General features: G+C 40.8%; 2 protein-coding genes across 2 annotated transcripts; both read left to right on the forward strand.

The window, feature by feature from the left end:
* Positions 1 to 18,324: 18,324 nt before the first annotated feature.
* Positions 18,325 to 19,268, forward strand: LOC133090253 (olfactory receptor 7A10-like). Its single transcript, XM_061188597.1, is given in 2 exon segments — positions 18,325 to 18,666; positions 18,669 to 19,268. Coding segments are annotated over 2 exon segments (942 nt in total).
* Positions 19,269 to 31,031: 11,763 nt separating this feature from the next.
* ZNF317 (zinc finger protein 317) lies at positions 31,032 to 55,143 on the forward strand. The gene is made up of 7 exons (XM_061190168.1): positions 31,032 to 31,196; positions 49,469 to 49,594; positions 50,169 to 50,308; positions 50,790 to 50,916; positions 51,491 to 51,586; positions 52,078 to 52,160; positions 52,636 to 55,143. The coding sequence occupies exons 2-7, from the start codon at positions 49,564 to 49,566 to the stop codon at positions 53,953 to 53,955; spliced, it is 1,797 nt and encodes a 598-aa protein (XP_061046151.1). The 5' UTR covers positions 31,032 to 31,196; positions 49,469 to 49,563; the 3' UTR covers positions 53,956 to 55,143.
* Positions 55,144 to 60,948: the final 5,805 nt, after the last annotated feature.

Here is a 60,948-nt window from a genome sequence, read left to right on the forward strand (position 1 = left end):
AGCAATCAACAGCACTGTACTGGCATAATGATAGACATATAAACTATTGGAATAAAATTGAGTCCAGAAAAAATATACCAATTTGTACATAAATTTGACTTTCTCAAAATTAAAACCTTTTATGCTGCAAATGATACTATCAAGAAAGTGAAAAGGCAACACACAGAATGAAATATATCTGCAAATCATGTATCTGACAAGGGATTTGTATCTCAAAAATAAAAAGAACATTCACAGCTCAGTAGGAAAAAAAGACAGTCCAATTTTCAAATGAACAAAGGATTTAAATAGAGGTTTCTCCAAAGAAGATACACAAATGGTCAATAAACACATGAAAAGATGCTCAACATCATTAGTCATTAGGGAAATGCAAATCTAAAGCACAATGAGATTCCATTTCACAACTATTAGGATGGCTATAATCAAAAAGACAGGAAATAAGTATTGGTAAGAATGTGGAGAATTTGGAACCTGCATACATTGCTGAAGGGAATGTAAAATGATACAGCCAGTTTGGAAAACAATTTGGCAGTTCCTCAAAATGTTAAGTATAAAGTTACCAAATGACCCAGCAATTTCACTCTTAGGCATATACCCAAGATAAAGGACAACATATGTCCACACAAGAACTTGTATGTGAATGTTTGTAGCAGCATGATTCATAACAGCAAGTGTCAAAAATCCAAATGTCCATCAACTGATGAATGGATAAACAAAATGTTGTATATCTATGCAAGAGAATATTATTCAGCAATGAATAGGATGTAAGTACTGACATATGCTACAACAAGGATGAACCTTGAAAACATTATGCTAAGTGAAAAAATAAGTCACAAAAGACCACATTTGGTATGATTCCATTAATATGAAATGCTGAATAGGGAAACCTGTAGAAAAGGAAAGTAGATTAGTTGTCGCCAGGGGCTGCAGGAAGGGAGGAATGAAACACCCTGTAGGCAGAGCAACAAAAATGTTATGGAATTAGACAGTGGTGACGGTTGCACAGCTATATGAATATACTAGAAAAAAAAACCCATTGTTTTGTACACTTCAAATGAGTAAATTATGGTATGTGAATTATGCCTCAATATGGCAATTTTTCTTAAAAGTAAAAGCCTACAAAAAAAACTCCTATAGGTGTATCACAAGTTGATTGGGTCTTACTCACCCAAGAAATCCATGCTCAAATTCAGTAAATAAATCAAGGGATTCTGTTAGTCTTACCCAGTGAAGCCAAGTTTCTATAGTTCTCTAGCATCACATCTCTGTACAGTTTTCTCTGAGATGAATTCAGCAATGCCCACTCCTCCTGGGTGAAGTCCATGGCCACATCCTCAAAGGTTATTGAGTTCTAAAATAACAACACATTCTGTCTCAACCAGCCACCAACCCCACCAATGTTCCTGGGGAGAGGATCATGCGCAATGGCACTGGAAATGAAAGACCTGTTTCACAGTAAATTCAAGATTCTGAGGGCTCTTCATTTAACCCAGGACTCAGTTCTCAGAATCTTTCCTTCTTTATTCATGCTCACTCCTTAAGGAATTTCATCCAGCCTCAAGAATTTAAGGCCTCTCTAACACATGATGAACATGTGTTCATAATCTTACTCTCTTCTATCTGCAGGGTTAATCAGAGACCTGAACACACTGCAAGAATGAGGGAAATGCTTCCTAAATGAAAAAATTATTTCCCACAGGGTGGCCATACATTTTTTGAGGCTAAGACAGTCTTATATCCTTCTTTTACTTTTTACTTCTTTTACTAACAGCACTAAGCAGGAGAGATGCCTGAAAAAAAACTGTGAGTAGTAAGGTAGTAGAAGAATTTTTTTTTGGAAGTCCCTTAACCACAATCAGAAGTTTCAAAATGCAGGTTGGGTTATGAGGCTCCAGAGTAGTGGAAGGAGATGCATTCACCCCAGGGGACAGGAATGTATTTTAGGAGAAAGAAAAAAATTTATGACTCACTTGTAACCCAGAGTGGAAGTTTTCCATCTCTGTGATCCTCTCATGGGCACAGGAAGGGTCTAGGACAGGCAGAGCTAGAGGAGAGGGTGACATGAGTTTCTAGGCACATACATAGTCTCAACTTTCCTAGCAAGGAAGTTGAAAGTCAGAAAGGTTGAGTTGTTACCTTTCCCAGCTTTATAAAACGAATGGGATAAGGAGGTGCCACCCCTAAATTTTCTTCCCTCTCCCCACCAATGCACATATGCCCTTCCTCTAAAATCCCAAAGGGCATTGAATCCGACATGAGCAAATTCTGGGGCACCAAGTGTTCGTAGAGCTCCATACCCCTCCTTTCATTTCAGCCCCTTCTTCCCAGTCCCCTGTGGCTACTCAACTCCCTTATTTTGTGCCCACTTAATCCTGGTAAAGTGAATCTACCCTAGGAACTTACCACATATAGTGGACAGATGTGGGGCTGCCATTTTGCAAGTCTGTAAGTAGTAAATATGATCAGACAGCAACCAGGAGAACACGGATGCTCCTCTTATTGCTTCTACGATCCACCCCAGGCAGGGCTCTGAAATAAAGAAATATTAACAAGAGGATTCACAAGCTTTCTGTTTCTCCTTTGCACTTAGGACAATTACATCATCATGCATCCAGTATGTGTTCCTTTCAGATTCAAGCTGTCTTTGATCCTGGGTCATTGTTTTGCATGCCATGTACAACCTCAAAGCAATATAGTGGGTATTCTTGACCTTCCCCATTCCTAATGTACATCCTCCACATTATGAAACCACATTACCCACCACTTATCAAAAATTCCATCTCCACTGAGGCACTTCACTGGCTTCTCCCCTAAATTAGCACCAACATATAGACCTGACCCATTAAAGTCACTGTCACCTGACTCCCATTCTTCATTTTAACTCCCATCCCTGCTCTGATTCAAGATGATTCCATGTTCTTGGGCATAAACTAGCAAACGTCCATGGCTTCCACATCTCAACCAAACACCTTAAATTTATCATCACCTAAGACTCTTGCTCTCTACGAAGGCAAAAAGTCAGACATCCCACTTTCTGAACACAGTAGGTATACTTCCATCTTGTTCACTTTTTTGCCTGTATTGCATCTGCTTTCCTACCTCATAGAAGCTTCCAAGCCATCCATACTTCCATCATATTGCTATTTATAATCCTCATTTCCTTGGCACTAAATATGAAATGCCATGGCCCATCACTTCAAAAATATATTTTCTAAAACCTCAAATTCTTCTCTGAGAAATCATACCACCTGCCTTAGATAATTCCAACCATCTGTCTATCCTGCCTGGGTAATTCCTATCCAATAAGTTATACGGGAAGCACTAAAAATTTGAGTCCACGTACTCTAAATGGGGCTTCAACACTAAAGGAAAAGCCCAACAGGCAATTTAACCTCCTAGTTATCCAAAGACCTTTTCACAATTCCTGCAAGATTTTGAATCTCATATGGTCTCAACATTATCTCTTCAATAACAAATGATCTTACATCTTACTTTGCAGAGAAACTCTAACAAGGAAGGATTCCTCATTTTCTTGCCACTAGTACAAAAGTAGTTCCACAGCATCATGGTTTCTTTCACTTTGCAAACAAGATATGTCTGCCTTCTTATCTAAAGTCAATATCTGCTACTTTGCTATGTCATGTTTCCCACCTTTGGCACATTTTGAGCTGGATACTTCTTTGTTATGGGAGTACCATCCTGTCACTGTAGGATGCTTAGTAGCATCCCTGGACTCTATCCACTAGATGTCAGTAGTATCCCCTCTAGTTGTGAAAGGGGTATTGCCAAATGTCCCCTAGAGGGCAAAATTTCCCCTTTAAGAACCACTGGTCTAATCCCTTCCTACCTTCTCAGAAAGCTTGCTTTATTAATTATTCCTTTGCTCTTTTCCATCACCATCAACTTCTACTCCACTGTACTCATACTTCTAACATTGAAACATAATCAAAAATGTCCCATCTTACAACAAAGTCCTACTGTATAGCACAGAGAACTGTATTCAGTATCCTATTATAAACCATAATGGAAAAGAATATTAAAAAAAAAAAAGGAATGTTAAAAAAAATGAAGAGAAAGTGCATGGGCTTGGAGACAGGTATTTTCCTTGCTAATTTTTTTTCCTTTTTCCTTTGTAATTTTTCTAAAGTTTGAGAGTTATCTTAAGATAAGTGATTGCATATTTTTACATCTTCTAAACATTGCCTTGTATTTTCTAGTACATATTGCCTTGTATCTCTTCTTTCTAAATAAACGTTCTTGTTCATCTGAAAAAAATTAAAAATCTCCCATCTTGAAACAAATTCATGCCTTGGGTCCCACTTGGCCCTACAGTTACTGCTCAGTCCCTCTTCCTTTTCTCCATCCAGCTTCTGGAAAGACTAGTCTACCCTCTCATTCTCCCCATTTCCTCACCTCCCTTAATTACACTCCAAACTGGTTTCTGTCTCACCACCACCTCACTGACACTGCTCTGCCAAGACTGCCAAGGATTTAAGAGGATTAATCCAGTGAATGCCATTCTGTCTTTGACTTAGTTCGTTCATCAGAAAAATTCTATCACTACTTTCTTCTATAAATCAGCCTCTGTTCTGGGCTTTTGTGACCATAATCTCCTGGTTGGCATCTTATTTCTCTGGCCACTCTCTTTCAGGCTCATTGGCCAGCTCCTCTCCCACTGTTGACTGTCCTCAAGGCTCAGTCCTGGCCCTTATCTCTCACCTTATTCTGTGTATTCCACATCTATGCATTCCCTTGAAATTAAATTCCATCTCGGGACTTCCCTGGTGGCGCAGCGGAAGACTCCGCGTTCCCAATGCAGAGGGCCCGGGTTAGATTCCCTGGTCAGGGAACTAGATCCCACATGCATGCCACAACTAAGAGTTCGTCTGCCACAACTAAGGAGCCCACGTGCCGCAACTAAGACCCGGTGCAACCAAATAAATATTATAAATAAATAAATAAATAAATTCCATCTCTATGCTCATAACACCCAAATCTCCAGTTTGAGAACTCAAATCTGAGCTTAAGACTCATGTATTCCTGCTGCCTTTTCAACTATGGCCATCTAAACATTTTGTAGGCACCTTTGAAGAAACTTACCAGACTGAACTTCTCTTCCCAAAAACTGTTTTCACTTCAAACATCTGCACTCTCAGTAAGGAGTACTAATGCTCTAGGTATTCAGAGCAGGCAGAAGGCATCACTGGTATCACACCCTTTACCCCACCCCACAGCTATAATTAATTAAAACTGAAGATTAATTATTTGATAAGCGCTCAATTAAAACCCACAGAATCCTTGACTCCTCTCCATCAGCCCACAACAGCCATTGAAATTTTAAAATATGGGCACACTTTCTCCCCCATCCCCCAAAGGCAGCAATCACCTGAAACCTAAAACTATTCCTTTGTAGACTTCTCCACCCTACCACACAGCAGAAACTGACAAAGACTAATCCAAGCCACACCCTCTCTCCACCCAACTCCAATCATTTCTTCAATGGTGCTCTCTCCAGAGAAAATCCCAACTACTAAATTCTTCCCCGTTCCCTGCCACACATGGATAATTTTTCCTTTGTCATTTTTCTGTCCATTTAAATGTCATTTCCTCAGAATCACCTTTATTGGGAGCCCCATATTTAATATAAAGCCAATCTTATTTTATTGTCTGAGCTCTCTCTACTCTTCCTATGTAGCCCTCAGAATTTGTAATTATATATTTAGTTCTTTGCTTACTTATATTTTCTCTTCCACTAGATTGTAATATCCAAGAGAATGGCCTTTTCTTTTTTTCCTTTTTTTTTTTAATAAGAAGCCATATGATTCAAGGCACATATACATAATTCATTAGTTTTTTTTTTTTTAATTAATTTATTTATTTATTTTTGGCTGTGTTGGGTCTTCGTTTCTGCGCGAGTGCCCTCTCCAGTTGTGGCAAGTGGGGGTTACTCTTCATCGCGGTGCGCGGGCCTCTCACTATCATGCCCTCTCTTGTTGCGGAGCACAAGCTCCAGACGCGCAGGCTCAGTAGTTGTGGCGCACGGGCCTAGCCGCTCCGCAGCATGTGGGATCTTCCCAGACCAGGGCTCGAACCCGTGTCCCCTGCATTGGCAGGCAGACTCTCAACCACTGCGCCACCAGGGAAGCCCGCCTTTTCTTATTAAAACCCTATACCCAGTCACTAGCACATCACTAGCCACATTGTAAAGCGTACAGCATTTGGGCTCAGAAATGAATGAGTATGGATTCCACCTTCAATCTATCCCCCCAAATCATCACTTTGTTCTACTTTGTAACCATCAAGAGTCTAGATTACCATCACTCATTCCTAAATCCTACTACTAACACTTAATCTTTTCTCCACCAGTCAAGCTTGTCCTCTGCACTCCATCCTCACCATGCATCCTCATGGTGCAGCGAGCTCTGCTAAACACAAATCTAATTGTTGATGCCCGTGCTCACAATGGCTTCCCACCAGCATTAAATTAAATTAAACCCTGAACTTGCTTTCCAGATTACAAGTCATGTGGCTGAGACTCCTGCAATCTAGTTCACTTTCCTCCTCTCTTGCTTCTTTTTTCAGCCATGTCCTGTCTTGCTCACATCCTGGTACAATCCAGGGATTTTAGCTGCTTCAGGGATTTTTACATGTGCAGAGTCCTCCTGCTAAAATGCTCTCCCCATTCCTGGCCCCATCACAGCCTAGCCCACTGCCTGTCTGCATCCTAGTCATTTCTAAGACTGTGGATTTTGGCTTCAATAACTTCTTTTTTTTCCCAAGAGGCTTTATGAGCCCTTAGACTGAGTCCTCCATTGACGTGCTCTCATTTAAAATAACTCAGGGACTTCCCTGGTGGTCCAATGGTTAACACTCTCTGCTCCCAATGCAGGGGGCATGGATTCCACCCCTGGTCAGGGAACTAAGATCCCACATGCCGTGGGCAGGGCCAAAAAATAATTTAAAAAATAAAATAACTCAAAACCAGCTATCATTTACAAGCAGGCTTGATGGCTGGACTGTAAACTCCAGAGGACCTAACCCTTATAAATTTTGTTTGCCATTGTACCCGTGGGCCTGAGCAAAGAGTAACAGGCTCGGTGTAGGCATGTAATAAATATTTGTGGACCACTGACAGGAGACAAAAACTCACCCGGGGAATTTTTCAGTGTGAACACACTAAATGATAAGAATAGGGGACTTCCCTGGTGGCGCAGTGGGTAAGAATCCGCATGCCAATGCAAGTAACCTGGGTTCGAGCCCTGGTCCAGGAAGATCCCACATGCGGCGGAGCAACTAAGCCCATGTGCCACAACTACTGAGCCTGTGGTCTAGAGAGCACATGAGCCACAACTACTGAAGCCTGTTCACCTAGAGCCCGGCTCTGCAACAAGAGAAGCCACCACGATGAGAAGCCCGCACACCACCACGAAGACCCAACGCAGCCAAAAAAATAATAATAATACATAATAAATTTTTAAAATAAATTAAAAAAAAATGATAAGAATCACTAAAACATATGTAATACATGATAAAAACAAGAAGCTTGTTAGTGAGTTTTAAAAATAATGTGAATTCTATTTAAGTAAAGGAAGCATCAAATTCTGTAAGAGAATACTCGTTTATAACCAAATTACTTGCATTTAAAAGTTGATGCCTAATTTGCTTTTATTATGTTTTATATGGTTTGGGGGAAAACAAATATTAACACAGCACTAGGTAAAACTCATTCCATATAGTCAATTGAACTCTCATTTCAGGTAGTACCTTAATGAAATTTGCATCACTTTTTAAAGAATGTCTTGACTTTCAAGTGTTGGGGGTTGTCAGGTTAGCTGAGCTCGCTTGAAAAGAACAAAGCCGACCTTAATAGTATAACTCATAATTAAAAGGTAGTAAATTGCCCATCCTGACACCCTGTGAACAAAGCCTTTCTGGAAGAAAACCTGCCGTCTGCCTCTACAAGGATGAAGTCACTAGCCACTGCAGTGGCTGACCTTCAATACACCCTGAAAGGAGTTCGGGGCAGAGCTGAGGAATGAGGCGCTCTGTGCTCTGGGAAAAACTGGCAGAACAGGTCTTCAGATAGTTAGATATGCTTCAGGAGAAGATTTTATGAGACCAATTTTTTGCATCTTCTTCTATCTAGAAAAGGACTACAAGCATTGACAGAGACATCTGTTCCTCATGACTAGTAGCAACCCTCTGCCAACATGTGTGCTTCATTGCACGTGTCCCCCTTCACCCAAATCACATGTATACTGACCTCCCCCCTACCTTTTTGGGATCAGTTCCTCAGAGCTATCGGAGAGGCTGTCTCCTAGGCTATAGTCCTCATTTTACCCCAAATAAAACTTAACTCACAACTCGCACTTTGTGCACTTTTTTCAGTCGACGCTTACCCAACATAAATAACTGAAAAATTTCATTTCACAAGATACCTCCATCTCAAATGCACCCAGATGCCCACAGTCAAGAGAAAAGGTTCTGCAGGGTAAAAATTATCTTACAAAGTGAAGGGCAGTGGGGAGCCCCTGCCACAAGCTCTTATTCGTTACTCACCGAAAGACACAGAAATCCACAGTCAGCGAGGTAAGAGCTTGGGCCAGGCTGATGTCCACTTACATCTCAGCTACAGCAAGCTTTCTGTCAGGAGAAATGCACAAGGTCACTGACTTTTATCTATCATACAACTGAAAGGACTAAAGGCTTAAAAGACACACCCTATTCTCCCTGACTAGATTTACACAGTCATCTAGAGCAAATAGTAACAGGCTCAGTGTTACTGATTTATATAGGATTATTGTTAAACCAAAGAATACACACCCTGTTTACACTAGTTCCTTTTAATTGTACAAGTAAAGATACCAAGTTCAGTCGTCCCTCAGTATCTGCGGAGTATTGGTTCCAGGACCACCGCCCCACGCATACCGAAAGCCAGGGACTTTCAAGTCCCTTACGTAACATGGTATAGTGTTACATTCTGCCCGCCCATTCAGCGGGTCCCGCGTCTGCGGATTCAGCCAATCGCGGATCTACCGACCCCCAGGGTCGACTGTATTCAGCGATATCAATAGAGTGGTTCGCTGCCTACGGAAGTCTAAATTGTTGCGTATTTTTACAGGGTAATTATTCATTCATTGAATTGATGTTATTGAGTGCTTACTGTATACCATGCACTATTTCTAAATACGAGGAATGTAAAATAAACAACACAACATATACACAGAAAAATCAAATAAGGAAGAAAGCAAATGGCGGGACTTCCCTGGTGGTCCAGTGGCTAAGACTCCGCGCTCCCAATGCAGGGAGCCCAGGTTGCATCCCTGGTCAGGGAACTAGATCCCACATGCCGCAACTAAAAGATCCCACATGCCGCGAGGAAGATCCCGCACGTGGCAACGAAGATCCGGCGCAGCCAGATTAAATAAATATTAAAAACAAAAAAGAAAGAAAGAAAAAAAGAAAAAGCAAATGGCAAATGCTAGAAGAAAAGTAAATGGTAATGGGGTACCTGAATGACTGGTAGTAGTTGAACACAGGCACTCTTTGGGGGGCTGATGTTCCAGCGGAGACCTTGACAAGGCTGATTAAAACGTTGCTTGACATAACCGAGGCTGGATTGACTCGAGACAATCCAGCTGACTCGAGGACAGCGAGACCGTTTATTTGTGAGAACTTCCAGCACTATAACTTGTTAGCTCTGCGTCAGTCCCAGATCCCCACCCCTCCTCCACGTGCCTGACAACAAACATTTCCTGCCTCCTCTTTTCCTGTTATTGCAATTCTTTAAAGCAGTTTGTTAAGTTTCAAGACACTTCTCCACTCCTCCACCATCCTGCACTTTACCCTCAGCCCCCGCTCACCCTCACCCCCACTATCACCCCAGCCCCGCCCACAAAGCAGTTTTTAACAAGTCCCTCCTTCCCTCTCCAGCCACTGGCCTCCGCATATTAAAGCTTTGTTCCTCCATTCCCTCCCTGAAACGATTCTGGCTAACAATAGGCGTTTCTGCCTGCTGCAATAGTCCCTCTTAATAAAGTCATTCCTTACTGGCCTTCGAAGTGGCATTTTTCTTTTTTTTTTTTTTAATTTGACAATCTGAATTACAAAGGCCAACTGTGGGAAGATCTGGGAGAAGACATTTCAAAAGAGAGAAATGCCAGAAATGCTGATACAAAAGCCTTGAGGCATGAATAAGCTTGGGGAGTTTGAAGAATAGAGAATCCCTCTCAGTGGTGAGCTGAAAGTCCACACTGCAGAGCTGATCGTACAGCTCTATCCAGCTCTGCCTTCAATGACTGGGAGCTCGAATTTGTGGGGGGAGGATTTACACCTCAGAAATCGACCAGTGCTACAAATCAGATCTTTTTCCTGACTTCCCAGCAAACCATTGCCTCCAATCATTGGTTCCTATTATGGGTATAATAATGGCACCTAACTCATGGGTTGCAACAATTTCCTGGCTCACACAGTAATATTTTATCAGCTCCTATTTGGGTCTGGCACTGTGTTAAGCCACGGTGAGCAAAAACTGTTCTCTTGTAGTTGCATTTTGCAGGGCAAAGTGGCCTTTCATCAAATAATTGCCAGAGTCTTGGATCTCAGTACAGTCATAGGTGAGTGCCATCAATGACTAGAGCCCCAAATTAAGAACCCTGGCCGAGGGGGAGAGTCAGAGGAGGCTACCTGAGCAGGTGCTCCTGATGCAAAAAAATCTAGAAGCTGTAGAGATGCACTCATTAGTGTTTCCAAAATGGGATGCAGACAGTATTTTAAAGACTGTGTATTTTAATATGTATTAGAAAATATCACCAGCACCAAAAAACAAACTTTGCTGAGTTTAAAAGAAGAGCCAATCAAGTGTCACTTTCAAGTCGATGAGGGTATTAACAACAACCATGAAGACAATCAGGAATGGCTGATGTTTGGGAGACTGCCTCCTGGGAAAGCAAGTGGTACTTGGTGAAGGGTGACTATCTGCTGTTGGGCATCTTGCTGTTGATCATCCCAGACTGTGAGCTTTGGTACCAGAGGCAGGAGAGAGGAAAGGCCACATGCTTATCCCGGCTCAGGGTATTAGCAAGCCAGTAGTTTCCTTCCTTCTGCTGCAGGATTGGGGTGAAGAGAGAACAATTTGGCTAATGAGGAGCTTTGGAGACAAGGCCCCTAGGGCCAGAGAAAAACTGTAAATATACTAAGTGTCCCCTATCAACACAATCTCACACCTACCAGCCAGAAAGCTTTGCTACCTTGTTGCTTCTTAGAGAATGTGTATTGTCCAGAAACTGCACACATGACTGTCTCCTTGAAATTCTCAAGCATCAATTTATCTTCAACATCTACATCCTGGGGAGAAACTCAGCCCCTGTGGTCTCCTGTGGGGCCATCCTGGAGATACAGAAATCCTTGTAAGTTCTAGAGGAAAGGGGGCAACATTGTTATTATTGTTAGCATTATCATTATTATTCCTATTTGGAGGTAGTCCTAGGTTAATTAAGTAGGAAGTCTAAACCAACAGTTCTCAAAATGTGAACCTAGACCAGCAGCCAGGGCTGGGTTCATGGGTGTGCAACCAGAAGAGCCACAGAGGACCTCACTCTTGGTTGAATGCTCTGCTATCACTGTCTTGACATTTTTCCAACATGGGGTCCCACATTTTCATTTTGCACTGGGACCTGAAAATTATGCAGCAGGTTCTACCAGTCATATCAGCATTACCTGGGGAGTTCTCTGAAATGCAATTTCTCAGACTTCACCTAGACATGCTGAAACTCTGGGGTGGTGCCCAACAACCTGTGTTTTAAGAAACCCTTTAGGTGACTCTGATGCATGGTCAAGAGTGAGAATCGCTGTCTAACTGCCCTCCCGATTTTTCTGGCCTATTTCCAAGTCCCTTGGCACTAGATTTGCAATTGCTTGTGGCTCTGCTGACCCCTTTCTCTCACCTTAAAATTGCACGGACCAATTCGCTACTCAAAGGAATCAATACTTCTCAAAATTTTCTGGGAATTCCAGGCTGCTCCAATGCATCCCTTTATATCCCAGGAAGGGAAGGAGGAGACCTGTGCTGTTGAATGCTCACATTGCTGGTTTTGGATCCAACCCTTTAAGGAAGACACTGAGATTCAAGGAAAGGGGTTCAGTCTCCCCAGACAACTTGCTCCTTGATGTGATCAAGGATCCTCATGGAATTTTCAAGATGGTCCTATTTCTTCAAAACTCATAGGTGTTGTCCCTGGATGTTCTCTCTCTTCTGCCTCCTCCTTTACATTCCTGTCCTTTCCGCCCTAAACCCTCCAACACATGCCACTCAAAGGGAGGAATCAGGTCACGATCTTCTCAAGTCCAGGTAATCGTAATATAAATAATATGAATAATTGCAGCAACATGGATGGACCTAGAGCTTATCATAATAAGTCAAGTAAGTCAGGCAGAGAAAGATAAATACCATATGATATTACTCATATGTGGAATCTAATTTTTAAAAAATGATATAAATGAACTTATTTACAAAACAGAAACAGACTCACAGATTTCAAAAACAAATTTATGGTTACCAAAGGGGAAACGTGGTGGGGAGGGATAAATTAGGAGCTTGGGATTAACATACACACAGTACTAGATATAAAATAGGTAACCAACAAGGACCTACTGTATAGCACAGGGAACTCTACTATGTACATAGTACATATTACTATGTAATAACCTATATGGGTAAAGAATCTGAAAAAGAATGAATATATGTATATGTATAATTGAATCATTTTGCTGTGCACCTGAAACTAACACAGCATTGTAAATCAACTATACTCCAATAAAATTTAAAAATAATAAGAATATGAATAATGAACGTGTTGGGGAGGGGAAAAATCCCCTCCCCCTTCTTGAGTTCTTCTGGGCGATCTAATAATTAAATTGACACAAGACAGATTAAAAGGAGAAAAAAAATTAAGTCATACATAGAAAAGTCTCATAGAAATAGGACCTAAGAAGTGACCAAGGCAGGCAGCTTTTATACTTTTTAGACAAAAGAACAATAAACTTGTGAGGAGTTGACCATACAAAGAAAAATAGGCTTGGATGCCTAATTAATGAAGAAGTAACAAGATCTGTTTATATAGCCTTCTTGGCCCTGGGCTCCCTATCTCTGGTGATAAGGATTTTTCCATCCTCCTGGTACAGGGAGGGTACCTTTTCACATGGGAGATTTATTTTCTGCTTTCAAGGAGACAGAGGGGAGAGTCAAAGTGTCCCTCTCGCATTGGACATTTTTGTGAAGTTTTTTTTTTTTTGGCTGCGCTGTGTGGCTTGCAGGATCTTAGTTCCCTGACCTGGGATTGAACCCAGGCCCCCTGCATTGGGAGCGTGGAGTCTTAACCACTGGACCACCAGGGAAGTCCCTAAAGTAACTGTAATTCAAAATAATCATTATGACACTTTGGCATATTTGGGGGTGACCTGCTCTGAGCCCCAGTAAGTGCATATTCTGCTATGGGCTTTATTTTTTTCCTTTTCATATGTACTCCTGGAATGTAGGGTACTCCTACATTCTCACTCCCATTATCCAGATGGGAAACAAAAGCTCAAACATGTTCAAGGATTTTCCTCCTTGGCTTTATACAGAATTTGAATCCAGATGTGGCTGATTCCACACCACGCTTTAGGAATTTCTACAGCAGTAATTCTCGAAGTGTGACCCCCTGACCAGCATCAGCATCACCTGGGGACTTGTTAGAAATGCAAATTCTTGGACTCCACCCCAGACCTAGTCAATCAGAAACTCTAGGGTGGGACCCAGAGATCTGTTTAACAAACACTTTGGGTGATTCTGATGCACATTAAAGTTTAAAAACCATAGTGCCATCATAATTACTATCTTCCTTGAGAATAACCATCTTATCAGTGTCCTTATTTTGTCCCCTGGTTTGTGGAACATGGAGGCTGGGTGTTGAAAGCTCTGTAATTCTCATTATCCTTTTAGCCTCTGATCCCTGGGGACTCATTATGGATGGCTCCTTCCCCCTCATTCCTAAGAACAATTGGTAGACACTTGGAGAACCGCCTAGTCAGTCCTTCCTTGCCTCTTTGGAAAGGTCCAAGGATCCTGAAGTAGACTGAGGGGACAGAGTTGGTAAGGATCTAAGTCTGTCTCCTGCCGTGGATTCTTCCAGGAGACAGCACTCAACCAGTTATTTCTAAGCTGGACTTGGATGTGATCCTACCAAGAACAGGAGGAGGTAAGATCTGAGTCTCCATGAATGGTGTTAAATATTCCCTGATCTGCAGGATTCTCTGGCTGAGGGAGAAGCATAAAACAGAAGCGAGGGTGGGGTTTTGTTCCCTAAGAACATCCATGAAGTTTGAGAAATGAGGGGCAACTGATTTCTCAAAGCACAGTGGGCAGGAGCACGAGTAAAGCAAACCAGAAAGAGTTCCTTCGGGATTTTTTATTAATTCATTTATTTTTTTAATCATGACAAAATATATCAAATAAAATGTACCCTTTAAGCTATTTTAAGTATGCAGTTCAGTAGCATTAAGTTCAATCCCATTGTTGGGCAACCATCACCACCATCCATCTCCAGAACAGTTTTCATGTTGCAAAACTGAAACTCTGTCCTCATGAAACACTACCCCTCCCCATTCTTCCATCCCCGCAGCCCCTGGCAACTACCCTTCTGCCTTCTACTCTCTGTATGAATTTGACTACTCTAGGTACTTCATATAAGTGGAATCTTACCGCATTTGCCCTTCTGTGACTGGTTTATTTCACTTAGCATTATGTCCTCAAGGTTCATCCATGTTGTAGCATGTGTCAGAATGCCCTTCCTTTTTAAGGCTGAATAATATTTAATATTCCACTGTATGTATATTCCACATTTTGCTTATTCATTCATCTGTCACTGGAGAGATGGGCTGCTTCCACCTTTCGGTTATTGTAAATAATGCTGCTAAGAACATGGGAGTATAAATAGCTCTTGGAGATCCTACTGTCAGATCTTTTGGTTACAGACCCAGAGGTGGAATTGCTGGATCATATGGTAATTCTATTTTTAATTTTTTGAGAAGCTCTTCAACATTTTCTTTAAGAAAAACAGAAAACAACAAGGTCCTACTGTATAGCACAGGGAACTATATTCAATATCCTATGATAAACCGTAATGGAAAAGAATATGAAAAAGAGTATATATATATTATATATATAATATATAACATATATATTACATATATTATATATAACGGTGTCTTTGCTGTTCAGCAGACATTGGCACAACATTGTAAATCAACTATACTTCAATAAAAAATTAAATTAAATTAAAAAACATAAATAATCAATAACAGAAAGGAAACCTAAATACACTGAAAAACTATGAAAAGGATTATGCCAATATATGTGTTATGGTATAAAAGTTTGTGTACCCCCAAAATATATATGCTGAAATCCTAACCCCCAAATATGATGGTATTATGAAGTGGGGCCTTTGGGAGGTACTTAAGTCATGAAGGTAGAGCCCTCATGAATGGGATTAGTGTCTTATAAAAGAGATCCCTCACCCCTTCTGCCAGGTAAGGATATAAGAAGTCTCTAGCCTCCAGGCCGACCCTCCCTCCATCACCCAACATGCTGGCACCCTGATCTCAAACTTTCATTCCAGCCTCCAGAATTATGAGAAATAAATTCCTATTGTTTATAAGCTAAAAAAAAAAAGAACGAAAAAGAAAAACAGAAAAATTACAAAATCTCTTTCTTGCATTTTTAAACTTTCCAAATGTTGAAATTTCATTCATGTTTCTGGAATTGTGACAGTTAAACAGATCAGTCTGTGTGTCAGAAAATTAAGGGGAAGAGGAACATCCTTAAGTAAGTTCAATATTTTCTCTTCCATAAAGACTAATATAACAATAATTATTCTGTTATTAATAAAAAACAATAATGGCAGTAAAGAGAGCCAATATTTCTGGAGTATTCCCTATGTCCCTAGTACTCAGAATGTTTCCTATCTAATGCATATGTCTTATTAATTTGAAGGACACAAATGTCCTTTGAACTTTGCTCAACTTCTTTTCCTTTGTGACTAGACACCTGTCCTTCCTCCCTTGCTTCATAAACCATTGCCTGGGTTCTGATCCTGTCAAGGGGCCTGGATGTTAGCATTGGCTAGTTCATGAGTTCCCTCCCACATGCCAGCCAGTGTGAAGGCAGAGCTTAAAAATGCTCACTTGTTTCCTTTGCTCTCTCAAGACTCTATGCATTCCATCCTCCCTTCACTTCTGTTACAAATATGTGTCCTTCCAAAGCTCATATTCTGAGATGAATAATTTGCTTTTGATTAGAGCAGGAAATGACACATCTTCATCAATTATGTGTCCTGCTGGTATTTGCACACCAGCTCCTAGAATTATTCACTCTTGAAGCTTTCTCAATGAAACCACGTGGAGTGTCAGTTTTACAAGGTAAATTCATTGCTGAGAGTACCTTGCCCCATGTGTAATTATTACAGGGCCCAGATGTTGGAAGAACTTGAATGCCGAAGTGAAGACTTGGGGGTTTATTGGGTAGAATGCCCTTGAAGTGTTCCAGAAGGATGTGCTGGACCTTCCCTGGCACGCTTGGGAAGAAGATTGCTCTGCAAAAATGCACAGGGTTAAATGCATTCAAGAGTACTTGGAGGGGCTTCCCTGGTGGCACAGTGGTTAAGAATCCGCCTGCCAATGCAAGTAACCTGGGTTCGAGCCCTGGTCCAGGAAGATCCCACACGCCGCGGAGCAACTAAGCCCATGCACCACAACTACTGAGCCTGCGCTCTAGAGCCCACGAGCCACAACTACTGAGCCCACGTGCCACAACTACTGAAGCCCGTGCGCCTAGAGCCCTTGCTCCGCAACAAGAGAAGCCACTGCAATGAGAAGCTCGCGCACCGCAACGAAGAGTAGCCGCCACTCGCCGCAGCTAGAGAAAGCCCGCAAGCAGAAACGAAGACCCAACGTAGTCAAAAAGTAATTAATTAATTAATTATTTTTAAAAAGAGTACTTGGAGGGTAGGGGATAATTACAAAGCCATTGCCATATAGACATGTCCAAAAAGGTAGCTACCAAGGAACAACTAGTTGAAAGAAATATGCTATAAAATGACTCTTTCTGGGTTTCTAGACTTGCGGGATCTCAGTTCCCTGACCAGGGACTGAACCTGGGGCCACGGCAGTGAAAGCCCCGAGTCCTAACTACTGGACTGCCAGGGAACTCCCTAAATCAGTTTTTCAGAAAAAGCATTAGCTATTCTTGTTTTAGGGGACAGGAATTTCCCCTACGGGTATGACACTTCCACAATAGACAAGATATAGATTCATTTAACCTTTTCTTATAAATGTCCCTCACTGTAGGCTGATGGCAAAGACAGATTGCAGCAAAACAATTCTTTCTATATAGACAGGTTCCAATAGAGTGGTTTGATCCAATTTGTAAAAAGTAGAATATTTAAAGGAATGGATTAATGATATTATTTCTCACATTGAGACAGTAGAGAATCTGAACTTATAATTTCCAGCAATACCTGAGATTTGCCATTCTGAGCAGACTCAGTATAAAGTTAACTACAGAGTTAAAATTCTCTGAGAAAGTGAAGTCATCCAACCAAGTTTGACCCTATGTGAAGAAACGATGAGAATTTAATCACAGATTTTTTAAATTTATTTATTTATTTAATAAATTTATTTTATTTATTTATTTTTGGCTGTGTTGGGTCTTCATTGCTGTGCATGGGATTTCTCTAGTTGCGGTGAGCGGGGGCTACTCTTTCTTGTGGTGCGCAGGCTTCTCATTGCGGTGGCTTCTCTTGTTGCAGAACACGGGCTCTAGGTGCACGGGCTTCAGTAGTTGTGGCTCGCAGGCCCATTAGTTGTGGCTCTCAGGCTCTAGAGCACAGGCTCAGTGGTTGTGGCACACAGGCTTAGTTGCTCCGCGGCATGTGGGATCTTCCCGGACCAGGGCTTGAACCCGTGTCCCCTGCGTTGGCAGGCGATTCCTAACCACTGCACCACCAGGGAAGCCCTAATCATAGATCTTAAAATGCCATGCAGGCATGATAGTTCCTAAAAAAATAAAATATTTTAATTTTTAATAAAAAGTTTTAATTTTTAAATTTTAGTATTAGAACAAAATGTATGGTACTCAGAAGTCATTCAGAAATTACTTGGTGAAGGAAGAAATGAGTAGAGCAACCAGAAGTGAAGAATTGTTTAAATGACTACTCTCAAACAAGTGATGTCTGTGTGTCTGTTTCATGGTAATTCATGTCTCTATTTTCCAGTAGACTCATCAACAACATGGAATCAGAAAACCAGACTGGTGTCTCAGAATTCCTCCTCCTGGGCCTCTCGGAGGATCCAGAACTGCAGCCCCTTCTCTTTGGGCTGTTCCTGTCCATGTACCTGGTCACTGTGCTCGGGAACCTTCTCATCATCCTGGCCGTCAGCTCAGACTCCCAGCTCCACACCCCCATGCATTTCTTCCTCTCCCACCTGTCCTTTGTTGACATCTGTTTCACCTCCACTATAGTCCCCAAGATGCTGGTGAACATCCAGACAGGGAACAAAGCCATCACCGATGCAGGCTGCCTCACTCAGGTGTATTTTTTCATGGTTTTCATTATGTATGGACCATTTGCTCCTGACCATCCATCATGGCTTATGACCGCTACGTGGCCATCTGCCACCCTCTGTACTATGCAGTCATCATGAGCCCCCACCTCTGTGGTCTGATGATTCTTTGCTCCTTGTTCATTAACGTTATGAACGCCTTGCTCCACGGTCTGATGGTGTTGCATCTGTCCTTCTGCACAGACTTGAAAATCCCCCACTTCTTCTGTGAACTTGCTCAGATCCTCAGACTCGCCTGTTCTGATACTCTTATCAATGACATCCTGATGTATCTAGTGACTAGCCTGTTAGGTGTCGGTCCCCTCTCAGGGATAATTTTCTCTTACACTCGCATTGTCTCGTCCAGCCTGAGAATCCCATCAATTGGTGGAAAGTATAAAACTTTTTCCACCTTTGGGTCTCACCTGTCTGTCGTTTTCTTATTCTATGGGACCTGTGTTGGAGTTTACCTTACTTCTGCAGCTACTCTCTCCCCCAGGAGGAGGGCAGTGGCCTCAGTGATGAACACTGTGGTCACTCCTATGGTGAACCCCTCCGTCTACAGCCTGAGGAACAGAGCCATAAAGGGAGACTTGAGGACACTGATCTCTGGAACATTTTCTTTTTCATGATTCTGTCATCTGCCTTGGGTGTGGGCTTCTAGAAAGAGTCAAAGGGAATGAAATACTGGGTATGCCAGAATTCCTGACTCTTCCAAAATTCAATTCTCCTAGCAAAGTGATTAATCATGGGTTTTCAAATCAGATATCTTTGTATTAAATCCTTCTATCCTGGGAATTCCCTGGAGGTCCAATGGTTAGGACTCTGAGCTTCCACTGCAGGGAACACGGGTTCGATCCCTGGTCGGGGAACTAAGATCCCGCAGGCTGCAATGCAGCAGCAGCAAAAAAAAAAATCCTTCTATCCTGTGTTTTACTACCTGTCATTTATCAGCTAACTTAACTCTCTGAGTTCAGTCGACATCTATAAAATAGGAAAAATATTACATATTTAATAGTGATATAGGGAATATATCTCATATATTGGAATATATGAATATATGAGATAGTTTAATATATGTGTACAGAAATTTGTCTATATTAAGCACTAGTAAAATCAAATGTGTAATTATCAGGTGTTAACCGAAGTCAATTAATCTCAATAAAGCTGGAGGAAAAAATTATTATCAGATGTGCAGTCCATGTGTTTGTAAACTTGTAGTGAACACCCATTTGCTTTCACATTATACTTAGATAAACCAATTCTCGTTTCATCTCTCCCTTTTGAGTCATCCTCATTTTCCTCATTTCTCCTGCAATCTATGCAGAGAAATTGATTTGAATAAAGTCAATTGAGAGTTTTTATTTAATCCATGAGTTATATAGAAGTGCATTTTTTAGTGTCCAAATATATGGAGGACCTCTTTTCCTTCTTTTGTTATTGGTTTTTAGTATCATTGCATTGTGGCTAAAGAACATACTCTGTATAATTTTAATTCTTTGAAATTTATTGAGATTTGCTCTCACGCACTTGTGGTCAAACTTAGTAGGTGACCTGTTTGCGCTGAAAGATCAATGTGGATTCTACAACGATTGAGTGCATTTTCTATATATGCCCAATAGGTCAAGTTGGTTAATCACATTGAAATCTTATTTTTACTGATTTTTTTTTTTGTCTCCTTGTATCAATCATGGAGTGATATATGCTAAAATCACCCAGTGTGATATAGAATTTGACTATCTCTGCTTGTAGTTCAATCAATAGACTATTGAGGGGCTTCCCTGGTGGTGCAGTGGTTAAGAATCCACCTGCCAATGCTGGGGACACGGGTTCGATCCCTGGTCTGGGAAGATCCCACATGCCGCGGAACAACGAAGCCCGCGAGCCACAACTACGGAAGCCTGCACACCTAGAGCCTGTGCTCCGCAACAAGAGAAGCCACTGCAATGAGAAGCCCACGTACCACAACAAAGAGTATCCCCCGCTCACTGCAACTAGAGAAAGCCCACGTGCAGCAACAAAGACCCAATGCAGCCAAAAATAAAATAAATTTTAAAAATTATATATATATATAAAATCAATAGACTATTGAATACAAATTCAGAATTATTATGTTTTCATGGTGGACCCAATCTTCTATCTTTATGAAGTTACCTTTGTTATCTCTGGGTGTAACAAAGGTTTTTTGCATTAAAATCTACTTTGTCTGATAGTAATGCACTGTAGTTACACAAGCTTTTTCTCACATCTACCGGGTGATGGGAAACCTGGCTGCAGTCCATACTGGTTTGCTTCCAGTTCCCCTCTATTCCCCAGAGACATTCCTTTGGGATGCCAGCCCAAAGAGGGGAGACCCTTACTCTCACTCTTTATCCCTGGTCTTGTAGAGACCTAAAGCTCACTTGGTCCCTTAGCTGCCTCTCGTAGACCACCTCAAGGGTAAAACCAGCCCCAGTGTCTGGCTCACCTCTCTGGAACCCTGTCCTCTCCTAGTCTCCATGCAGTGATTTCTTTTCTGTATAAGTTTAAGGTGTACAATATACTGATTTGTAAAATGCTTATATTTTGAAAAATGCTTACCACCATGGTGTTAGCTACCACCTCCACCACATAATTACCATTTCTTTTTTGTAGTAAGAACATTTGATTTATTTTCTTAGCAACTTTCAAGTATACAATACAGTATCGTTAACTAGAGTCACCATGCTGTGCATTAGATCCCCAGAACTTATTCATCTTATAACTGGAAGTTTGTACCCTTTAACCAACATCTCCCAGTTCCCACCCCCTCCTCCCAGAGCCCCTGGCAAGCACCATTCTATTCTCTATTTTAATGGGTTTGGCTTTTTGAGATTCCACTGCAGTGATTTCTTACTAGTATTTAGATCTTTGTTGCTTTTTAGATTTTTTTTTTTAATGTACACTACATGCATACTTTTCATTGTCTTCAGTTGGAGAGTTGGTCTAAATTTCCCAGCCTTCAATTACCAGCAGCAGAAGTCCTGTATACAGATTATTAAATCAATACTATCTTAGGTTTGAAGCTAAATTTCTGTACCAGCTAAATCAGACTTATGGAGGATACAGTCTTTTAAAGCAGAAGTATCTTTTTTTTTTTTTTTTTTTTTGGCCTGCGCCTGCCAGCACTTGGGATCTTAGTTCCCGGACCAGGATTGAACCCGTGACCCCTACGGTGGAAGCACGGAGTCCTAACCACTGGACCGCCAGGGAATTCCCCAGAAGTACCTATTTTCTGAGGTGAGTTCTGTGTACTTTCTGAGAGTGGGGTGGGGGGGGGATGCTGTATGAATGGAGGGCTGGTTTTTGTCCCCATGATGTAATAAAAAATATTTGGTCTTTGTTCCCAGTTTCTGGCACAGACTCCTAAAACCCTTGGAATCTCCTGAGTGATAAGAGTGTCTTTGGTATGTTAATGAGATAACTCTTGGCTAAACGGCTTCTAGAGAGCTTCAGGGCTTGTTGCCAGAAAGACTAAACTTTGATTAGAGGGTTGGAAGTTTCAGCCTCAAACCCCCACCTGTGGAGGTATTGAAGGTTGAACCAATCACCAATGACCAATGATTTAATCCACCTTGTCTATGTAATGAAGCCAACATGAAAACCTAAAATGACAGAGTTCAGAGAGCTTCCAGGTTGGTGAGCAAGAACACATCTATAGGGAATTCCCTGGCACTCCAGTGGTTAAGAGTCCTTGCTTTCACTGCCAAGGGCGCGGGTTTGATCCTTGGTTGGGGAACTAAGATCCTGCAAGCCAGCGTGACACAGCCAAAAAAAAAAAAAAAGAAAAAAAGAAAAGAAAACGTTTGCTCGCTACCCTATCCTTGCTCTTAGCTAAAATCTGAGACTCTTCCGTGAATTTTTTTTTTTTAAAGCTGAAGTGTGACTATCATTTTTTTTTTAAAGTAGACTTTAGAATGAATACTTTTTAAATTTATTTATTTATTTATTTATGGCTGTGTTGGGTCTTCGTTTCTGTGCGAGGGCTTTCTCTAGTTGTGGCAAGCTGGGGCCACTCTTCATCGCGGTGCGCGGGCCTCTCACTATCGCGGCCTCTCTTGTTGCGGAGCACAGGCTCCAGACGCGCAGGCTCAGTAGTTGTGGCTCACGGGCCCAGTTGCTCCGCGGCATGTGGGATCTTCCCAGACCAGGGCTCGAACCCGTGTCCCCTGCATTGGCAGGCAGATTCTCAACCACTGTGCCACCAGGGAAGCCGCCTCCGTGAATTTTTATAAGTCAAGTTCTACAAACTTCATATAAAAATTATACAAATTGAGCTGCAGTGTTTCAAATAAAAGGTAACAGACAGATGAATAATGATCAACAACTCCAAGGGAAATTCAAGATGCATTTGAAAATCCTTTGAGCCTGCTTGTTTTCTGCATCTCCGGAGGAATTTAGTTTTTCAGACGTTTTTGCCCAGCCTCTAAAGCCCTGGTTCCCAAAGGAAGGTATTGAGCAATTTTACCAATACTCCCCTAACTCCCCCCAACCCTCCCACCCCGCCTCCAACCTCAGCACTATTCTCCTTTGGAGCCAAATAAGTCTGTTTGGGGAGGCCATCCTGTGCATTTTGAGATGTTTAACTGCATCCCCTGCTTCCACCGCTAGATGCCAGTAGCACCCCACCCAAACCAAGCTGTGCTACCCAACACTAATCTCCAAGCACTGCCAAATCATTCCCCATCGAGAACCATCGCTAGGGGGGAAAAATAGTTTAATTGAAGACAGGTAAGTTCTCTTAGCGTAAAGTAGGCATTTATATGCATGGTTCAATTATTAATATATAAAGGCGAGCGACAATATTGCACTTTACCTGTGCTGCTGGAAAACCCAGACAGTTAATCCCCCCACCTCCCGCCATTTTGTGTTCTAGAAACCAGTACTGCAAAAAACCTCTCTTCCCCATAGGAGGTGGATAGGACTCTCTAGTGACCTCCTTGTTTCCTATGACAGGGCCAGACACACACTCTCCAATTCCCATTCTTTTGTCTCATAAATGAAGTGAACTGTTTGTCCCCCTCCCTGACAAACTAGCTAGACATAGAGATTAAGCATTTCTTGCTCAGCTAACAGAGTCTCCTGGTTACAATAACAATCCCAAATGTAAAATCCCTCCACCTATAATTTGCTTATTCCTCCCTATGAAAGTCTAAGGCAAAACCACTCTGCAGAGACACTCTGATGTTTGGATTGGGGGTGTTTTCCTTAATGCGTTAGCCTGAATAAAACCAATCTCCCTACTAGCTCACTTTTTATTGTTTGCCTTTGACAAAAATAGCAAAAAAAAAATGAGGTGGAAGAGTGAGTGAACTTGATTGGAAAAGGGCACAAACTTCCAGTTATAAGATTAATAAGGTTGGGGATCCGAGGTGGAGCACAGGTGATTATAGCTAATAATGCTGTACCCTATACTCGGATGTTGCTAAGAGTAGATCTCATATGTTCTCTCAGCAAAAAAAGAAATGGCCACTATGTGATGGGATGGAGGTGGTAGCTAATACTCTGGTGGTAACCGTTTTGCAATTTACAAATGTATCACAGCAACACATTGTACACCTGAAACTTACACAATGTTATTCGTCAATTATAGCTCAATAAAGTTGGAAAAAGGAGAGCAAAAGAAAAGAAAAGATTTGGGAACCTCAGCAGAGCACTAATGAAAAGCTCACCCTCCCGATATTGACCAGGGGACTTTCAGATAACTGCACTCTTTAAGAGGTACAAAGGTGGAAGCAAAACATGGCAAAGGAAAAAAAAAAAAAAAAGCTGGGAACCAAGAGGTTATTGTTGCCTCAGCCCACTCCCAGCATCATTCTAACTGCTGATCCTATGTAGAAAAACTATGGCATTGATAATTCATTTAAAAGAATCATTCTTATCCATTTGCAGCAACATGGATGGACCTAGAGCATATTATATTAAGTAAAGTAAACCAGACAGAGAAAGACAAATATAAGATATTGCTTATTATTGCTTATATGGAATCTTAAAAAAAAAAAAAGATACAAATGAACCTGTATACAAAACAGAAATAGACCCACAGACATAGAAAACAAACTTATGGTTACCAAAGGGGAAAGGGGGGGATAAATTAGGAGTTTGGGATTAACATATACACATTACTATGTGTAAAATAGATAACCATCAAGGACCTACTGTACAGCACTGGGAACTATACCTAATATTTTGTAATAACCTATAAAGGAAAATAATTTGGAAAAAAAACATATATATGTATGTATAACTGAATCACTTTGCTGTACACATGAAACTAACACAATATTGTAAATCAACTACACTTTAATAAAAAATAAATTTAAAAAAATATTTTTAAAAGAATCATTCTTGTCAGTAAAGTGCCAAACACACTAAAACCATAAGAAAACTTTATTTTCCTGAAGCCAGTTATTTTAGAAAGACTGACAGAAATCCAACCTGGCACACCAGAGTTTTAGATAAACAGAGCTGGCTGGGGAATGTAGTCCTAAACTTTAACTGTGTCACTAGTATCAATTTATTTAAAGTAATATTTGAAGGGGTGGGATAGGGAGGGTGGGAGGGAGATGCAAGAAGGAGGAGATATAGGGATATATGTATGTGTATAGCTGATCCACTTTGTTATAAAGCAGAAACTAACACACCATTGTAAAGCAATTATACTCCAATAAAGATGTTAAAAAAAAATAAAGTAATATTTGAAGTCAATATGTTCTCCTCAGGTCTCTCTATATAGAGCAGGCAGGATCTGAAGTTGTACATGAATGGCACTTGTGCAAGTTGCAAAAGTGTGGACCCTGGAGATTGAGCTATATTTCTAGAGAAAAAGGAGAGAATTTCTATAGTCACAGACTGGGGGGAGATGAGGAAGCTGTAGCACCACAGAGCATAGTTCAGACCCTTTCATGTACAGTTAGTAGGAATTTATAAAATAAATAAATGCTCCATTGACAATTTTTAGAGGCTTCGATTTCTTCTTCTTTTTTCTTTTATTTTTTTCTCAGTGCAGAAGGAATTCAGCAAGAGGCAAAGTGATAGGTAAGAAGTAGATTTATTGAGAGAGATACACACTCCAGAGACAGTGTGGGCCATCTCAGAAGGCAACCAAGGCTTCAATGTTTTTTTGGGTTTTTTTTGCCTTGCCACGCGGCTTGTGGGATCTCAGTTCCCTGACCAGGGATTGAACCCAGGCCACAGCAGAGAAAGTCATGAATCCTAACCACTAGGCCACCAGGGAACTCCCTTCAATTTCTAATGTAACAGTTTATAAAACATTTTTGTTGAATTCTGCTACTCTACTCAGAAGTTTCAAGCAGTTCTTCTTTCATTGGAGGTGACTTTCCATGCGTGGTCTCAACTGTATATTCACAGATTTTCATTTCTCTCTTTGCCTGTGCCTCTCTCGAGGGATATCCTTAAGAAGCAGGGAACTCTACAAACTTTATAATCATTATTGTCACAGCAGTGAGGTAGGTGTCACACCACTTAATTTCCCAATTTTTTTTTTTTTGGCTGTGCCATGAAGCTTGTGGGATCTTATTTCCCTGACCAAGGATTGAACCGGGCCTTTTTCATAGCCATTCTGTTAGTTAAGTAGTGGTAACTCATTGTGGTTTAAATTAATTAGCACTTAATTAGCCTTTCCTTAATAAAGTTGAGCACTTTTTCATATATTTATTGACCATTTGAATATCCTGTTTTGTGATATGACCAGATTTATTTTTGGCCTATTTTTAAATTGAGTTGTCTATTTCTTATTGAGTGGTAAAATTTCTTTACATATTCTGCACGTGAATTATTATTATTTTTTAAAATTTTATTGGAGTATAGTTGATTTACAATGTGTGTTAGTTTCAGGTATACAGCAAAGTAGTTCAGTTATACATATACATGTATATGTATATTTATTCCTTTTCAGATTCTTTTCTCATATAGGTTATCACAGAATATTGAGTGGATTTCCCTGTGCTATACAGTAGGTCCTTGTTGGTTATCTATCTATCTTATATATAGTAGATATATACACATATACATATAGATGTACATGTTTTTCTTCTGCTTTGTGGGTTACTTTTTCACCATCAGTGGTGTTTTTTGATGAGCAGTTCTTAATTCGGTCACGCTATGTGGCTTGCAGGATCTTAGTTCCCCAACCAGGGATTGAACCTGGGGCCACAGTGAGAGCACTGAGTGCTAACCACTGGACTGCCAGGGAATTCCCAAGCAGTTCTTAATTTTAATGTATTCCAGCTTATCAAATCTTTTTTTTCCCCTTTTGTCTCCTATTTAAGAAATTTCTGCCTACTCCAAGACATAAAATCGTGTTTTTCTCTATAATTTTTGTTTTACCTTTCACATTTAGTTCTGCCATCATTTTGGAATCATGGGGATCAATTTTCATTTTTTTCCATGTGAATATCCAATGGACCCAGCTTTATTGGAAAGACTGTCCTTGTCCCACTGTAGTCATTGCTGTCATACTAGGTGGCCCTGTGTGTGTGGTTCTGCCCTCTTGCACTGGTCTGTTTTCTACTCTTTTTTTTTTTTTAATAAATATATTTATTTATTTTTGGCTGCATTGGGTCTTTGTTGCTGGGCGCGGGCTTTCTCTAGTTGAGGCGAGCAGGGGCTACTCTTCGTTGTGGTGCTTGGGCCTCTCATTGCAGTGGTTTCTCTTGTTGTGGTGCATGGGCTCCAGGCACGCGGGCTTCAGTAGTTGTGGCTCACGGGCTTAGTTGCTCCTCGGCATGTCGGATCTTCCCGGACCAGGGCTCGAACCCGTGTCCCCTGCATTGGCAGGCAGATTCTTAAGCACTGCGCCACCACGGAAGTCCCAAGTTTTCTACTCTTGCACCAATCCCAAAGGAGAGAGGCTTGATTCTACTTATATAAAGTTCAAGAAACAGGCAAAACTCTTCTATGATGTATAAGGGAGGGAAAAAACCCAAAACTTTTCTTCTACATTTATAGGTTCTTGGCTGGGGCTCTGTAGCAGAAGTAACGAGAGAAAAGCATACAAATCTGTTTTACATGACCCTAAAACCTTCATAAGGAAATGAAGACACACAAAAAAGTGGTTAAATCTGAGCCCTTTTTTATGCTAGGTTTGATGAAGACTGGAAAGCCATAGAAAAATGTGATTGAACAAAAGGATACGAGCTAAGGGTAGTAAACTGAGGGAAATTTAGCAATCTTGTACAGTTGGATTCCTTTATGTGTCCCTCCATCTTCAGAGATAAGGACGCTCCTTTCCTCTGGTGTAGGAAGGACAGCTATCACAGGAGGGTCTTATGACCTGCTTCAGGGGAAGGTCAAAGAATCCTCCCTGAGTCATTTCTCTGATTCCCTCAGCTTAAAATATTCAATATGCTAAGGTACCATATTTTAGGGTAGTCGTGTCCTGAACCATGTCAGATGTTATTTTTTTTTTAATTTTTTGGCTGCGCCATGCGGCATGCGGGATCTTAGTTCCGCAACCAGGGATCAAACCTATGCCTCCTGCGTTGGAAGTGCAGAGTCCTAACCACTGGACCGCCAGGGAATTCCCTTTTATTTAAAAATTTTTTTTATTTTATTTTTTGGCCACAGATATTATAAGTTAAAATGATCTCAGTGGCCTTGGCTTGCAGTGGCTTGAAGCAGGATTTAGGTTCCCTGGCAAGAGATTGAAGTCAGGTTGTGGCAGTGAGAGCCCTGAATCCTAACTACTAGACCATGAGGGACAGTGACAAGGTCCTGGCCTGTCAGCTTTGTAGAAATGAATTTCCACTAAGAGATGGAAAGTAGTGAAACAAGTAAAGTGTTTACTAGGAGGAAAAAGAGTATGTGTGAATAGACTCACATGGGCGAACTCAGAGAGAGAGTCACGTCCTGCTGGTAGTTTGAATCACTTTTATAGGACATTTTTCCCAGGTTTCCTTTGGCAAGTCATCTGGCTTAGCCTGGTTCTGAGTCCATATTTGGTTTATCTCAGGGTCCTCCGCTGTGTCCGTGTGCATCTCTTAGCCAAGATGGATTCTAGCAAAGAGGCCTATGGGTAGGTTGACATCACCTACTATGGGGTGGCGCCCCCTCCCTTTTTGACCCCCAAGGAGCCTTTCTGCGCATGTGTAGTTGGGAAGGTCTCCTTGACCTCGAGAATGAGAAATATATGGTTTCTTTGTCTTTTATCTGGGCAGGACTCAGCTCCTCTCTGGCCCTGCTATTATCTTTGTCTTGGAGCATCTGGTCCACAGGGGACAAACTCCAGCTGCTCAGCCTGGAGGCCATCTATCTCCTGCCTCAATAACAGGGTTTCCTTTGGAGGATGAGGAATTGTACTGACCAGGAGGGCCATGAAGGGAGCTTCTGTGTTATTGGTAATTTTCTTTTTGAAAAACCTGGGTAGTAATTGCATAGGCATGTGCATTTTGTGGACATTTTTTATAATTTGCGCATAGGTATGTTCTCTTTAAAAATTTATTCGTAGACTTTCTGTATGTTTGTTGTAAAACAAAGAATGTTTCTCTCCATCCAAGTGTTACAAGGATTAAAAGTCATTAGCCACTGCAGTTGCTGATGGACAGTAGTGCCTCCTGAGAGGAATTCAGGATGAAAAACAATATGAGGCACTCTGTGCTTTAGGAAAACAGGCCCTTTATTTTATTTATTTAAATTTATTTATTTATTTATTTTTGGCTGCGTTGGGTCTTTGTTGCTGCGCGCAGGTTTTCTCTAGTTGCAGAGATCGGGGGCTACTCTCTGTTGCGGTGCACAGGCTTCTCATTGCGGTGGCTTCTCTTGTTGCGGAACATGGGCTCTAGGCACACAGGCTTCAGTAGTTGTGGCTCGTGGGCTCTAGAGCGCAGGCTCAGTAGTTGTGGCGCACGGGCTTAGTTGCTCCGTGGCATGTGGGATCTTCCTGGATCAGGGCTCAAACCCGTGTCCCCTGCATTGGCAGGCGGATTCTTAACCACTGCGCCACCAGGGAAGCCCGAAAACAAGCCCTTTAGACAGTATATTTCAAGAAGAAATTTAATGAACCCAGATTCTTGGATCTTCCCATACATAGAAAAACACTAAAATCATTAACTGAGATATCTGTTCCTTGTGAGTAGTAATAATCTTTTACCGAGATATGTGCTTAACTGCATGTATTCCCTAGCCAAAAATCATATATATACTGGCTTCTCCCCCTACCTCTTTGAAGCAGTCCCTTCAGAGCTACTGAAAGGCTATTGTTGCCGAACACAAGTTCTTGTGCCTGAAGCACAGTGAGGCCAAACAAACCAAAACATTGGAGTTTGGAGCAGAGGCAGGTTTATTGCAGGGCCAAGAAAGGAGAATGGGTGGTTTATGCTTGAAAATCTGAACTCTCTGGTGGTTTCCTGGGAGAAGTTTTTATAGGCAAAATTTGGGGGTGAGGGCTGCAGGGTTTGTGACTTTCTTCTGATTGGTTGGTGGTGAGGTAACAGGGCGGTGTTACAGGAATCTTGTGCTCAGCCAGAAGTTACCATCGTCCACTTGGGTGGGGCCTTACTGGGGGCCTTAGTTCTTTCAGAAGAACTCAAAGATATTGTTATGTATATCCCTTGAGGAGGACCAGGATCTTGCTTTAATCGCTGCACTATAGTTTCTTGACTATTCCTCCATTGTTTCTGCATTCCCTGTTTCCCTGATTAGCAGCTGTTTGAATCTGCCCTTTGGAACTCAGGAAAAGTCTAGGACGCTGAAGCCTTCATCCTACAAATAAGAAATGGGGGACCCAGAAAGGGTTTTTTGCCCAGGAGGGCCAGTTTCAAGTCCTGCTGTGACCTTTCATGACTCAGAAACAAGAAAAACATTTCTGGTAAAGCAATCAGATTCTGGGTTGATGGTCAAGGTAGAGCTGAGCATTCCCTGTTGGATCAATGGGACAAAGAAGGGTCCACAATGTTGCCAAGGTTTACAATGGACATGTGGAAAGATGGGGTTGCTATTATTTGAAGTTGATAAGGTGGAGTCAGGTGTTTGATTTGTGGACTTTAAATGTGTCTCTGAAAAACCCAAGTGGAGAGAGAATATCTCATTCTGTCTGGCATTCAGGGTAGAGGTGTGGGACTGTGGATGAAATTTTGACTCTTGAGTGTATACACAGTACTTAAAGAGGTAAGATTCAGTGCTACCACAGGGATTATAAGACGAAAAGAGGCCTGAGAAATGAGTCCCGAGGCACTTGAACAATTAGAAGTTGGGGGGAAATGAGCGCCATCCGCAGTTTCCACCGAGGTACCCCCACTATGCCCCTCTAAACTCCAGAACTACATTTCCCAGAATCCTTTCCGTCTGTGCTTCCTGGTTAGCGGCCGGTTATGAAGTCCCGCGACACTTAGAAGGCGGAAGTGAAGCGGAAGCCATTACTCTCCGGAGGCGATTGCTGCTGTACACATGGGCAGAGGAGTGGTCCACCGCGGCCACTTCCGAGCTGTTGGTCCCCGCGGCATACCGGACCTTTCAATGAGCTTCTTGTCTCTTCGGCGGCAGCTTCCGTGACCTCTGCTCCCCGTGATTCTACCCTCCGTGATGTAAGACCCGCTTTCCTCACTTAACCCTTTACTCCCCGCCTTCCTGAGGACAAGAGAGGCCCACAAGGCAGGGAGGAGTAACGGGGGACAGGGACCTGGGACCGGGAAGCCAGGCAGCCAGTCGGAGTGTGTTTTAGATCCTGTGATAAGCGGTATGAAACGCTAGTGATGAAGTTTAGGACCACTGTATTTAGCGACGAGGGGGAGGCACTGGTGATCTGGTCCAAAAAAACTGACATCTTGGGATGGGGACAGAAAAGCCCGGCCGAAGTGAGTTCAGGACATTATTTGAGGGGGAGGGGTGTGTGCGTGTGTGTGTGTGTGTGTGTCCGGAATTGGAGACCGCAAGGATAAACTACCTACCTTTTGCTTTGTGGTCAGCTTTGTCTAACATTAATAGGAGCACACTGGTTTTCTTTCTGTTAGCATTTGTCTTGAATACTTTTTACACTTAAACTTTTCGGTTATTTATCTTTATTTACTTTAGTTGACTCTCGTGTAAATAGCCTATAACTAGATTTTAAAATGCACTTCAACATTGTTGTTTAATTTGAGAATTAGTCCATTAATATTTATTGTGATTACTAATATTTTGCGTTGATTTTTACCATCTTATTTGGTACTTCCTGTTTATTTTTTTCCCTTCAAATAATTATTTTATCAGACTATAGGACATATATGTCCCACAAAAATATGAAAACACAGAAAATTAAAAGAAAAATAAAGTGAATCTGCAAACCAGGCCAAGAAAAATAAGAATTCGAAACCTTGGAAACCTGTATTCTCCTAAACTTCATCCTTCTCTTTCCCCATGATTTTCTTCCTGGATTTTACTGCTTATAAGTTTTCTCAAAAATGTATTTACTAATTTTGGTAATTACTTGTAGGTGGACTTACACTAAAGTATTTTCAGAGACACCCTCTTTCCATATTGATGGAAGTACACATTTTAATTTAGAGATTTCCAAATATCTTGTAGAAGATTACACGCACCTACCTACCCATTCTTTTTCAGGTATTTTGTGACTTAAATTTTAGTCAGTTTACAAAGTTCCACATACCGAGGTTTTGTTTTCAAGTTGAGTTGAATATATATATGGATTTTGAGAATATTGGCATCATTATGCCATTGAATTTTACAATTAATTAGTTATCTTTTTTTAAAAGAAATTTATTTATTTTTGGCTGCGCTGGGTCTTTGTTGCTGCGTGCGGGCTTTCTCTAGTTGCTGCGAGTGGGGGCTACTCTTTGTTGTGGTGCACGAGCTTCTCACTGTGGTGTCTTCTCTTGTTGCGGAGCTCGGGCTCTAGGCGAGCGGGCTTCAGTAGTTGTGGCACGCAGGCTCAGTAGTTGTGGCTCGCGGGCTTAGTTGCTCCACGGCATGTGGGATCTTCACGGACCAGGGCTCGAACCTGTGTCTCCTGCATTAACAGGCGGATTCTCGACCACTGTGCCACCAGGGAAGTCCCAGTTATATCTTGTATAATGCCTTTCAATAAAGTTTTATGAGGATCAGCAAAAACGATTTAAGGGTTTGGTTTGTTGTTGTTGTTTTTCTTGTTAGATTTATTCCTAGGAAAGTGTATATTTTCCTTTTGCATCACACACATTTTTTATTATTTACTTTCTCTGCTAGAGAGGCTGAGGACTTTGAGTAGCATTGAATGGAGTTTGGATAGCAAACTTGAAGCAGTCCTGTTTTCTTTCTGACTTTAAGGGAAGTTAACTTGAATGTTTGCTGGAGGCTTTTTTTTTTTTGGAAAGCGTTTATTGGGTAAAAGAAGTCTCCTATTTCCTAATTTAAGAGTTTTTGTCATGAACAGCTGTAGGCTTTTAACAAGTGATTTTTTTCCCCCCCAGCAACTACTTTGATATGTTGATGGATTTCAATCACCTTTTGAAAACTATGCCTGGTCTGTGATAGGTTCTAGTTCTGTTTGTGCTTTGAATGAATAAGTGAAAAATACGACTTTCTCATTTACCTGATAATGTGGTGAATTAAACCAATTGATTTTCTAATGTTACATTAAATTTGCTTTGGTAAAATAACTAAATTGGAAAGGATATGTACTATTTTATCATTTTTGGTTTCTGGTTGCTAGTATTTTTGTTTGATGATTTGCATCTATGTTTGAGTGAAATTGGCTTGTAATTTTCCTTTTCTGTTTCAGGTTTATTCCAGCCTCATAAAGTGGGGTGGGAGTGTTCCCTCTTTTTTCTAAACTCTGGAATATTTTGCCTAAGAGGAGAATAACTTGTTCCTTAAAAGGGAGTTTTACCAGGAAAAACCATTGGGGTCTGAATTTTCTTTGCGGAAAATTTTAAAGCTGTTGTTTCAGTTCTCTAAGAGTCATAGGGCATCTAAGTTCTCTATTTCATTATGGTAAGTAAAATTTCTTTAGGAATTTATTCATTCCATCTAAGGCTGAATTGTATAGTCAAAATTGTTAATAATGTGCTTTTATTATATTTTTAATGCTTGCTGCATGTGTAGTGTTTTCTAGGTTTTCATTCTTGTATTTATATGTTCTTTTTTTAAAAAAATGCATCCTGCCAGAATTTTGTCAATTTTGTTTTTCATGAAGAACCACTTTATAATGTGTATGTTTTCTATTTCATAACTTTCTGTTCTTTATAATTGTCTTCCTTTTACCTTTTTGGCATGTTTCTTTACAGTTTCTTACATTGGAACCTGCACATCGAAAGGATTACAGTGATAGTATTTTATTATACTTCAGTTCTAAATATTATCAAATATTATGACTTGTTTGGCATGTGAATTATTTAGGCCTTTTTCTTTTAATTTCCATTTCTGTGACATTTTTCGGGTTATCTTTTGGTTATTGTTTGCTAACTTGATTGCACTATAGTCAGAGATTGATGCCATTTTCTGAGACACACATTGTGCCCCATGTGTGGTTGGAGTTTATAGTTAGAAAATACTGTTTCATCTTGTGCAATCTGCATATAGTTATTGAATTGTCTGCTTGAACATATTATTGAGAGCTCTGGTAGTGGCTTTGTCCATTCTCCTTAGAGTTCTGCCCCCCTCCCCCCCCACCGATATTTTTTTTTTTTTTAATAAATTTATTTATTTAACTTTGGTTGCGTTGGGTCTTCCTTGCTGCACGCGGGCTTTCTCTAGTTGCAGTGAGCGGGGGCTACTCTGTTGTGATGCGCGGGCTTCTCATTGAGGTGGTTTCTCTTGTTGAGGAGCATGGGCTCCAGGCGTGCGGGCTTCAGTAGTTGTGGCGCAAGGGCTCAGTAATTGTGGCTCACAGGATCTAGAGTGCAGGCTCAGTAGTTGTGGCACACAGGCTTAGTTGCTCCGCGGCATGTGGAATCTTCCCGGACCAGGGCTCGAACCCGTGTCTCCTGCATTAGCAGGCGGATTCTTAACCACTGCACCACCAGGGAAGTCCTACCACTGATATATTTTTGAGGCTGTATTATGACATAGATACAGCTTTTTCTTGGATTGTACCTCTTCTTTTTGTAATTCCTCAGTTTTCTCTATTAGCCTTTTTGCCTTAATTCATTCTGATATTAATATATTTAAACCAGGTTTTTTTTTTAAGTATTTGCCTTGTATATCTTTTTAAAATTTCTGTTCTTGCTATATCCTTTCTCTTGTAAACAACATATAACTGGATTGTTTTTACTCCATTTTGAGAATATCTGTATTTTAGTTGAAGCATTTTGTCCCTTAACATCCTTTTTTCTTTTCTCTAGCTTCCTTTGATTTGAGTAGTTTTTTCATTCCACATTTTTCTTTGCATATTTTGAATTTATCTACATGTTTATATGCATATTGAATTTATTTATGTCTATTATTTTAGTGGTTATTTTGGAGTATTATTCATGCTCATTCATGAAATTTAGATTTTTTTAAATTAATTTATTTATTTATGGCTGCGTTCGGTCTTCATTGCAGTGCGCGGGCTTCTCATTGCATTGGCTTCTCTTGTTGTGGAGCACGGGCTCTAGGCGCGCGGGTTTCAGTAGTTGTGGCACGTGGGCTCAGTAGTTGTGGCTCACGGGCTCTAGAGCACAGGCTCTGTAGTTGTGGCACACGGGCTTAGTTGCTCCGTGGCATGTGGGATCTTCCCGGACCGGGGCTCGAACCCATGTCCCCTGCATTGGCAGGCAGATTCTTAACCACTGTGCCACCAGGGAAGTCCCTAGATTTTTGATATGTTATCACTCTCCTGATTTATATGGTTTTTTGATCATGCATTTTAATTCTATCTTTTTTTAAACCTCAGAAGAGATTATCATTGTATACAGTCATTTTTAGTTTCATTTTACCCACACATTTTCCATTTTGTATGCTTACTTTGATTCTTGGACTCTGATGTAAGTTCTTAACACTGTTTACTTTGGTTCCTTGATTTTTTCTTTCTCTCTAAAGTACGTATTTTAGAATTTCTCTTTTCTGTGAATGGCAAGCCCAAATATACCATTATTTTGCCATCTTAGTAGACCTTTTGGTTGCTAAAGGACTGTATATTTTATTCCAGAGCCATGAAGATGTTCCACTATCTTCTGGCTTCCATTGTTGCTGGCGAGGAGTCAGGTATCAGGCTAATGTTTATTTCTTTAAAGCAGTGATTCTTAAAGTGTACTCTTCAGACCTACAACATCAGCATCACCTGGGAACTTAATAGAAATGCATATTCTTGCATCCCCAGTTTCTGATTCATCAGAAACTGGGGATGTGGCCTAGCAATGTGAGTTTTTTGGTTTGTTTTTATAAAACATGTTTTCAGTGTGTTTTAACAAGCCCTCCAGGTGATTCAGATGCAACTTGAAGTTTGGAAATCGTTGCTTTAAAGGTAACCTGTGCTATTTCCCCTGGCTGCTGTTAAAATATTCTTTTTGCCATTGCTGTTTCTCTGGTTCAGTGTTATTGTATCTAACTGTGATCTGTTTTTATCTTCAATCTCTTTATATTTGCTTTCTGAAATGAGAAATCCACAGCTACTATATTTTGCAGTAACTGCCTGTGCTCCTTCTCTCTCCCTTTGGAATTCTATTTAGAATCAGTTCAGCCCTTTTCCCTCTGTCCCCCATGGCTCTTTATACTATCTTTTTATCTGTGTGCCCTCATGTTTATTCTCTAGAAGTGGTTTTTAAATGTAAGCCTGCATAAAAGTCACCTATAGTGCTTGTTAAAACAGATTCATCAGTCTACTCCAAAGAGTCTCATTCAGTTGGACTTGGATATGAACTAGGCATCAGAATTATTAAAGCTCTCTAGATGATGTTTATGCAGCTGGCTGGGGGACCACACTTTGTGTGATACTCTAGAAAACAATTTTTTGGGGGCTGTGTGTAATCTGATAAAGCTATTTACCTAGCCCCCCCCCCCATTTTACCTTTATTTCAGCAATTGTAATTGTCCTTTTAGAAATTACACATTTTAAAATTTCTGAGTATTTATCGCCAGCTTGTGAATGATTTTGAAAGATATGTCTTTTTTTAAAAAACTAATTAAATTTATTTTTTGGCTGCGTTGGGTCTTCATTGCTGCATCCGGGCTTTCTCTAGTTGCGGTGAGCAGAGGCTACTCTTTGTTGCGGTGCACAGGCTTCTCATTGAGGCGGCTTCTCTTGTTGCGGAGCACAGCTTCTAGGCACACGGGCTTCAGTAGTTGTGGAACGTGGGCTCAGTAGTTGTGGCTCGCGGGCTCTAGAGTGCTGGCTCAGTAGTTGTGGCGCACAGACTTAGTTGCTCCGCGGCATGTGGGATCTTCCCGGACCAGGGCTCGAACCCATGTCCGCTGCATTGGCAGGCGGATTCTTTTTTTTAATTTATTTATTTATTTATTTTTGGGTGTGTTGGGTCTTCGTTTCTGTGCGAGGGCTTTCTGCGGTTCCGGCGAGCGGGGGCCACTCTTCATCGCGGTGCGCGGGCCTCTCACTGTCGCGGCCTCTCTTGTTGCGGAGCACAGGCTCCAGACGCGCAGGCTCAGTAGTCGTGGCTCACGGGCCCAGCCGCTCTGCGGCATGTGGGATCTTCCCAGGCCAGGGCTCGAACCCGTGTCCCCTGCATTGGCAGGCAGATTCCTAACCACTGCGCCACCAGGGAAGCCCCCGGCAGGCGGATTCTTAACCACTGCGCCACCAGGGAAGCCCTCTGTCTGTATTTTGTGTTGCACTTAAAATAGTTTTGAGTGGAAGGTTTAGTCAGTATATCTAGATTGCCTGTTGGAAATAGAAGTCTTAATCTGCCCTTTTACCCATGGGACATTTCATCTGGTTGAAAGCTTACAGATAGTGAAGTACATAGAGATATTAATTTACAAGTGTAACACATTTCTGGACTGAGAAAAATGGCATGCAGTGTTCTCACAACTATTGTTACTTTGTCTTTGCGTACAAGAATAACACTGGTAGAAACAGTTCTAGCAGAGGCAGAAATATCACTCCATAAAAGTAACAAAAGAATCATTCTATCTTTAGTATTTACATCTGCAAATTCTGAATATCTTGGGGCAGTATTACAAAATTGAATGTGGGGGTTTTAAATCAAATATTGGAAGAATTATGGCCACAAAAGGAGAAGCCACAATAGAACGATTTAAACGGTAAAATGTGTTTTGGACCAAAAAACTGATGTAGGAGGCAGATCTTCTGTAATTGTGGGGAGCAGAGGTGAGATTAGGGTGAGGTATGTGGGTGGAGGCATTAACCGTGCACTTGTATGATGCTGAAAGCACCTCTTTGAATTTTGTACTCCAGCAACCTCTCTTACCTCGCCCTAGTGCTGGTCCTGGCACAGAGAAAAACAGATCCCAATGAGAATGGGCTAAGATGTGTTGAAATAGAAAAAGGGAACTGTTTTCACTGTGTTATAAAGGAAATTAAAAGAGAAATTAAACAATCTCAGTAGCTCTTTGAAAATTCTCTCTCCATTGCATTTATCTGTGCTGATATCAGTCTGATCATCGTGGTTTTGTTTCATGTATTGTGTAGAAACAGGAGTCAAAACTTCTTTAATAGATCCCATAACTGTTCCTAGACTCCCCTGCTCCACTTCCAGTCACTTAGATGCTGAGGTAGTCCTGTTGCATCTGTATTCAGGGTCACTGAGTGTAGCTCAACAAGTGGTATAATGCTCAGATGAGAAACACTCCAGAACCTCGCTCTGGCCTCTAGTTTGCATTACCATGAGACTTTGAAAATATCCCTCAGGTTTGAAATTGATGTGAGTGCACTGTCTATCCAGGCTTGAACCGTTTGTTTACCTTGCCCCACGTTGCGGGCAGTAGTGAATGATGGGGAGCCAAGGTGTAGCTAAGCTTTATGGCTGTATCCTAGCACCTGGGTCAACATACATCTCATAGGACCTGAAGGGGAGCCCCCCCACACATACACCAAGATCCATAGACCCGCTCCTTTGTGATCTTCCCAAGACCCCCAGGTCCGGGAGGGCCTTCTCAATATGAAGAGAAATGTAGATCAGCTTATTTGTCATCCATTCATTCTTTTGCTCACTGTTATCCTGTTTGTTATCTGAGGTACTGTTCCAGACACCTCAACAGTGAAAAAAACAAAGAAGTGGAAAATCTATCTGCCTGGAGCTTATTGTCTGGCTGGGCATAAGGGAAGAAAACTAAACAAGTAAAATACATAGTATGTGTGGGAGAGACAGTAATGCTTACTAGGTATGCTGTGTGCTGTCCTACACTTCCCAGGATCCCTGGAACTAGCAGGGGCATGTGACTAGTTCTGGGCAATGAGCTATGAGCACTTCAGGGCCAGAGCGTGTGTGTCAAGGTGCACAGTTCTCTAGGCACACCCTTCTCATCATCCATGGCCAGAATGACCACAGGTTTCAGTTGGCTCAGTTACAAGAGGCATGCCCCCGTGTAACTGGTAAAGTTTCACCACCAGCCCAGGTTGAACAAGTAACATGAGCCAGACATAAACTTCCGTTTCATTGAGTCATTGAGATTTAAAGTCTGTTTTTGCAGTAAAATAGAGCCTACCCTGACTTACACGGTATGTTAAGTGGAGGTTAGTGCTTTGAAGAAAAATAGAAGAAGGAGTGGGGGTTTAGGGGTAGACAGGCAGAGGTTTGCATTTTGACCAGAGTGGCCAGTCAATGCCATGTCGAGACACTTAAAGTTGACTAAAGATCCGAAGCAGGAGAGGGAGCAGGTACACTTGAATGTGGAGAAGCACATTTCCATGTAGAGAACAGCAAGTGCAAAGATCCCAAGGCGGGAACATGCCTAGTACAGGCATAAGACCCAGTGAGGATAGTGTGAGCAGGGCCAGCGGGGGCCGGGAGCCAGGAGGGGTTGTGGATGAGGCAGCAGGAATGTAGGCCTTTGGCTGAGTGAGATGGGACGCCAGCAGGTTTTGAGCAACAGAGTGATGTGACCTACATTTTACTGGCAAAGTTCTACTTGCCGTATAAACTAAAGGACAGAAACAGGGAGACTTTAGGAAACTATTGGAATGATCTAGGAGAGAGGTGGTGCCTTCCACCAAGACAGTATTAGAGTAGGTGGTGAGGAGTGGCCAGATTTTGGGTAAGTTTTCAAGGTAAAGCCCATAGGATTTGCTGGTGATTTGGATCTAAAGTGTGAAAAAGGAGAATCCAGGATGACTTCAAGGCTTTTTGCCTGGAGCTCCTGGAAGCATGGAGTTGCCATGGAGATGGGGAGGCTGGCAGGAGCTCAGCATTAGGTGTTTACCTTGAGGTCTTATTAGATATTGCAGGGGAAATGTTTTACATAGCGCTCATCTGCCCATTTCTCTGGCTCATGCTGCCTGGGGCAAGTACCAAGGAATGGAGAGTGGCATCCACTGTAAATTAACAGTTTACAGTTTAAATCGCCAACAGCCATTTTGTTTTATGATAAAAATAATGGTGTTTTAGAGTGAACATTTATTGAGCACATACAGTCCTATAATCCAGTGTTATAACCTCCAGTTTCCAGATGAGAAAACAAGTTTAGTGAACCCATTCTTTTTTAAATTTATTTATTTATTTATTTATTTTTGGCTGCGTTGGGTCTTTGTTGCTGGCTTTTTCTCTAGTTGCGGCGAGCAGGGGCTACTCCTCGTTGCGGTGCGTGTGCTTCTCATTGCCGTGGCTTCTCTTGTTGCGGAGCACGGGCTCTAGGCGCCCGGGCTCAGTAGTTGTGGTTTGCGGGCTCTAGAGCGCGGGCTCAGTAGTTGTGGCGCACGGGCTTAGTTGCTCCGCGGCATGTGGGATCTTCCCAGACCAGGCCTTGAACCCGTGTCCCCTGCATTGGCAGGCGGATTCTTAACCACTGTGCCACCAGGGAAGTCCGTGAACCCATTCTTGAATGGAGCCCCCATGGGCAAGAAAGCTGGGGTTGCAGCAAGGTGGGGTCACCTGAGGTCTCAAGGACAGACAGACAACAACCTTCATGGATGTGTAATCAGAACCTGGATGTCAGTACCGAAGGGAGGAGGGATTTCAGAGTGTGAACATGTGTGGGATGGGGTAGAAGAAGGCCCAGGAGAACCCTGGCCCTTAGGGATCCTGGCAAAGGAGGAAGGACCACGAGCAGGAGTCTCAAAAAGAGCAACCAGAGATGGAGGGGGACAACCTTGGGATTGATGCACAGTGGCCAAGAGCAGAGGCTCCCCAGGAAGAGGGAGAGACGGGAGGTTGGTAGTGGGCAGGATCATGTATTGAGGAGATCAAGCAAGACAAGAATCAGGAAAAAGCTGTTTCCTGATTTGGTGTCAGGGAGTTCACATGCAGAGGTCACCTTGAGAGGGGACATGTGTGGCTCTGGAATCAGGTTCATTAGCCCCTGTTTTGTGACCTTGGTCACATGACCTAACCCTTCAGTACATGCCCCACTTTTCTCAGGATACTGCTTACCTCCTGGGGAAGTTGTGAGAATTAAATGAGAGTCCCTGGAAAGACTCAGGAGATACTTTGTACATAGTAAGCATGCTTATGTTGTTATTTGTAGCATTGCTATTGATGTTGGCAAGAAAAGTTGGGGGACAGAAACTTGAGCAGAAATTTGTAAATTGAGAATAGAGGAATAAGTGGGAGGCGAGGGTGGAGACCTTGTTCTTCAGTGACTCTGAACCTCTTTTTTTAACTTTCGAGTCTCTCCTCAGTAATCTGATGTTGGAACCCAAAGGCACAGTGATCCAGAAAGAGCTTTGTAAGTGAGAATCCTCTACTTGAGAAAGGCAAAATGTTTGTTCCAAGTTCGACCTCAGAAGGCTTGCAATACCTCTTTATACCCAGAAGGTGGCAGCACCTGATCTCATTTGGAGACAGCTACCCTGGTATCTAGAAATGAATGAAAGATGCTTAACATTTGTGTATTTCCTCACTGCAAAAGGGGAAAGAGAAGGGAGTTAATATTTGTTGAGAATCTACTACATCAGCTGATGTAGTATTCTTGAATCTCTGAGAACCCTCACTGTTCTCACACAGGTGGTACTTATCAAAGAAAACTATGCCCCCACTGCCACCTCCAAAGGGAGGAATGAACTCAGGCTTGGCAGTTAAAGAAATTAGAGCCCAGGTCTCACCCCTGCCACCTGCTATGCAATTTTCTGGCAGTTACTTAAACTCTCTGAGCCTGTTTGCGCACCTCTGATGGTGCTATAAGGCCCATCTGATTGGTTTTTTGTGGGGTTCAGGTAAACCCAACACTGGATCGTGCTTAACATGAGGTGGGACCTGGGTTTCCACCAGTGGCAGTGCTGTTCACTCCCTTTGTAAACCTTTCAAAGAGAAATGCAACTACTTTTATTATTATTACTTCACCCAGTTTCATAAGTTGTCCCCAAGAGTATTACATTTTTCCAATTGTGTTTTATTACATCTGGTTTGTTCATATTTCTAGAAAAAAGGTAAGACTGGTGCTCGGTAACATTTAATTACAGCTCAAGGAATTAAACAGCTTGCCCCTTATGTTCTAGTTAACAAGCTATAAAATTGTGTTCTACAGTATTTTACATCCCTACTCAGTTTTTAATTTGAAAAGAACATAATTCATCACCTTGGCAAACAAGTGTTTTTTTCTAGTGTATGATAAATATGTGTGTAGCTAAAGAGACTGCAGATAAAGCAGTTTCATTTCCATGTATTTTATCCTGGACTGCAGATAAAGCAGATAAAGAGCATTTTGGCAACACTTACTAAATGTTTAGTCATAAATGTTGACTAAACATTTCACTATCTAGAAATTCGTTCTAAGGAAAAACTTGAAAAAAACTGCAAAAATTTAGCTGCAAATATTTCTTCCAAGTGTTGTTTTTCTACTTGTGAAAAATTGGAAATATTCTAAACATTTTAACGTAAGATCATTTCAATAAATTGATATGCCTATCTAGAAACACTTAGAAAATGAAGACATTAAAATATCAAGACATTAATGAAAATGAAAATACATTATACAAATAGTATAGCTGATTCTAAATTTCATCTGCAAAATAAAATATTTGAGAATATCCAATATTTTTGACAAAGAAAAACTGATGAGTGACACGTTGTCCTAGATACCAGAAGATACTAAAGTAATGTGATTTTTTTTTAACTTTTATCATTTGAACTTGATTTTACTATTCATATATCCTTTTCTTCATTCAGTATTTTAAAAGTAATTTCTATGTGCAAGGTACTGTGCTTGGCATATGTATAACTGAATCACTTTGCTGTATGTCAGAAATTGCTGATATGTGTAATAAATCAGCATAAATTCAGATGAGATTTGATAATCACCTATATGAAAAAAACCCCAAAACTGCTAAAGGATTAATTCAGCCAAACAATAAATGACTGGGGTAACTATGACATATGGATTAGCAGTGATGGAGGTCAGGGCAAGATGCCCCAAAATATGCCACTTTGGCATATTGATTATTTTGAATTAAAGTTACATAAGAAACAGTTGGCATGAGAAGGACACTCTGATCCTTTTTTGCTACCCTGAAAGTAGGAAATAAATCTCCCGTGTGAAAGGCACCTTCCCTGTACCAGAAGGCAAAGAGACATCCTTATCTCCAGAGACAGATATGAAGTTCAGAGCTGAGAAGTCTGTATAAACAAAATTTGATACTTTTTTACCAATTTACTACCTCAAGCCCAAACTTTGTCTTGTCAATTCTTCACAAATTTATTGTTTCTTTGTCTGAAAGGTATAAAAGCTGCCTGCTTTGGTCACTTCTTTGAGTCTCATAGAGAATAATGTGGCATTGACTGAGAACCAGACAACCTATCAGTGACATAGAGTCTAAACACCACCCCAGGCTTAACGTGTATACAGGTAGCTTGGTCTCCAGGTAGCTTGGTCTCTTTAGGAGTTCAAAGATGTTTGAGATAGTGCTATCTTGGTTTTGGTATCAGGGTAATGCTGGCCGTAAAGATCGTGTTAGAAAAATGTTACCTCTTCTATTTTTGGAAAAGTTTGAATAGGATTGGTGTTAATTCTTCTTTTAAGTGTTTGGTAGAATTCACCAGTGAAGTCATCTGGTCCTGGACTTCTCCTTGTTGGGAGAATTTGATGACTGATTGTGCCTGTTTATTTGTTATGGGTCTGTTGATTTTCTATTTCTTCTCCAGTCCATTTTGGTAAAGTGTATGTTTCTGGGAATTTGTCCATTTTATCTAGATTACCTAATTTGTTGGTGTACAGTTGTTCATGGTATTCTCTTTATTTTTATTTTTTAAAATATTTTTTCTATTTCTATAATGTTGTGGATTTTTTTTTTTTTTTTTTTTTTTTTTTGGCCATGCCTCACGGCTTGCAGGATGTTTGCTGACCAGGGATTGAACCCGGCCCTGGCAGTGAAAGCCCGGCGTCCTAACCACTAGGCCACTAGGGAACACCCTTTTAGAGTCTTTTTAATTTCTGTAAGGTTGGTAGTAATGTCCCCACTTTTACTTCTGATTTTAGTTATCTTGTTGATCTTTTGAAAGAACCAAATTTGTTGATTCTAGTTTTTCTGCTCTCCATTTCATTTATCTCTGTTCTAATTCTTTTGCTGCCTTTAGGTTTAGTTTGCTCTTATCTTGTTGCTTAAGGTGTAAAGTTAGGTTGTTTGAGATCTTTCTTCTTTAATGTAAGTATTAACTGCTATAAATTTCCCTCTGAGCGCTGCTTTCATTGCATCCCATCAATTTTGCTGTGTTATATTTCCGTTTTCATTTGTCTGGAAGTTTTTTCTAATTTCCCCAGTGATTTCTTCTTTGTCCTGTTGGTTGTGTGAGAATGTGTTGTTTCATTTCCATGTATTTGTAAATTTTCCAGTTTTCCCTCTATCATTGTTTTTTAGGTTCATTCCATTGTGGTTGGAGAATATATTTTGCTATTATTTGTCTTAAAATTGGTTGAGAATTGTGTTTGGCCTAATTTATGGTTTATCCTGGAAAACCCTAATTTTCTTTTTTTTCGTAAGTGTAGTTCATTGATTTTTACTGTGCTTGTCCACTTTTTAATGTAGACATTTAACTGTATACATTTCCTTCTGAGAATGACTTTAACCTCATTTCACAAGTTTTCATTTGTTGTATTTTCATTTTCATGTAGTATAAAATATTAAGTTTCCCTTGTTTCATCTTCTACATAAAATTATTTGTGTGTCTTTAACTTCCAAATATTTGAGTATTTTCTAGATATCTTACTGTTATTAATTTCTAATCTAGTACATTTGCTATCTTTTTAAATTTGAGACTTTTTTATGGTCCAGCATATATGATCCAGACTCTATTGCTGGGTGTTGAATTGGAGAAAGTTAAATGATTTGGAGACACGTGGTGTAAGAGATAGAATTCATTGACTTTTTTTACAAGAGTTTTAAATCGTCTACTTTATTTTATTATTGAAGTATAATTGATTTACCATGTTGTGTTTATTACTGCTGTACAGCAAAGTGATTCAGTTATACATGTATATACTTTTTTTATTACTCTTTTCCATTATGGTTTATCATAGGATATTGAATATAGTTCTCTGTGCTATACAGTGCAACCTTGTTGTTTATCCATTCTGTATATAAAAGCTTACATTTGCTAACCCCAAACTCCCACTCTATCCCTCCCCCAAACCCCTCCCCCTTGGCAACCACCAGTCTGTTCTCTATTCATTGACCTTTTCTGCCCCCACCCCGCTTCCTTTTCTACTTAATATCGGGTAGTGGATTAGGACCTGAGTACAGTGGTGCACTCTTCTAGTTTACCATATAGTTTAGGAAACAGTATAAAACAAGGAAGTAAAAACAAGGAAGTAAAAACATAAAAATACATTGTGACAGGTTTTGTAGGAGAAAGAGTCAGCTAACAGAGAAAGCCAAGTTTTTTCATATGAAGATAATAACTTAAATTTGTAATGTGAAGAAGGTTGTGTGGATTTTTCCTTAGTTTCTAAGTGATTAGAGCTGTGGAATGGAGCAGTTAAGTTGCAGCTTTTTTTTAACATCTTTATTGGAGTATAATTGCTTTACAATGTTGTGTTGGTTTCTGCTGTATAACAAAGTGAATCAGCTATATGTATACATATATCCCCATACCCCACTCCCTCTTTTGAGCAGCCAGAGAGCTGGCTACTGATTCTCTTTGTTGAGCCCAGAAACACAGGCTCAACAGGCTTTTGTATGAGATGTTCTTTGGTGGCTATTAGTAGGCAGTGAAAATATGATTTCGAATTCATATTGGACCTTGAGTGTTAGAGATGAAAATTAAGGGACATTAAGGGAAGCCTTGGCAAAGCACAGAGTATGAAGAGCAATAGGGTAAGGGCTGATTCTTGAGCAAATTCAGCCTTTAATGGTGGAAGGAGACCTTCTGAAAAAACCTTGACAGAGTATAGAGAGAACCAGGGAGAGAGTTATATAGAAGCCTAGAAAGAGAATGATTCTCGAAAATATACACCAAATTTTGCTGAGGAATTGTATTTTCTGTGAAGATGGAGATGATGGTAATTGACATTAGGTACACTGAATTAGGGAAATAGTCAGTGTGGACTGTCTTTATAAGCTTTTGCTCTGGAGGGAGGGCTAAGTGTAGTCGAGGCAGATCTGAAGAGGTTGGCTTTAGAAGGGAGGGAGGGCAGACATCTTACTGGTAATAGGAGTCATAGGTCAGTTGTGGGAGGAATTTTTGTGTAACTGGAGACAGGAAAGTAAGAAAGACTCCACTTAACTTTTTTAAAGTAGAGTATAATTTACGTTCAAGAAAATGCACATATCTCAGGTGATCAGTTTGATGAATTTTTTGACACGGTGTACATTGTATAGCCACTAACTGAAAAAAAAAATAAAGTATTTCAGTTGCCCCCGAAAGTTCCCTCTTGCTTCTCATTCTACCACCATATCATATTCCTGCAAGGAGGCAACCAACTTTTTTCCTTCTATTGACTTAAACAAACACATTTTGCTATCAACCTTAATAAATTTTACCTATTTGTGGAATTGGAGTTATAGAGTTTTTTTTTTTTTTTTGGTCTCGCTTCTTTGTCAGCATTATAGAAGTTCATCCATGTTGTGTGTCTCAGTAGTTTCTTTGCGTTGCTGAGTAGTATTCCACTCTACATACCACAGTTTGCTTATTCATTCTTTTGTTGATGGATATTTAGATTGTTTACACTTTGGGGCTATTAAGAATAGATTGCTATGACCATTTTTATATGAATCTTTGTGGATATGTTTTAAAATTTTTCTCTTGGGTAAATATCTAGGAGTGGAATTGCTGAGTCAAATGGTAGGTATACTTTTTAAGAAACTGGCACATTGTTTTTCAAAGTGGTTGAACCATTTCACACCCCCACCTTTAGTATATGAGAGTTTTGGGTGTGCTGTATCCTTGCCACCATTTAGTGTTGATAGTCTTTTAATTTTGGCTGCTCTGGTGGGTTAAAATATTATTCCATTAGTTTTAATTTGCATCCATCTGATGACTAATGATTTTGAGTAACTTGTCATGCTTATTGTTGCTCACTCATTAAATTTTGTGAAGTGTCTAAATGTAGCCCTTGCTGAGTTATTTTTTATTTTTTATTATTATTGTTTTGTAGGAGTTCTTTGTGTAGTCTGAATGTGAATTCTTTGTCAGGTGTACGTACTGCAAATATCTTTTTTCCCCAATCTGTGGCTTGCCTATTTTCTTTCTTTCTTTTTTTTAAAAAATTAATTAATTTATTTATTTATTTTTGGCTGTTTTGGGTCTTTGTTGCTGTGAGCGGGCTTTCTCTAGTTGCGGCGGGTGGTGCCTGGGCTTCTCATTGTCGTGGCTTCTCTTGTTGTGGAGCACAGGCTCTAGGCGCACAGGCTTCAGTAGTTATGGCACGTGGGCTCAGTAGTGTGGCTTGCAGGCTCTAGAGCTCAGGCTCAGTAGTTGTGGCACACGGGCTTAGTTGCTCCGCAGCATGTGGGATCTTCCTGGACTAGGGCTCGAACCCGTGTTCCCTGCACTGGCAGGCGGCTTCTTAACCACTGTGCCACCAGAGAAGCCCCTATTTTCTTAATAATACTATTTGATGACTAGAAATTTTTAATTTTGGTAAAGTTTAATTTATTGATTTTTTTAAATGTTTAGTTCTATTTGTGTCTAGTCTAAAATATTGTTGTGTAATTCAATGTTGTTAGTGTTCTCTGTGGATTTTACTTTTTGGTGTCTGAGTTATCTCAAAAAGAGTATTTTTTGTCCATTAAGTTCTTGCAGCACCTTGTTTTTTTCCTAATTTGAAGATCTAATTGGCTTTCTTAGGCGATTTATGAATTGGGCAGCATCCCATCTACCGACTATAGAAGGGTGCTGTCTCAGCACTATTTATTAAAAAGACAACTTTCCCTAATGAATTTCTTTATTCCTTTATTGAAAATCATTTGACTATGCACGTGTAGGTCTATTTCTGTTTTGTTCCATTGACCTTTTTGTCTATATTTATTCCAACAGCTTTTCATTACTGTAGTAAAGTTAGTAATATGAATCTTCCAAGTTTATTTTTCTTTCTTAACATTGTTCTGGCTCTTCTAGATCTTCTGCATTTTGGTACCCATTTTAGATTTGGTTTGTCAATGTCTAGAACATAACCTGCTGGGATTTTGGTGATGACTGCATTGTATCTGCAGATGAATTTGGGGAGAGTGAATACCTTAATAATATTGACTCTTGCAGCCCCTGAAAATGATATAGCTCCTCACTTATTTAGGTTTTTTATTTCTTCCAGCATGGTTTCACAGCTTTTATTTGGTTTATTCCTATGTGCTTTATATGTTTTATGCTATTATAAATGAAAGTATTTTTTAAGTTTCATTTTCCAGTTCTTTGCTGAGTTATGTTTTTTTAGTTGTGATTACTGTGAAATGAAATGCAAGATTATTTGCTGAAAGCAAGGGTCATGTAAGACAGTTTTGGGTTTAGAAAAACTGGTGAGATTTTTACATGGTTTTGGGGAGATTGGAAGATTGGATTACCACTTATGCTTTTCTTTAGTGTAGATGCTCCTTCAAGGTTAGTGACTGGGTTTTGAAAGCTGCTGGTGTGACTGGGTGTGTGCAGACTGGTCTTTCCAAGTACCTTCAGGGAGGAAACAGATGGTTGGAATCATCCCAGACTGGTCTTCCGCTCATTGGGGGTATACTAGGTAGAGGATTAAAGGAATTTGGACAAAACTTTGTAGAAGTGATGGATCATGATGGATCTCTCAGCTGAATAGGTGGGGCAATGAAGAAGAATTTGCTGTTAGGGAGCAAGGTGGTAGAAGCCTGGGTGGCCTGGAATCCCCTCTAAGTGGTAGAGTTTATGTGAGAAGAATGTTGTGTAGGAGGTTTTGTCCAGAGAGCAAATTTCTGAATCATTGTTTGTGAAGTGAATCTGATTCTGGTGATGACAAGGCCTGGGCTGTGGCCCACAGGTGTGTATGTTGGTGTGGAGTGGGGGGCCAAAAGGCATTGGCGATCAGAACACATGGTCCAGATGGACCAGTCCTCATGGATGCTGGAGCCATCCTAAGCCAGGAGGACTATGCCTTGAAGTTGAAGAAGTCTGGGGCCCAAGTGTTCAATGAGTGACAGAGTTTAACAGAATTGTAACTGGGGACAAATTACTTGAAAGAGTGAATCTGAATCTTACCTGAGGTAGGTCAGGGACCTCCACCACATTGCCTGGAGGTTTTACCTAAGCAAGGTTAAGGCCCAAGCTGAGACAAGCTGCTCCAAAGAGGAAACGCTGAAAAACAAAAGTCAGAATTGTCCTGTTAGTGGGAGAGACAGAAAGCCTTTGGCTACACCTAGTAGTCTTTTTCTCATTTACTACAGATGCCTGCTCCACGAGTCCCATGAGAGCGAGAGAGTAGCTTTCTGGTGCCAGTGCCCTGCTTTCGTTCAGGCAAATTTACTATCATTCTCGCAGGATGGCAGCTCTTGGTCTGTCTCCCACATGTGGTAAGTTCTTCGGGTGATGAATGCCCTCAGAAATCAAGCTTCAGTGGCCCCTGCCCCTTCACTGAGGGCAAGGATGTGCACAGCTAGTGGGAGGGCTGCCAGGTTAGAAGTGGAGAAGGATACATGAACTGAACGGGGGTGGGAGCGAAGTCCTGAGAGCTCCCCAGGTGACTGTGTCTGATTCAGGGTCTTTGTGAGTTTGGGTGAGGCAGGGAGTGTTTGTAGTTGCTGTGTAAGGAGGGATACTGGTAATTGGTAACCCTGCGGCATCCCATTTATTATTTTGATAAGTCTGGATGAAGTAACAGCTGTATCTCAGAGCTTCTATTTCTTTACCCATAAATTGAGAATATATATCTTTATCTTTATGGCTATGTAGGCCCACCACCCTTTTTCCTGTCCTTGAGTAGAGCAGGGCTTCTCTGGCTTGTTGCACAACAGTGTGTGTGAGTGAGTGTGTGAGGGAATGTGAGATTGGGGCATGTGCACTGCACACATATCATTAGTGTGAGACCGTTTCCTGATCTGCGAATGTCAGGTGGGCTTTAATCCTCATGGGTCCTCTCTTCTCTAGCTATGTCCAACCAGGAGCCTGCCTATGTCCATGAGTCAGAAATTCCTCTTTCTTCAAAAGACCATTCCTGTCCCCAGGATGTGGAGCTGTTTGCATACAATGGCCTGGAGCCTCATACATCAACCAGTGTTGGTTCCCAGGTACACCAAGATCTCAAGGCCCCTGAGGGTGGAGGAGGCACTTCCCTAGAATGCCCCCAACATCACCTGTTAGGATTCTTTTAGATCTTTATCCAGGCTGATCAGTGCATGATCAGGGTGCAAGAGGAAGAGCCGGAGAAGTTGGTGAGGCTGTCCTGGTATCAGGGATGTTAGGGGAAATGACTTATATAACAGGTGTTTCTCTCATAGTATAGCTCAAAGCTCTCAGGCCAGGTTTGGAGTTTAAGCAGGTTTGATCCCATGTCACAGTTGCATTTGAAGCAATGAGATTATCTCATGAGATTTCTCATAGGAAGAGAAAACATCTGAGGACTGACTTCTAGAGTAAATGTTTAGACCCCAGATCCCCGTATTGAAAATCCTGTGTTTAGAGTCTCTCCTGTGTAATCTTTAGCCTCAGCCATCTTTGAACACAGATAGGCTGGGTTCTCACTGACCCCAAATGTGTGTGGTGTTTCAGAAATCAGTGACTTTCCAGGATGTTGCCGTGGACTTCACTGAGAAGGAGTGGCCCTTGCTGGATTCTTCTCAGAGAAAACTGTACAAAGATGTGATGCTGGAGAACTATAGCAACCTTGCCTCAGTGGGTAAGGCTGGTGGCATTTCTTCATTTATTCGTTCATGAATGAAATGTCTTTGTTGTAAGTACTTGCTGTGACCCAGGAACTGTGTGGGGATTTGGAACACAGTTATGAACGAGCCGACCTGGTGCCTGCCCTGATGGTACCTTGGATATTGAGACCTGTCCATTGCATTGCCCTTGGAGGTTGTCAAGTGTATGTGAGCTTGGGCATAGCTTTCTGAGTTAAGATGTCCTCAACCCTGGCAGTCCAGTGGTTAGAACTCTGAGCTTTCACTGCCAAGGGCACGGGTTCAACCCCTGGTCGGAGAAGTAAGATCCTACAAGCCATGTGCCACGGCCAAAAAGAAAAAAAAAATCCTCATTCTTTTGAAGGGCAAAATGTGTGGGTATTTGTGGTTTTGTGTTTTATGAAAGCCTTTCACTGTGTTCCTTAGAAATGTGGCACCATCATTTTGCTGCTCCTAAGTCAGACTTGTCCATCTTCAGAGCACTGAAGACCAAAACACTGACCCCAGACTAATGGAAGGGGTTGTCCTCTGCACGATCCTCCCTCAACATGTGTCTTTCCCCGTGAGTAGGGTGTCAGGTGAGCAAACCCAGCCTCATCTCCCACTTGGAGCAAGAAGAGGAGCTGAGGACAGAGGAGCAGGAACTTCACCAAGGCCCTTGTCCCGGTAAGCACCAGGCAGACACAAGTGCTTCTGAGAATCTGCTCTCTCCAGTGATTGGGATGACAGAGATCCATGAGGAAACGTCACCCAGGGAAATCTGAAAATGCTCTTTCTCTTTCACTGTCCCTCCATCCTCTCACAATTCTTTTGGTCTCCATGTCCTTTCGTCTTTAAATTCGACATGTGTCCAAATGGGTTCTTTGTCCCGTTCTTTCCTACTCAACATTCCTGATCACACTCTTAATGTCATTATCAATGTCATTCTTTGAAGAGGTGCTTCTTAGTGAGTCAGCTTAAATTTCTACCCTTGTCATTGCCAAATATCTCACATAGCCAGATTTTTCAGTCATTTTTACTCATGTGTGTTCTCCCCTTTCATATTCCCTTTCCTTCTTTAGGGTTAGTATTTGCAAAGAAGGCCACCTCTGTTTTTGTCACCATCATCCCACCATTTTCTTTCTCCAGCAAGTTAATATTTTCCCAATTTGTTTCAGATTGGGAGACTCCATCTAAAACCAAATGGTCAATTCTTATGGAAGATATTTTTGGGAAGGAAACATCTAATGGTGTGACAATGGTAAGATTTCCTTGGGATAATTCTGGCTCTTACAGGGGCAGCCTGACTTAGAAAAGCAGCTCAAAACCAGGCAGGTCCCCAAGAGGAAACAGTGTCAGAGACACTGAATATTACCGATTTGGGGAAAACCCTAAAACCTGGCCCCAAACCTCTTCACTTAAAATTCCAGTGAGTAAATATTTCTATAACTATGTCTCAGATGTTGAGTGCTGGGGCTTAATTTAGTTTTAAACAGTTAACAAAGTATATGCAAGAAGATTTATGAAAGTTATACATATGGAGCCTCAGGGCATAGCATTCACTTGTTTTCTTTGATGGAGTCCAAATGAAGCAAGAGCAGTACTTTTGCATTGCAAATTATGACATCATTAGTCATAATGATGTGCTTCTATTTATGCCAGTTTATGTGGGGATAGTCTTAGGAATGTAAAGAATATGGGAAATGCCTTAGTCAACACTCCCTCTTCATCAACAGGAAAGCAGTCGGCTTGGAGAGAAATCCAGTGAATATGCTAACCTGTTTGACGTCTTCAGCATGGGTGCTCACCTTACTCAGCAAATGGGAAGGCACACTAGCAAGAGGCCTTATCACCGCCGGGACTGTGGCGTGACTTTCAAGAACAGATCCCATGTAACCCAACATGTGAACATTTACAATGGGAGGAAAATGCATGAATGTCATCAGTGCCAAAAAGCCTTCACCACGAGTGCTTCCCTTACACGGCACAGGAGAATACACACTGGGGAGAAACCCTATGAGTGCAATGCCTGTGGTAAAGCTTTCAATGACCCCTCAGCTCTTAGGAGTCATGCAAGAACTCACCTCACAGAGAAGCCCTTTGACTGCAGTCAGTGTGGAAATGCATTCCGAACCCTCTCCTCACTGAAGATACACATGAGAGTTCACACTGGGGAGAGACCTTACAAGTGTGATGAATGTGGGAAGGCATATGGCAGGAGCTGCCATCTCATTGCACACAGAAGAACACACACTGGAGAGAGACCCTACGAATGTCACGACTGTGGGAAAGCTTTCCAGCATCCCTCACATCTCAAAGAGCACGTCAGGAACCACACTGGAGAGAAACCCTACGAATGCACACAGTGTGGGAAAGCCTTCCGATGGAAGTCCAACTTTAACTTACACAAGAAGAACCACATGGTAGAGAAAACATACGAGTGTAAAGAGTGCGGGAAATCCTTTGGGGACCTCCTGTCACGGAGAAAACACATGAGAATTCACATTGTAAAGAAACCTGTTGAATGTAGACAGTGCGGAAAAGCCTTCAGAAACCAGTCCATCCTTAAGACACACATGAATTCCCACACTGGAGAGAAACCATATGGGTGCGATCTCTGCGGGAAAGCCTTCAGTGCAAGCTCCAACCTAACTGCGCACAGAAAAATACACACTCAAGAGAGGCGCTATGAGTGTGCTGCCTGCGGTAAGGTATTCGGTGATTATTTATCACGGAGGAGGCACATGAGCATTCATCTCGTAAAGAAGCGCGTCGAATGCAGACAGTGTGGGAAAGCCTTCAGAAACCAGTCGACCCTTAAGACACACATGAGGAGTCACACAGGAGAGAAGCCTTACGAGTGTGATCACTGTGGGAAAGCCTTTAGCATCGGCTCGAACCTTAATGTGCACCGGAGGATACACACCGGCGAGAAGCCCTATGAGTGCTTGGCCTGCGGGAAAGCCTTCAGTGATCACTCGTCCCTCAGGAGTCACGTGAAGACGCACCGGGGAGAGAAGCTTTTCACGTCATCAGTGTGGAAAAGGCTCCAGTGACACATTTCTTTAAAGAGAAACACGAGAGCGCAGACTGGAAGGGAACCTGGCAGGTGTAAGGAAGGCAGGAAGCCTTGATGAATTCATCTCACTGGGCACAAAAGAATATGTGTTAACTTGGGAGAAATCCAATTTGTGTAATAACTGTGGAAAAACTTGAGTTTTTCCACATCACTTTGGAGATAGCGTGAGAACTCAAGATAGGTGAGAAAACGTGTTTGTGGTGTGAAGAAGCCGTCAGTGTATGTTTAGCTCTCAACAAATGAGAACTTAGGGGGAGAAACCCTAGTCTGATATTTAATGTCAAAATGACTTTAGCATCACCTTGTACCTTCTTGGCACAAGAGTAAGCCCACCAGGGAGGATCTCTGTAAATTCCAAGACTGGACAGATCTTTCCTGGCCTCACTGTATTCCTCATGAGAGAAATCACACTGAAGAGAAAAACCTATGAAATAAGGAACATGGGAAAGTCGGTAACGGCTGGGCAAACTATGGCTAGCTGTCTGTTTTTGTACAGCTGGCAAGCTGAGAATAGTTGTTGCATTTTTAAGAAGAAAAATATGTGCTAGAGACCATGTGTGGCCGACAAAGTCTAAAATACTCACTGTCTGGCCCTTTACAGAAAAAACTTGCCAGTCCTTGGTCTACAGCAGTGGTTCTCAACTGGGGATAACTTTGCTCCCCGGGAGACACTTGGCAACGTCTGGAGACATTTTTGGTTGTCAAAACTGGGAAGGTGCCACTGGCATGTTTTGGGAAACATCGGGGATGCTGTTAAATATCCTGCAGTGGACAGGAGCTTCCCCCAAGAGAGAGAAATTATGTGCCCCAAAATGTCAATATTGCTGAGGTTGAGAAACCTTAGCCAACAATCCCTCAATTTTTTATGAAACACGTGGGTACTCACACTAGGAGAAATTTCTATTTAAAACTTCAAAATTATAATCAGTGTAATTCTTTCAGGAAACACATGAGAACCCACACTGCAGACAATCCCTATGTGGAGATAATTTCATCCACAGCCCTGTCACTTGTGCATATGAGAATTCACTCTCTAGTGGGATTTCTTAGTAAATGTGGAATTGCACTTATCAGTCTTTCATCATGAAAGTGGACCCCAGCTCATGAATTTTTAAGTCTTTAATTTTAAGATTATGCTCTTCCAAATAACCCTTATGCCTCATCACAGAAGGTTTGTATATAGTATTTTTACTATAATTTCATTCTCAATATGTGTTCATTTCGTTTTGGACAACTTACTTGACTGATGAAATTTTTTAGAATAGTGTTACATGCTGTGTAACATGTGGGTATTTTTAGTACCTGTTTGTTACAAGTATCTAATTCAAATGCAGTTGTGATCAGAGCAGGATGTCTTCATCAGATTGATCCTTTGGAATGTTTTTGGCCTCCCATCCAGCCAAGAGTAACATATAGTTGCTCCTTCAGTATCTCATATTCTTTTATATCAAGAAAGTCCAAGTTTTGTCTGATTAGTAAGGTGTGCTATTTTTAAAAATCTCTTACAGGTTTTCCTGCAGCTAGTACAGTCCATGTCCACAGCCTGGCCATTGACAAATAAGCAGATATCACTGTATGGGCTGTAAAAAAGCTCTTGAAAAAGAGTCATTCTTACCTAGATTCTTCTCTACATTTTTTTTTTTCTTGCTCTTCTCAGTACTTCTCACCTTGAAAAGAGATTCAGTATCTTGTGTTAAAGGTGCATCTTATGACCGTGAGGATGGAAGCCACAGGCTGAAGGGGAAGATAACCGCAGAAAAATCACAATGATCCTGGCTTCCCCCTTGGCTTCCTTGAGTGTCTGCACTAGTCCTGGATTTGTTGTTTCCAGACTTCCTATTACATGAGAAAAAATAAAACTGATTATTGGTTTAAGCTACTTTGGATATTTGATTGTTTAATCTATTTAATAATTGTTTTATTGGTGGCAGGAGGGTTCCACTGTACCCAGCTGGATGCTATCTGTAACCCATACATCTGGTCATTAGTGAGGTTGGAGAGCTGCTACATATGTGGGTATAATCTACTTATACTTTTAATTGTTGGATATGGGTTTTAAAAATCCTTAAACCATGTTTTTAAATTGTATTTCAAATCCCTGATGTACTTAAACATTACTTCTTGACTTGTGTTGAAATAAGTGTATTAATTTTCACAAAAGCTCTAAGAAGTAGGTACCACCAGTAACTCCCTTTTGCATATGGGCAGTCCGAGGCAAGGAAGTTTAAGGGTGCTTGTGTGAGGTCAGCTCATTAACAATTAGTAGTGCCTGTGTTTTGAGTCCATACTCTCTTATGTCAGGCCCTGTTTGGTGCCCTGAATCTATAGCAGGGAGTCAGGATTTTTGCCTTCATGGTGATCACATTCTACTTGGGATTAAGGCATGTGATAAACAAATGAGTAAATATATTGTATATCAGATGGTGGTCAGTTCAGTGCTGGGAAATTTAAGCATGGTGATGATGAGAGGGATGCGGGGGTTCAGTGGAACTGTTGGATAGATAGGGAAAGCCTTTCGTTTAAGGGGGCATTTGAGCAGAGATGTAAATTCACTGCCAGTGTGCACCATGTTGTAATGTGGGGAAGAGCACCCTCGGCAGTTCAAAGGTCATGAAAAAGAATTTTGCTTGGGACAGAGGGGCCAGTGTGACTGGAGTCAGGCAAGCTTGGGAGTTGCAGAAGGTGTTGAGGTAAGAGCTGGATTGAGGTCCTGTTCACTGCAGCATCTTGTGGGTTAACTGGAAGGACTTTGCCTTTCTTTCTCAGTGTGGAGAGTCAGTGGAGCATTTTGGACAGAGAAGTGACAACCATTCAATTTCTGTTTTTAGAGGAACATAGTGGTTTATGGGTTGATAGGCTAAATAGAGGGACAAGATGCAAACAGAAACCTGTTAGAAGGTCATTGCAAAGTTCAAGTTAAATGTACAGGGTCCAGATTATTAGTAGTAGGGGTGTTTTGAGAGTCACGTTGAATGTGGCTGTAGTTTCTTTTGTATTTTTATCCCACAATTCGTTTAACTACTGCTGATGTACAGTTAGTTGCTGGACTATTTCCACTTTTCCCAGTTGGGAACAATGCTGCTTTAAGAAATTGTGTACATGCCTTCTGGAGCGTTGCTGAGTTATTCCAGGAGTATGAAATTGCTGGGTTGTAAAGTCTGTGCACGTTCATTTTATCTTAATGCCACAGTTGTTTCTGCAGTGTTTGTGTAATGATACCTGTGTGGTAATATTTAAAACAGGTTTTACTGAAATACAGAAAAGTGCTTAACTCATACATATGTACAGCTAAATTATCACATGAACACATCCGTGTAAACAGGCAGGAAAAATGTTTTACTCGCATTCCTGATAACCCCTTCTCGCTTCGTCCACATAACAAACCTTTCCTTACCCCTCACAAGTGACTAATATTCGAACTCTGACAACATGGCTTGGCTTTTTGTTTTTGAACCCTATGCAAATGGAGCCACACAGTATACGTTCTTTAGTGTCTGTCTTAATTTGCCCAGTATTTTTGTGAGGACCTCTAGGTAGTAATACGTTTTACTGGGTTCCATTGTTTGACTATTCCGTTTATTTAAGCAGTTCGTGTTGATGGACATTTGTCTTTTCAGCTTGGGGCTATTGTAAATAATGCTGCTGTGAGCATATTTTAGTATTTCTGATAGTGCATAAGTGCGTATATTTCTCTTGGGTGTATACCCTGGACTGAAATCACTGGATCACATGGGATGCATATTTCATAGATGATGCCAATTTTCCAAAGTGGTTGTACAAATTTGTTTTTCAACAGGCTATTTTATGGAGTTGGATCAGATGATACTAAAGTTGCCTGCCTTTTTCTTACTGATTTATATATTCCAGATGTGGGCCCTATGGCTGGATACGTTTTGCAAGTAATTTCTCCCACTCTGGCTTGTCTCTTCAGTGTTTTAATTGGTGTCTTCTGATGAAATGAGTTCTTAATTTCAATGTCACCTAATTTTTTTTTTTTGTCAACACAGGACTGAAAAGCCATTTTATTTCCACAGTTACATTCTTAGGATTAATAAAATTATTTTTGGAATGGATCTTGGAGGTAGGGAACCATAATGTTAATAATACCTCACCATTTCCCACACAGACACAAAGCAAATGCACAACACAACACCAGACATATCGAATGTCATCTAATCTTTATGGGCATCATTCTTCTGTTCCTGTGTAAGAAATATTTACCTACCCTGAAGGCAAGGAGATGTTTCACATTTTTTTCTATAGGTTTTATTGTTTTAGTATACACATTTAGATCTACACCTTGGAATTGATTTTTTGTGTTATTGTGTGAGGTAGGATTAAGTTTTATTTTTTTCCATATTAACCCAGCATCATTTATTTTTAAAGTACATCTTTACCCCAGGGATTTTTCACCTTTGTCATATACTGAATTCCATATGTGTTGGGTCTAAATTTGGACTTTATTCTATTCTATTGGTCTGTTTGTTCACACACCATGCCACAGTGTTTAAATTATAAATCAGAGGCTTTATAATAAGTTTCAATGTCTGGATGGACTAGTTCCCCCTCATGGTTTTTCTTTTTAAGTGTTTTTCTAGGTATTCTTGTATGTGTGTGTGTGTGCAGGGAGGGAGGTATATGTACTTGTCTATTATTTTGTCCAACTCCATAAAATTAGCTTGTTGGTATTTTTATTGGCATTGCCTTGAATTTATAAATTAACTTGGGGGAATTAATATCTCTATAATGTTAAGTCATCTTATCCAAGAACAGGGGATGTCTTCCGATTAGTTCAAGTCTACTTTAGTGTATGTCAGGAATGTTTAAGAATTTGCTTTGTAAAAGTTTTCTACATTCTTGTTAGGTTTTCCCTAAGTATTTAATATTACATTGTAAATTAAAATTTCTCTACCATTATGTCTTTTCTTCACAGTTTCTGTATATGAGAGCTACTAATTTTGTATCTTGATTTTATAATTTGATACTTCACTGCATTCTTTCATTTTTTGAGTTCATTTTATTATTTATTTTCTGGGATTTTCTGGGCATACTACCGTATCATCTGCAAACTGAGTGAGCTTTGCTTGTTTATCAACTCTTATGCCTCTTATTGTTTTTGATTGTCTGATTGCATTGGCTAGTACCTCTAGTATGATAATAGAGGGCATTCTTGCCTTGTTCTAGAGGTAATGCCCCTATTGTTTTTCCATTCATTAAGATACATGTTCTTTAGAACTAAGGTGTACAGTTGACCCTTGAACAACGTGGGGGTTAGGGACACCGACCCTCCACACAGAAAATCCATGTATAACTTTACTGTTTGCCCTCCATATCCATGGTTCCACATCCAAGGATTCAGTTGCAGATTGTATAGTATTGTAGTACATATTTTTTGAAAAAAAAAAATCTATGTATAAGTGGACCCATGCAGTTCAAACCTATGTTGTTCAGCGGTCAACTGTATATTTTATCATATTGAGAAGGTATCCTGTGTTCTTGAATGTTTTACCATGAATGGGTATTGTATTTTGTGCAAGTTTTTCTGAACATCTATGAGGAGGATTGTGATTCTCTTCCTCTGATTTATCAATATAGTATATGATACTAATAAATTTCTCAATACTCAACAGATTTTGTGTCCCTAGAATGAATTTTATTGGCCATGGTATATTATTTTCTTAATGTTTTGTTGGATTCTGTTTGCTAGTATTTTGTTTAGAATTTTGCATTGGTATTCATGAATAATTGATGTGTGGTTTCTTAGTACCGTCTGTCTGGTTTGGGTATTAGTATTATGGCTGCTTCATGAGAGGAATTAGGAATTTTTGCCTCCTTTTCAATGCTCTGGAATAATTTGTACAGCATTAAGACTATGTGGTTTTTAGAAGATTTGGTAGAATTCTTTGTGAAACCATCTGGGTGGAGTGCTTTTTAGTGGTTTGTTTTCTTAGGAACTTTATTTCTTTAATGGAAATTAGTCTGTTTTAAGCTTTCTAACCTGAATGGAGTCAGCACTGGTAATCTGTATTTTCCTAGGAAATTGTTCATTTCATCTAACATAGAGGTCAGCAAAGTGGTTATATGATTTTTAAAATATTTTTTGATTCAGTGGTCATCACCTCTTATTTTTTGTATATTTGCTTTCTCATTTCGTGCATCAAATAAGCTAGTGGTTTATTTGTTTTTTGAAAAAAATGGAATTAATTTCTTTTTATTATTTATTTATTTATTTAGGCTGTACCGGGTCTTAGTTGCAGCATGCGGGATCTTTAGTTGTGACATGCGGACTTCTTAGTTGCGGCATGCAGGTGGGATCTTAGTTCCCCAACCAGGGATCGAACCTGGGCCCCCTGCATTGGGAGCGCAGAATCTTACCCACTGGACCACCAGGGAAGTCCCTTCCTCATTAATTTCTGCTTTTATCTCCACTACTTCCTTATGCTTTCTTTTGATTTATTTTTCTTTTTCTAGGTTTTTTTTTTTTCGTAACTAGTAATTAATTTATTCTTAATCTTTCATTTCATTCACAAGTGTTTTGTGCAGTGAATTTTCCTCTGCTCACTGCTTTGAATGCGTCTTGTAGATTCTAATATGTAGTTTTGATTATCATCATTTCTTTACAGTTCTGTAATTTCAGTTTGTATTTTTCTTTTCACTTAGGAGTTAATAAGGTTTTTAAATATCCAGGTACAAGAGCCCTTTTTGTTTTTGTTAGTAAAGTCTAGGTTTATTTTATGTTGATTATTCTGCAATTTGAATATAATATGCCTAGATCTAGGCTTTTTTTTTCCTTTTTTCTCTTTTGTATTGATCCCGTTTTGTATTGATGATCTCTTAGTTTCCTGTATCTGTGGTGGTTTGCTGTCTGTCATTAATTTTGGAAAATTCTCATCCGTTATTACTTCAAATATTCTGTTCTTTTCTCTCATTCTTCTCCTTCTGGTATTCCCATTATATGCATTTACACCTT

The sequence above is a fragment of the Eubalaena glacialis genome, chromosome 4, assembly GCF_028564815.1.
Source record: "Eubalaena glacialis isolate mEubGla1 chromosome 4, mEubGla1.1.hap2.+ XY, whole genome shotgun sequence".
Classification (NCBI taxonomy): domain Eukaryota; kingdom Metazoa; phylum Chordata; class Mammalia; order Artiodactyla; family Balaenidae; genus Eubalaena; species Eubalaena glacialis.

Coding starts and splice junctions, on each gene's coding strand:
- ZNF317 (XM_061190168.1), top strand. CDS start 49,564: ATGGCAGCTCTTGGTCTGTCTCCCACATGTG. Junction 50,309..50,789: donor CAACCAGTGTTGGTTCCCAG/GTACACCAAGAT, acceptor GTGGTGTTTCAG/AAATCAGTGACTTTCCAGGA. Junction 51,587..52,077: donor TCACCAAGGCCCTTGTCCCG/GTAAGCACCAGG, acceptor AATTTGTTTCAG/ATTGGGAGACTCCATCTAAA.